This window comes from Perognathus longimembris, chromosome 12, assembly GCF_023159225.1.
Source record: "Perognathus longimembris pacificus isolate PPM17 chromosome 12, ASM2315922v1, whole genome shotgun sequence".
NCBI classification, from domain to species: domain Eukaryota; kingdom Metazoa; phylum Chordata; class Mammalia; order Rodentia; family Heteromyidae; genus Perognathus; species Perognathus longimembris.
This window is the reverse complement of record NC_063172.1, coordinates 52,076,927-52,149,015: the sequence shown is the minus strand read 5'-3', so window position 1 is coordinate 52,149,015 and position 72,089 is coordinate 52,076,927. Positions and strand designations below refer to the sequence as shown.

At 39.8% G+C, this 72,089-nt stretch overlaps 1 protein-coding gene across 1 annotated transcript; it reads right to left on the bottom strand.

Annotated features, from left to right (window-relative positions):
• Nucleotides 1-29,661: 29,661 nt before the first annotated feature.
• Tram1 (translocation associated membrane protein 1) lies at nucleotides 29,662-65,411 on the bottom strand. The gene is made up of 11 exons (XM_048358505.1): nucleotides 65,103-65,411; nucleotides 54,310-54,373; nucleotides 52,522-52,643; nucleotides 52,285-52,401; nucleotides 51,134-51,192; nucleotides 49,490-49,574; nucleotides 41,305-41,375; nucleotides 41,098-41,202; nucleotides 40,147-40,290; nucleotides 39,675-39,835; nucleotides 29,662-31,222 (listed from the first exon to the last, which is right to left on the bottom strand). Exons 1-11 carry the CDS (start codon nucleotides 65,223-65,225, stop codon nucleotides 31,149-31,151), a joined length of 1,125 nt encoding a protein of 374 aa, XP_048214462.1. The 5' UTR covers nucleotides 65,226-65,411; the 3' UTR covers nucleotides 29,662-31,148.
• Nucleotides 65,412-72,089: the final 6,678 nt, after the last annotated feature.

The following is a 72,089-nucleotide window of genomic DNA, read 5'->3' as shown; positions in this document are numbered from 1 at the left end:
GCGAGGACAGCTTCTGCGCTCTGCTGCCTTTGGACGCGCGGCTGCCGGCTCGGGATCCTGGCAGAGCCTCTTCAAGCCTCCGCGGAGCCGGTCCCGCGAGAGCCCCGCGGAGCTCACCGGCCCGCACACGCCCTGGGCCGGGGGGGCGGAATTCCAGGGCCGCGCTCCAGGTGCCCCCAACCCGGCTTCTGCACGGGGGCCAGGAAGAAGCCGCCAGCACCGCGCAGGGGACGAAGGGAAGGCATCGAGTCGCAGGAGGGCTAGGCCATCCCGGCCTTTTAAATCTCTTCAACCTGCTGTCATCCTCCCCCAGACCGCCTCCCCCGCCCCCATCCTCTCCCAGGCCGCCTCACCCCCCCACCCTCTCCCAGGCCGCCTTGCCTAGGACGCCCCCTTCCTCCTCCAGGCCGCCTCCCCCTTAGCCTCTCGGGGTTGGAGCTCTTCCCAGCCAGGCAGGCTTTTCCTTCCAGCCACACTGGCCCCTTTGCCTCCTGCTCCCAGTCCTAGCATCGCCTGGCGCGCAGCTCATAGAGGGCTTGGGTGGATGGTCCCGTAGGCCGTTGTCCAGGGGTCCCCCACCCACACTGACAACGTGTGCTGGCCCGGGACAAATGAGACAGGAATTGAGATCTACAGCGTGGAAACTGAGAAAATGTTTCGGATCCCGTCCACGGGGATTCGAAGCCAAGGGCGGGGAAGGGGAAGGCGGGGGTGTCCAACAAGAAACATGGAGGGAGAGAAAATGAGGCCCAAGGTGCAGCCCATTTCCCCAGACACGGAATTCGTGCAGTGCAGATTTCTCCCTCAGAGGTTACCCACAGACGTGCTGGGACGTCTGAGAAGACTGGAGACTAAGTAGAGCTCCCAGGAGCAACTGCTTGGAGTCTTCCTCCTCCCCGTCTGACGCCAGAGCTTGGTGGCTGGGCCTTCCTCCCACGTTTGCAGCGAGGATCGGGGCCAGCTGCGTGGTCTGCAGCCAGATGTTCCAGTCGATTGACCTTCGCCTCACAATGGCTGTGTGCCCGGCTCCCACAGGGGAAGATCTTGGGGAGCAACCCAGGCAGGAGAGTTCCCGACAGCTCACTCAAGGAGCAACTTGATGGAGCTGGGAAAACTCAAAAAGGAAAATCCAAATGGACAGGAACATTCCGTGCAGTTAGCAATGCCTGGGTTTCTGTAGGGTGCCCTCTGCCTGTGCTCAGCTGCAGAGTCCACTGCCAGCGCTGCACTCGGTGCCGGCCCTGGACGCCCGCCCTGTGGAGCTGCAGCCCGGAAGCGCTCCCAACAAAGACCAGGAGCCTGTCCATAACTCCATCTACCAACGCCTTGGAAGGAGCACTACTGTACCGAAAGATGGGAGCTCTAAAATCGCATCTCACCGCACTGAACTGCACACCCTAAAGAGAATATTCACTTAACGAAGAACATTTAGAAGGGGCTCTTCCGTTTTCTGGTTTGGGGAAAAATCTATTTAACCAGATTGGTGGTAAGTGAAGTTTCTCTTTTCTTGCCACCAATGCAAACACGTGCTTGTTGCACTAGCAAGTACATGTTAGCTGTAAAAAAAAAAAAAAAAAAAAAAAAAGTTCCTGAATGTACCCAAAACAAACCCTGGAGGGTTCCATTCTCCTAGGGATCTCATTCCCTGCCAATAAACAGATTATTTTCCTCTGTTGTATTTAACTCTACATTCATTCAGTTGATTTAATTGATTGTTCAAATTATATTCTCTGGACATGTATGAACTTGAGTAGTCACAAAAAATTAACACACCCAATAAAAGGAGAGCATTAAATGAAGCCCAGTAAGAAGATGTTGCTAATTAAAGGCATTCACACTTGATTACTGAGGGCTAAAGCAACAGATTCCCTATTTTTCCTGAGCACTGATTGACACTAATGCAGTCTCACTCTTTCTATCCTTTTCTCCCCCTCCCTCTCTCCTGACTTTAAAAAAAGGAACAGTTGATTAATGTGAGCTGTCAGCACTAACAGATTCAGTTAGTTTGATGTCTTTTGTAGGAAAAGCAAAACCCCACTTCATGTTTCTTCTCATCAAGCAAGCAACCCCTCTCCACATTAAGATGATGCAAATCAAATGCAGCCTAACATCTGATAGCACGGATGAATATAAATGGAGGATAACAAAACTGGGGGCAGATAAGCTAAATGAATTGGTGAAGTGTTGTTAGAAAAAAGAAAAACTTTTCCCTTATAGCAGATTGGCAGAAATTCATTTCAAATGTGTTTATATTCTTATAAAATATGAATGTGAATTATCAAGGCAGTATGTAAAGCACTATGTTCATAAGAACATGAACAAGACCATGAATCCTTAATCAGCACTTTCAGTGCCTCTCAGATTATAAACCTAGGGTACAAGCTGTGCATCTGTGGCCCAAACCTTTGATCCCACCCATTCAGGAGACAGATCTGAGGAGCAAGGTTTGAAATCAGCCCAGGGCTGGGGATATGGCCTAGTGGCAAGAGAGCTTGCCTCGTATACATGAGGCCCTGGGTTCGATTCCCCAGCACCACATATACAGAAAACGGCCAGAAGTGGCACTGTGGCTCAAGTGGCAGAGTGCTAGCCTTGAGTGGGAAGAAGCCAGGGACAGTGCTCAGGCCCTGAGTCCAAGGCCCAGGACTGGCCAAAAAAAAAAAAAAATGAAATCAGCCCAAGCAGACAAATCCAACTCTTATTTCCAATTAACCAGTAAAAAGCTGCAAATGGAGGTGTGGGTCAAGTCACAGAGTTCCAGTGGTGAATGTGCAAAGCCAAAAGAAGATGAGAGGCCCACAATTCAATCCTCAGTGCTGGCACAAAACAAACAAACCCAAACAACACCACCCTTCAGTGTGTGGGAATCTAGGAAACAAGGTAGTTAGTGATACATTTGCTTGACAGTTTGAAGTCCTGTGGTGGATAGATGCTTGCAGTGTAAAGCAAAATCTTCATAAAATATAACAAATAGCAATGAGCCTTTTGTATGAAACCCTGAGGTAGACTCTGCATAACTTAAATCTTCTGATATTTTAGAGTCATCTTTGTTTTAACCACCTAATAAATCATGAAAATATAATTCTACTAACCTCATTGAATTGTCATGTACAAAAAAGTGTATATAAGAATTTAATGTTCTCTGTGTGTATTTGTGTCTGTCTGTCTGTCTGTCAATACAGAGGACTTACAGTTGCTGGGCTTGCTTGCTTGCTCATAACTGGTGCTCTAACACTTAAGCCACACCTCCAGCCCAGTTTTGTGATGGTCATTTTGGAAATACAGTATCAAAAACATTTCTGCGGGGCTGGGGATATGGCCTAGTGGCAAGAGTGCTTGCCTCGTATACATGAGGCCCTGGGTTCGATTCCCCAGCACCACATATACAGAAAATGGCCAGAAATGGCACTGTAGCTCAAGTGGCAGAGTGCTAGCCTTGAGCAAGAAGAAGCCAGGGACAGTGCTCAGGCCCTGAGTCCAAGCCCCAGGACTGGCAAAAAAAAAAAAAAAAATTCTGCATAAGATATTAGCAATATTGCTATCCATTCACTATATTTTGTTTACTAATTTTACACCTGTATTACAAGACTGGACTGTAGTTTTGCATTTTCATTTTGATTAACCTGTTTCCTAATCATTTCTGTGTTTCATTTTGTTTCTATTACAGGACTTGCAGAAAACAATATCTACATCCAAGTCCCATTCAACTTATGTAGTGTCTTCAGTATACATCTAGGCTGAGACTTTTGTTTCGTGATCAAGTACAAGTATCATTTAACTAATTATTTCTGAAATGAAACTGATTTCATTTTAAAATATTCTGAGCTTTCTTGTGAAATACTATTGCTTCTGCTGTGAGAACCCTTGACCACTTCCTTTCAGTTTGCATGAGAAGCCTGATCACACACCTGCACTAAACTGTTCTCATTGGCTACATGTGTGCTGTGTCAATGGAGCACAAGTGACCTCAGTTACATGCAAAGATGGATGGGTATTTGGAAGTATATGGCTGAAAAGTTTACTGGAATACAAAAATCTGTGAGTTAGATTCCTTTGATTTCTTTCCTTCCCTTCCTTCCATTTTCCCTTTCCGTTCTTATTCTTTCCCTTTCTCTTCACACCTTTTGTCCTTCCTCCTTTCTTCCCTGTATCTCTCATTCCCCCATTTTCTCTTTCTTATATATGGGACAGGGAGGAGAATGTTAAAAGTATCAGTCAGAAGCAGCAAGGAATTGGGTACTTACTATGAAATTTTATTTCAGTGCTTTCTGTAGTTTTTTTCCCTTTTTCCTATTAAGCACTGAAATTAAGTACTCACTTAGTGAAGAGTGCTATTTTCTGTCAGTTAGATAAATTACTTAATTTTTCTGAGTCTAGTTCTTCATTTTAAGTAATGCTATCTCATTAGTAAAGTTAAAATAGAGTACAAGGATCCAGTCCTTGTTGATAGACTAGCCCAGATGAACCTTCTAGCATCTCTTTGGCAGAAAATCATGGGAAGAGTATGTACATAACCGACACAAAATTTCAACACTATAGAAATGTCCTTGAAGGTCCTTGAATCATCTATTCATAATGAGTTGCCAAACACTGACAGAAAAATAAAAGTAGCCTTAAAGACTATACTGCCTGAGGGAGGAGGTAACAAACAGTACAAGAAATGTACCCAAGGCCTAATGTATGAAACTGTAACCTCTCTGTACATCACTTTGACAATAAATAAGAAAAAAAAAGACTATACTGCCTACTTACCTAGGTACCCAAAGAACATTTTATAAATCAGCTCATAGTATTTATATCCCCTTTCTAATAAGCAATCATATGCACTTTAGTATCTTCCTTCTCTCAAATATATATCTTTGTCAATGTATACGTGTGTGCACATTGTGTATGTCTATAAATGTATATATATATACATATATGTATTTATTTAAGTATAAACAAAATAAATATTACATGGACACATCCAGCTGGTGCCTAATCCTTTGTAGGAAATAAAGTAACTGAAATTTTTCTCTGAAAATGTCTCAGGTATTATTTTATTTCCCTAAACTTTTATGCAGTATTCTTTCTAGATCATTTAATGAAACTTCTCTGTCACTGACAAAGAGACCATTTCAAGACCATTAGTAGTTATTTACTCCTTAATACAGTCTATATATTACCTGACAATTTAGCCATTTGCCTATCTTAAAACTCTCTCCTTCCTGAAATGCTTCCTTGGCTGTTTTGTCCCCATTCCCATAAGCTGGCATTTTTTCTGTTTTCCTTGCTGAGACCATATCTGCTCCAACCTCTTAATACTGGGTTTCCACAGAATTGTTTGCGGACCCTCTCAACTTCTTTAATTGTATTACCTCTTAAAGTGATCTCATCTGCTCTTGTTTCTTTGATGTACTACTTACATATGATATTGACAGTGAAATCTGTAAAGAAGCCCCATTGTACCTACTGAACTGTTACATATTTGACTATGTTGGTTGGAATGCTTAACCTGACATATCTAACACATCTGAAACTCTCTGGTTCCTTACTCAAAGAAACAGATCCTCTTATCATTGTCTGCAGTACATTAATACAGCATTAGGCTGTAAGCTCACAACCAATGAGTCATCCCAATGTTTATCTTTCTTAACCCAACATCTCCACAGGTGCAACCAAGATTGCTCTATTATTCAACAAAGAAAACTCAGATTCATCTACAATCCATAGAATGCATTTTTTACTCAAGTTTAAGGTGCTGAAGTTTCTTATCTTTACTATTGTATTTACTATTTACTTATATTTACTATTGTATTTACTATTTACTTATATTTACCATATTTACTTATATTTATTGTATTTACTATTTACTTATATTTACTGTATTTACTTATTTACTATATTTACTGTATTTACTTATATTTATTGTATTTACTATTTACTTATATTTACTATTGTAGTAATCAACTAATTCAATTTATTATGGTCCATTTCTACCTTAGAATCAGGGCACTACAGAGACATATTTTACATGAACAACCCTGAACAAGGGCATTTCACATATGACTGTATCATTCCATTGTTTCCCAATTCCAATGGGAAAATATCTGATTTTGACCTATCTTCTCACTCTCCTAGATGGTGCAGATTCCAGATTCACACATTGGATTTGTCAGTGCTACTCCCTCAACCCTAAATTATCACACACTCACACACACTCACTCACACACACACACATCTATACACCTATGTCTATACACAACTCTTTCTTGTGATCTTTGCTCAAATGTCAAACATCCAAAGAGACTTTCTCCAATTGGCCATCATTGTCTCTTTGTCCACCAGTTTGTTGCAAGTTTCCTTATCATTTATTTTTATGAATTATATTTATTGGTTTTCTTGCTCTTTAACTACACAGGCTTTATGAAAGCATCAACCATTGTGTTTTGTATGTGTCTGTCTTTAGGTCAATGCCCAAGCATATGCTTGGAAAGAGGTTGGTGTGTGATCAATGAAGAAGGATGTTCTTGGATATTGCTCAGAGTATAGAACTGAAAAAAACCTCATGAAATAATGACATTGTCTTCAACTATGGAAAATATTGATCAATGTCAAGCATAAGACCCTTAATACTGTGGTTGCATCCTATAAACATGACTTTAAAATAAAGCTATTCACCATTTTACATACAAAAAAGTATATTTTAATATTGCAATAAAGGGTCTATCTTGTCTGTTTTATTTTATTTTTGTTGCCAGTCCTGGGACGTGAACTCAGGGCCTGAGCACTGTCCCTGGCTTCTTTTTGCTCAAGGCCAGCACTCTACCACTTGAGCCACAGTGCCACTTTCGGCTTTTTTCTATATATGTGGTGCTGAGGAATCGAACCCAGGGCTTCATGTATACGAGGCGAGCACTTTACCACTAGGCCATATTCCCAGCCCCTAAAGGGTCTATCTTTAAACAGACTCACTTCATCTGCTTCCATAATTATCCCTCAAAATAAATAGCTAGACAGATATTCATGCATTATTAAAATAATCCAGTCTGGCACAATCAAAACAAAAAATATACCATGATTTCTCATCTGTAACTTTTATACTTTTATTTAATCTGTACTCATTATCTACTCTTCTATACAATAGTACATAACAATTTTTATCTATAAGTGTATTTTTATGATAAGAATATTTATGATAAATATCCACAAATGAAAAAGAAATATTTATTTTTGTTAATCATGGGGCTTGAATTCTGGGTCTGGGCATTGTCCCTGAGCTCTTCAGTTTAAGACTTAGGCTCTACCACTTTGAGCAACTTCCATTTTCTGGTGGTTAATTGGAGATAAGAGTCTCATGGACTTTCTTACCTGGGCTGGCTTTGAGCCATGATCCGCAGACCTCAGCCTCCTGAGTAGCTGGCATTACAGGCGTGAGCCACTGGCACCTGGTGGAAAGAGATAATTTGACTTATAGAATAGTAATCATTTTGCACAAATACTTTATACAATTTAATATAAAATGAAAGGGAGTTGCAATATAAAAATACTCCACAGTTATACATAATCAGCAAAGTGGACATGCCTAGCCCAAGTGCTGGCTGAATAAACAAATTTGAGTATTGACATGCAGATGGAAGAAAGGGAAGTGAAGGACTTATAGACTGTGAGAAAAGTCTCTGGAGTTTTGTTACTTACCAGTGTCCTCATGTTGTATGTCCAAGTAAATGCTGTACCCTGCATGCCTCCCCTTGTGCATCAGGTTATATTGTAATGTAGCCAATCCCAGCAACTATTAGTGTCCCCTAGAATTGGATGTTACAAAAAAGGATCTTTCTGAAATCAGAAGTGTGTAAAGAGCAGTATGTTTTCTATAGCATTTACACTAGACATATTTTCATTAATGCTCAATTTATAATTGAAGGCAAAAAGAAAAAAAATGATGCAAACACTAACATCAAAAGCCACAGAGAGCAGGAATGCCAGCATATGAATAGACAGCAAAACAAGCATACAAAAAAGCCAGCCACACAGAGGGCAAGACATCAACTCTTGAACTGTCAATGTTCTTAGATTGTGACTTACTATTACCCCCAATGTATTTGTGTGTGTGTGTGTGTGTGTGTGTGTGTGTGTGTGCACGTCTGTGCTGCTATTGGATCTTGAACTCAGGGGCTAGGTGCAATCCCTTAGCTTTTGCACTTCAAGCTGGCACTCTGTCCATTGAGCTAAAACCCTACTTTCAGCTTTTGGTGTTAGGTTGGAGGTAAGAGTCTCACAGACTTTCCTACCCGATCTTTCTTCAAATCTTGATCCTCAGATCTCATCAGCTTTTTAAGTAGCTAGGATTACAGGCATGAGCAGTGTTCACTTTAATGTTTCTCTATGAATTTTACTTTGTGTGATGCATGGTTGTATATGTGCAAATAGTATGTAGAAGTGTTATATTTTGTTCCCACAAATGACAACACCTGTCCAAAAGTCAGTTTCGTCCAAGCTGATGGTGGAAAAGATCTGGAAAAGCAATAAGAAGCCTACGATGAGATGACAGCATGATGACATTTTGCATCAGAGCTTCCAAAATTATAACAGAAATGTTGCATACACATGCTGATCCAAATGCTACTTAAACAGAGCCACCTCAAGGCTGCTGAGGTGCTTCCTGCTCCTTGAAGGTAGTCTAGTTGGCTGGAGTTAGTGCTCAGGACTAAGGAGGATGAGCATCAGAGGGTCGCAATGCGGGAGGGTGGTTCTGATAAGCCCCTAACCTGAACTGAACTGTTGGAGGATGGCTTTGGCTGATACTATTGTTGATTTTCACTCTTGATTGGGCCCCTACAGTAACAGTATCTATAGTACCATTAGTGTGTAGATCCTTAGATGACAATTTTAGGTTTGGGAGAATCATTATAAATGTGTTTACAAATGACTTGGATTTGTGCATTCGAAATGTGTATATAAAGATATTAAACCATAATAATAGCAAGCTCAGAAGGATATTTATAATTGTAAGCTATTTCCAATGTATTTTAGTGTCTTTTCTTAATAGATAAAAAGAGAAATTGTGGGGCTGGGGATATGGCCTAGTGGCAAGAGTGCCTACCTCATATACATGAGGCCCTGGGTTCGATTCCCCAGCACCACATATACAGAAAATGGCCAGAAGTGGCGCTGTGGCTCAAGTGGCAGAGTGCTAGCCTTGAGCAAAAAGAAGCCAGGGACAGTGCTCAGGCCCTGAATTCAAGCCCCAGGACTGGCCAAAAAAAAAAAAAAGAGAAATTGATAGCTTCTGTTTTAGCTAGTAATTTATTTTGTCCAGTAGTCCAAACACTACACAAAGGCAAGGCTACTCAGTGTCTTTGAGTCCAGTGGGAGTGGTGACTCCATGACCAGAGGATGACTGGAGAGTGGGAGCAGCGACTCAGTGCTAGGAGGATGACTGGAGGGTATGTGAAGAAAGCCTGTTGGCTTGCATATTTGCTGATTCTGAGTACTTGACCTCACACAGTGTTCCTGCCCAAAGACAGGACTAGCACTTGTTGTCCACTCTGCTTGGTATTTACTGCAACCTGGTATTCTGTCATCTGCCTCCGGGATTGTGCCCTCTACTCTGTAAATGGAAACCCTCTAAACTACACATGTACATGCTGACCCATTAACAGAAGATGATGAAGAAAACTCAGGAGTTATTTTTTGAGCCTATCTTTAAACTCCTCTAGCCTCCCTTGGCAATGAGTATGTGTCTGGAGCAATTCTTTTTCTGCCATCATGACCTGTGCTGCACAGATCCAGCACTACAACCTATTTTTATTTATTTTATTTTATGTGCCTGTTCTATACTTGAACTCAGGACCTGGATGCCATCCTTGAGATTTTATGCTCAAGGTGATCACTCTACCACTTCATCCACAGTTCCACTTCCGGCTTTTGTGTTTAATTGGAGGTAAGGTCTCATGGTCTTTCCTGTCTGGGCTGGCTTTGAACCATGATCCTCAGATTTCAGCCTCCTGAGTGGCTAGGACTATAGTCATAAGCCACCAAAGCTACACTTCGTTTTTGATTGTTTGGTTTTGAGATTGAGTCTCATGAACTTTTTCTGCTCTAACTGCTTTTACTGTGATCCTTTGGATTTCAGCTCACTGAGTAGTGAGGATTACAGACACAAGCCATTGACAACCAGCTTACTCTGTCATTCTGTCAGTTCCTCCCCTTGTCAGTCTTCTTTCTCTCCTGTTTTACTCCTGCTCCTTCCTTTTGTCTTAATAGTGTGCGAATATCAGCATCAAGTATGGCAACTCTGAGACCTTTGGGTAACACTTAAGAAATAAAACAAGTAACAACAGAATAAAGCAGATACAGGTCTCATCAGCTCTAACCTTCAGAATTTTGTTTATACAAAAATCTCTGCCTTTGTGTTCTAACATTTCAGAAACATGTTTTTACATTAAATCTAACTATATGACAACACATGTGGAATGGATTTCACTTATGAAGCAATATCTACTGTATAACTTTTAAATATTGCAACAAGACAAGATATTAAATGTAGAAAGTGATTATGCAAAACATATAATACAACTGTGCCAGTCAGAAAAGCAAAACATGTTACCTTCTATCTTTCTTGCATAGCAATCTACACCAACACACAGGGCTTGCAACACCAGATAAAAGAGCCTTCAACCCCATTGTCAAGGAAGCAGTCAGTCTAGCTACCAGCGCAAGTCTTCTAATCAAATTCAATCGGACCACTCTCCACCTGTAGACAGCATCAGATCCCACAGCTTGGGATTCATCTCCAGGATTCCATTGCCCACTGCAGAAAGTGGTTACAAGCACCAGCTTCTTTTACCTGCATTCTGGATGAGCAGCCATAAACCACGGTTCCCACAAGCTTTTCCTTAGGTTCCATTAATTTGTTTCTGCAAGTCACAGACTGTAAGGAAATGTTTACTTAAAATTTCTGACTTAATAAAAAAATATTTTTCTCTAATAGGCATGCCTTTAAGACTCACTTGTTTACCTATTCAGGAGCTTATGTTTCTTTTCTTTATTTTTTGTCGGTTATGGGGCTTGAGCTCTGGGCCTAGCCACTGTCCCTAGCCTTTCAGCTCTAGACTAATGATCTACCACTTGAGCCACAGTGCCACTGCCAGCTTTCTGGACATAAAGTTTTTGGACATAAGAGTCTCACAGACTTTCCTGCCTGAACTGGCCTTGAAACATGATCTCAGACCTCAGCTTCCTGATTAACTAGGATTATAGGCATGAGTCACTAGCACCCGGCAAGATTATATGTTTTAATTACACTATAATTGTTCTTATACATCTTCTTCCTTCCACTTTGCATGATGTCTTCAAGAATTAGTCACATAGTGTTGGTAGAGTTCATTTAGCTTTGTGGTTGCACAATACTCCAAGTTATGAAAATGTTGCAGATTATCTTTTCTATTTCTTGTAAGCATTTGTGGGTTTTTTATTTGAGGCTATTATGAAAAGTGTGGTGTAGAATATCCATGAGTTTGCTACCTGAGGCCCATTGTTCAATCTCTTTTTTGCTGTTGTTGTTTCATTTTTTAACTCAAATTTAAAAGGTGATATACAGTTACATAAGTCAGATAATGAGTACATTTCTTCTTGAACAATGATACCCCCTCCCTCATTCTCTCTTTCTTTCCCCCTTGACCTCGCTTACGATGGTATCTAATGAGAATCATCACTGAATTGGTTTGCCCCTTGTCCCATCTTCTCTGTGATTCTTCCCAAAATCAGATAAAGTTATATAGATGACAGAGTAAATAGTGACAACATGTAATAAATCAAAGGACAAAAAAGAAAGAATTGTAAACAGTACCAAAAAATCCTCCTTTGTTTCCATTTCTTGGAGTTGATTTGGATAAGCATAATTTTGTATGGTTTGTATAACTTTTAAAAATGTTTTTGAGGGGCTGCGGATATAGCCTAGTGGCAAGAGTGCCTGCCTCGGATACACGAGGCCCTAGGTTCGATTCCCCAGCACCACATATACAGAAAACGGCCAGAAGCGGCGCTGTGGCTCAAGTGGCAGAGTGCTAGCCTTGAGCGGGAAGAAGCCAGGGACAGTGCTCAGGCCCTGAGTCCAAGGCCCAGGACTGGCAAAAAAAAAAAAAAAAAATGTTTTTGAAATATTAGGTCTTAGTTCTCTTCCTTCTGTTCCTTTCCCTTTCTTTATTCCTCTTTTCTTATTGGTTCTTCCCTCCATTTTCATTATATCTTTTAATATTACTTTTCATTTCACCTCAACCCTTTCTCCTTTGTTTTGAGTCCTTTTCTCCTTTGTTTTCTCTAGTATATTGCTCCCTAATTGTTTTTCTGTTAGTTATACTGTGTTTGTTTCCATTTTGACTGTGTCTAAGTGGCTCATCCTATTATCCTTTCCATTTTGAATGTTTTATCACTTACAATAGGTTTGCTCATTGGCTACAACAAAATATAATCTTTCCTGAACCACAATACCCCTCACCAAACAAAGAAAAGGAGAGTTAGATAGGGGAATACCAATGTATGTATTTGAACCTCTATTTTTTTTTTTTTTGTAATTACAGGGCTTTGAGTTGGTTTTTGACCATTGTTCAATCTCTAATGATCATACTACACACTCTGAAGTCCCTTCTGTCAATGTTATTCTCTGTGAGTGCCACCAGATGGCACATGTGAGAGGATAGATAGCTCTTCTCATAGTAGGTTGTGAAAGTCCTGCTTCTCTGCTGCCAACTCATCCACTTTGTCTTTCTGTCTCTATCTCTAGATTTTCCCTCAATAGCTAATTAATTTATGGGAAGCCTTATGTAGCATTTAATGGGTTTCCATCTGTAAGTTTTGTGCAGCAATTTTCATTGTCTTTATTGAGAAAGGGAGTCCGAGTTATTTAACTTACCATGGCTAGAATAAATTCCTAGTCAATTATTTTAAGATTTATATTGGCTTTGGAATTAGATGTGATTGGGACAGTCTCATTTCAGAGCCGATTAGCTTCAGTCCCTTGTCCCACATTAATTGAATCATAAAATGACCTCACAAAAGTTACGTATTTCATTATTGTTAAACTGTACATCAATACATGTATCTAATTGATTCCCAAAATTAAAAATTAAGCACATTCATATATATATATTTATATATACATGAATATATAAACACACACATAAACACATCTGGGTATTTACATAATAGTGTAATACAGTACCCATTGACCAACTAGTGTTTACTAATACCAATTCAGAAATGTGGACTCAGAAATGTGAAATGTGGACCTGTCTGGAAAATTCTGTGTGTGTGCAACCTCCAGGGACCTGCAAGGCTAGGGTGTAATAGGGAGAAAAATTCCTGACAATGGTGCAACATCCTTCTCCTAAACTTCCGTTTTTGTCACTTCTGCCATCACAAGACCAGTCTGCTCAAAGGAAGTCTCATGAAATTAGAAGAATTCTTCAACTCTAATGGGAAGAAGTGGGTATGTACTCAGTGCAGTAACAAACCAAGCCAACAAGAAACTGAATCATATATTCCTCATCCTAAATATATATAGGCTTATTGGAAAAATGACTTGTCTCTACTACAGTAATATAATTTAAGCAATATATGGTCACTCACTAAAAACTTGTCAAATTTGGATAACTGTTTTCCCATACATTTAGCATGTCTTATTTTTGCTTGCATCCTTTTGGAAATTGGATTAACATGATCCTTAAAGTTATATGCAATGTTGTGGAAGAGTAGCATTAACTTTAAGCATGTTATGGCTCATAAAATTACTCAAAAATAAAATGTGAACATGACATAATCGTATCTCTGACACATCAATATTCTACCATATTATACTGGTAGAACTTTAGAGGCTTCCATATATCATAGAACAATTACTTGTACAGATTGTCATCATCCAAGCATATATTATTACAACTCTATACTTCTTCATAATTTGTGTCTTTTTCCAAGTCAGAAAAATAAAAGCATGCAATACAAATTGTCTCCTCTGAAATTCAGGAATGAAGAACTACAGGCTCAAAGAGCCAGTCTCTTCATTTTTAGCAAATTATGTCTATAACTGTTTGCTTCAAAGACAATTAAAAGTTTCAGAACAAACCAGTGAAGGGAAGTCTTGATGATATTGGAGTTTTCTTGACAAAGCTTTAAATTAACTTTAGTGTTCAAAAGTACCTTATTAGTATCACAATTTAAACTATATTGAGTGCTATTACAGAATGTTTTCTAGGACAAATTCATCTAGTTGCACCAGAAGTTAAAAATACATGGTTCATGCCTACAATCCTGGTTATTTAGAGTGCTAATCAAAATGAACTCCAAGATATAGAAACAGAGGGTTTTTTTGTTACTTTAACTTAGTGTACTGTTTTAAGTTACTTATTTTTTCTTTTATTTTTTTCTCTTGTTTATTCCTTGTGGTCTCTGTTTATTTCAGTACACTTTGTCTTGTATATTAGTATACCTGATTTGAGGAGGGGCAGGGGTATCAGAGAAATAGTGGGACAAAGGTGATCCAATGCAGCAGTGATACTCACTAGACACTATGCTGGAAATGAACTTTACAACTTGGGAGGTGGAGCAGTGTGGGAGGAGAGAAAATGGAAGAAAACTAAGGAAGGAGTAACCTGTTAGCAAAGAAATACTCATTACCTTACTTATGTAACTGCACCCCTGTGTACATCACCTTTAGAATAAAAAAGAAATGTTTTGTTTTCTTTGTTTATTAGTAAGCATTTTTATTTCTAGGAAAAAGTCCAGCTATGTCTCTCATTTTCTCCATCTGATATTTTGAGTGTTCCAGTTTATCTTCTGCTTCTTATGTATTTTATGCTTACATTTCTGTTGACATTCTGCATTTGGGTTATGGCTCATGAAGTGCTAAATACAAGAACAGGAAATTTTTGTATCATATACTGGTTTTTTGTTTTGATGTTGCTATTTATCACTTTCCTCTTTTACTTTTATTTTTTGTGCTGGTTCTGGGACTTGAATTCAGGGCCTAGGTGCTGCCCCTGAGCTTCTTGTGCTCAAGGCTAGTGCAGTACTACAACTAGAGCCACAGTTCCACTTCAGGCTTTCTTTGTGCACTTTAGTGGAGATAAGAGTCTCACGAAGTATCCAGAAAAATCCCTATGTTACATACAAGGTATTTTGGTTGTTTCATTTGTACTCATTCTTAGAGTCAGAATTCCTCCAGACATGCAGACGAGCTCCCACAAAAATGTTATGGGGTCTGGAAATCAATGAACAATGAGACCACTCAGATGACAATCCGGGATGGAAAGAATTTAATTGAGCAAGAAAGTACTGGCCTGCCAGGACTGCACTTGAGGTTGGGATTTCGACATGCAGCTCGAAGCCATTTCAGAAGGCTGCTTTTAAACCCAACAACCACAGGAATTTCTCTTTTTGCCTAATTGTAGTGGCTCATTAATTTCAAGAAGTGCCCAGGAACTAGTTCATTACTTTCTAGATATATCCAGAAACTGGTTTCATTACTTTCAAGGAATGTCCAGAGACTGGTTTCAAACAGGTTAGGTCATCTTGAACATAATGGAAACCATCTGGCCACCAAGTGACAAAACAGGATGTAGCACTGGGCGGAGGCAGGGGAGGGTGTAATGCACAGGTGTGGGAAATACAGAGCTACACAGGTGTGGGCCTTACACAACACAGATGCAAAACAGTAGTGGGCAATTGCAACTACATAATACAGGGCCAATTTCAGAAAAGTTTCACATTGTACAATGACATTAATACTGAACAATATTAGGAATACTTGTTGTGTAAAGTTAGTATAGTAACAAATTATTTGCATCACTTAACTACATAAGTTTATCTTATATCCTTCGCAGACTATCTCACAGATTTGTCTGGAAAGTTTCCATTCACCTGACACTGAATTCTTCAAATTCCTTTTAGGGTTATAGTTTTTGTTTTTCTGTTTTGAAATTTGTCATTTTACATTTATATTGAGAGTGACCTTTTCTTTTGCATATTTGAGTTTATGCATATTTGTCTAGTGGTTACTTAGTTCTTCTTCCTCTAGAGTTAAATCTTAGAATCAGTTTTAACTGGAGCACTGGTGGCTCATGCCTATAATCCTAACTACTCCTGATATTTATTTACTTCATATTAATAGTAGCCCAGGACCTCTTGTAAGTGATTTATGTGAAAATCTGTTGTAATGGATGCCTTTATTTAGTTCCTATTTTATAGGTGAGAAATGTAAAGTTTATGTCATGCTTAGTTCACCAGGGGATCAGTAGTAGAGTGAACATTTGAACACAGTCTCTCCCATGAGCATATCTTCTTCAGCACTTCACTAGATTTCAAAGATCAGGAAAGGAGCTGCTCTAGGCTTAGCCTTATGTATAGCCTGGACCATGAAGCTTTACAGTGATGGTGTTGTATTCTCAGTTCAGACACTATTCAGCTTTGCCAATAATTGGCTTCCATATGCACAGATAGGTTCCATTTAGCTTTGCGCTTTGCTTGCCTAGATTTCCTTTCCACCCCAATCATCCGTAACTAGCTGCTTCATCTATACTTAATACCTGTTACTTCAATTTAATTTTTTCTAAATGAAATTGTTTGCAAACTGTGATTTTTGTTCATTTGTTTTCTTTATTTTTTTTCTTTATTTTCAAAGAGGGATTACAGTTCATTTGTTTTATTTTTAAGCAGAAGTTTATTGAGCTATCTGGATTGAAAAATCTTGAAGATTCTCTCTTAGTCCTTCTCTTCAAAACCAGGAAATTACTCTTTGGAGAACTGCCAGTATTTTTTATTATAGATTTTCCACTTACACAACTTTTCAATATTTTAAAATGTAGAAAACAGAAAAAATTTCTTTTGATGCCTCAAATAAGTTAGGAGACAGGCATTCCTGCTGTAGTCTTTTGTCCTAGGGAGGACAAGGCCAGAGGCTCAGAGGTTCAGGGTGATTTCCTGGGTTTGAGCTGTTGTGACTATTTTCATCTGCATCTTGGTCAAATACGTTTCCTACGGCTTTCTTTTCATTTATCCCCTGGGCATAAGGAAACATAACTGAAATTCTTCTGAAGTTATCAACTGTGCAGGTCTAGGATTCCTGACTCTTCAGGGCCTGTGTCTCTGTGTGATGTCATCTATCTTACCATGGAATTTCCCATACATCAGGTAATACCCTCCTCCTTCCTATTTTAAGGCAAAAGCTTCATGTGGAAAATGGTGCTTGTTCTCTGAATTTCATAACACATCTTCTACTAGATTTTAGTCACCAATTACTGTATTTCACAAAATAAAACTTGGTGACATTCCTTCACAGTGTTCTAATCTTTCTTCAAAACTTTCATTTGCCAATGAAACTTTTAAGATCTGTTGCAAGTATAGGTTTACTATTCTCTATACAAAATGCTTGGAAGCACAATTTTTCTAGCTTTTTCAGATTGTAGCATATATAGAGATAGATAGATAGGTAGGTAGATAGATGGATAGATAGATAGAATAGAGATTATAGATCTTGGGACCATGACCCAGCTGTAAGCATAATATTCACTTAGGTTTCATATACATCTTGCATATATAACCTGAAAATCATTTTAAACTATTATTACCTTTAAGTGGTTGTACAAAAGAGTTTCAATCCAACATGTCAATTTATGAGTGCAGTTCATCTCCCATGATCAAAATATGTTTGAAAATAAATTGAAACAATAATTACAGTGCGCCTGCTTTGTATTGAGATTGATCATAGGAGATCAACTGTGGAACTGACTACTGGTGGCAAGATTTCCACACTCAACACACTTTTTAAATTTTAAATTTTTTTGAATTTTACATTTTTTAATTAAGAATGCTCAACTGGAACCCTAGACAGACAGCCAAACACAAGTGAGGAGGAGAATGGGCCTATATCACTCCTCCACATCTGGGACACACTCTTCATTTATGATTAATAAATGCCCTTCCATGAGGGCCACATTTTCATTTTCCACTCAAATGTATGCACACCTAATGTAAAACCACAGATAATCACTATGTGCATAACACAAGTGGTAACAGACCTAGAAGGGCACAAAAGGATATTCCATGAAAGCATGTGACCTCATTTTTGCTACTGCATACAGTTATTCTAACAGCCAGGGGAAATATACTTTCTATTTCCCTTTAAACAGAACTAAAACCAGATGCAAACATTCTCACCAATAGATTTCCACACCGCCATTACCATATTGAGCCAGTGAACTGAAAGTTAAGGTGGCTGGCTGGGTTTTCTCCCCAAAGTAATGAGTTGGTGTCTCCAGCTATACTTTCAACTTCAAAAAAAAACCCTTCTCATGGATACTTTCCTTTTCCTGCTTACTTTTCCTTCTCCTGTATCTAGGATCATGTTCTAATTTTAAATACTCTCTCCAAGGACCAAGCTATTACACCATTTCACCCACTCTTCATTGCCCACTTATAAAAAAAAAAAAAACATGTTTGTTTTAAATTTTTTTCTTGAAACATTTTTCTTGAACTGCCCTAGTGGTAACCTCTTCTAGAAGAGTAGTGTTTCAGAATATTCTTCTAAATTTAACTAACAGCCAGATCTCTCCATAGTTCTACTACTATTTTCTTCAACTGACAGAACAATTAATTGCAGTATACAGATGATTGAATAAAAACCTCACCTGAGACCCACATTGTAGATCACACAGGTCTCCGGGACCTTTTAAACTCACCCTGTGGTCTTCCTAAGAGATTGTGAATTTGCCTCCACTAGTTCCACAAAAATACCCTGCTTTTTGGCTTTCTCTCATCCCCAAGGCTTTGTATTCAAAGGAGGGGAAGAAGCAACTACTATGCTGGAGAGGCCACTATCTTATCAGAGCCAAGAAGTATAAGTGCCCTCCTAAAATCTGAATAATAATTCTACTCTAGATATAATCTTTGGTTTAGTTGTCACTTTGCAAGTATTCTAAAGTACACCTTAAGTTGTCTGAGAATCACTGGAGTATGTTGAATCCTAGACCCCAAATGATTATGCCTATATTTCCAATAAAGTGGCACAGGCTCACTGTTAGCATGGCTATGTGAAGAGAATCTCATTCATACAAAGAACTTGTTACACACAGCTTATCCATTACAGAGCTGACTCATTTTATTTCTCAGCAGAATTAAAGAGTAGTAGATATGATTTGATTTCATTCACATATCTTCTAATTTTTCATTTTATCATCTTTGATAATGTGAATGTTGCATAGGTATATAGGAATATTGTAAAGGCATGTTAACAGTTATAAGTAGCATAAAATAAATACAAAATTTAGAAAGAAATATTACTAAGTGTAGCCTTCTGGTCAGTTTTCAAGGCCCTTGTTTCCTTTATAAGAGGGAAACATGTGCAAAGGTCATGTAAGTTCTGTAGAGCATCTCTTTGGGGTAAAGCCTTGCACTGCTAACCCTGTCACAGATTCCATCTCGCTCAGACATTATCCTCTCCTCTATCCCACACAGCCATGCTGTTTTCCTTGATTTTCTGACAGGAGTCTGAGGTGAAGCCACCTCAACCAACCGTCCACCTCTCTGTGGTCTGCCTCATGCCTATATGGGCTGCTATGTGACTTAACTACAGCTTCTGTTCCAGCTCCTGAGTTCAGTTCTCAACAGAAATGTATTCAAACATCTATCCTTTTCTATCCTTGCGAGCTCACTTCAACACTAGTGCCTTCTATTTTATGAAAGCAATAAAAACAACTCCACTATGAATGCCAAGCATTTCTACATCCTGTCCTTGTTTGATTAAGTAATGCTACCATTCCAAACTGGCACCAGAACAGACAGGGAAAGAACTGTTAGCCGCCACAGAGTCCCTACAGAAGGACACTGCCTAGCCAATCCCTTACACTGACAATGAGTGTCTTCCTGGCCCCATCTCAGCTCACCTGACTATTACAGCCAGTGCTCTCAGGAGTCTGCCTTGTGTGTAGAGGCCTCCACAGGACAGGGCTGAGGTGCATGTCGTGTCAGGATCAACTGTTTATGGAGAAGGGCTCATCTTTATGGAGGTCCTCTACTCTCAATATCTTCAAAGACATTAATATCTTAATCTTATAGTATCATATTATATTAATATCCTAATCTAATATTTTTATGTTTTAACAGAGCTACTACGATGAAAGGCAGAACTATTTTCTCAGTCTGGGATCATCCTCCTAGTTAAAAACTACATGTTCCTCAAATTCAGGATTTATTGTAAAGATAGGAGTTTGAATCCAGCTTTCTCAAGTAACCTCAAACCTAAGACATTACTTCTTGAATTTCTAAAATTCTTTTGTATATAATTATATAGTGACTTACAAGCTTTAACATCAAATAGTACTCTAATGAGTCGAGATCTCAAGTTTGGGATGACATAGTCTGCAATCCCCTCCCCTCCCCTCTTCACTCCCCCTCTTGCCTCACCCTACAATGTCTACAATGTCTCTCACAGCCTGGAAGGAGGAGGCTGCGTGCGTTGCCGGGCACCTCACAGCCTTCACAGTTAGGATTACTTTAGCAACACCAGATTTACTGTTTGAAACTTGTCATGCTGCAATTATAGCAAAAGTCTTTAAGGGATATTGATGAAGACACTGCAGCAAGAATTTGTGAAAAAGAAATTAGTTTTTTAAAACTCAGGTGATTAAAGGACATGGGAATCATTTAGGAGCTTTGAAATAGTGTACAATAATAAATGTGGATAAAAGCTAGTAGCTTTCAAACACGGATCAGCCAAGTAATTATTTATAAGAGCTTTTAATGATTTTTTTTCACTGTTAGAAACTTATCAAATATACGTTTTTAACTGTAATTTATGTTGTTTCCTGTTGCAATTATCATCTCAAGAATGTGGTCCTGAGCAAGCTGGAAGAGGTGATTGATCCCAGTTGGGATCTTCCTATGTTTACCATGAAGTTTTATTACTACCGAAGTATGAAAGTCAGAAATAATTCAGAAACTGTGGGTGCACATGCACACACACACACACACACACACACATACACACAAACACACACATACATATAGCACATGAACACACAAACCAGCATGCACATGCATATAAGCACAAAAGCACATATGTATGCATCAGCAAACACATGAATTCATGCACACACAGTTGCATATATATACACATGTACACATGAAGACACACATGCACACACAGTCACACATGTACATGCATGCATAAGCAAACACATGCATAAGCAAACACATGCACAGACAAGGGCATGCAAATTAGCCCTCCATATATACATGTGTGCGAATGCACGCAAACCCACACCTACACCTAAGTTCATGTGTATACTCAGAAGTACAGAGCTTAGCCAGGCAGTGGCTCACATGTATAATCCTAACTCAGGAGGCTGAGATCTGAGAATTGTGGTTTTTCAATGCCAGCGCATGCAGGAAAACACATGAAACTTTTCTCCAATTAACCACGAGAAAACCAGAAGTGTCACTGTGTGTTAAAGTGATAGAGCACTAGCCTTAAGTGAAAAGGCTTTGGGACAGGACCCAGCTCCTGAATTCAAGCCCCATGACCAACCCCCCCCCCAAAAAAAAAACTAGAAAGAAAAAAAAATAAAGAGTAAAAGCAGCCCAGAGCATAAAATACAAGTCGTTATATCCCTGCAAAAGTCAATTATTCAGATAATAACATCTTAAAAATGTACCATTTGAGCTTAGTGCCTTTGGCTCATGCCTGTAATTCTATCTACTCAGGAGACTGAGCTATGTGGATCTCAGGGCAAAGCCAACCTGGGCAGAAAGTCCATGAGATTTTATCTCCAAAAAACTACAGAAACAGAAGTAAACAAACAAACAAAGCCAGAAATAGTGCCGTGGCTCAAGTGACAGAATGCTACTCTTCAGCAAAAAGAGGCTTAAGGATAGAAATCAGGTCGAGTTCAAGCCCCATGACTAGTACACACAAAAAGTATCCTTTTATTGTCATTCTATAAAAACAAAGAAGGATATCCAGTGCTATGCACCCTGTTAGTACAGAGAATGATAAAGGATATCACTCAAATGATTTTCATGGTCAAGGAAGGAGAGGAGGTAAAAATGGCAAACGAGTAATACAAAAGTAAAGGGAAGATGGAAGAATCTCCTGTTCTACATGGCGGAGAAAAGCCTGTGAGACAGAGAGAGGGGAGACGGGCTGGGGGGTGGGGGGAGGAAGCTGAATCTCCTGATCTGGAGGAACTGAAGCCAAGGGTCTGTCCCTCCCCAGCCTCTCGGCTCAACACCCTGGACTCTAGGGGCTTCCTGGTCCATCGACATGAATAAAAACATCTTTATCTACTTCAGCTGGACTAATGAGGCTTCTCTATCTACTGTTCTTACATTATTTTAAAATAATGTATTTTCATTTAGCTTGCCAAATTTTGGAGGTTAAAAAATGTGTCACTTTGGCACAAGTGTACTTTGAGTTGAATTGAAAAAAAAATCAGGTTCCAGAAAAGCTGTGTAGGCTGGGAGTGTAAATTAGTGGTAGAATTAGTGCCTGTTAATCCCAAAGCTCTGGATTCTTCAACACTCGAGAGAGGGAGTAGCTGGAGGAGAGGGAGAGGAGGAGGGAAGGGGAGGGGCAGGGAGGGGAGGGGTCTTTTGTGATTGTATAAAGCTTCCAGCATGTATAGTTCTAACCAGTTCCTAGTAATCTTCTAGGCTTTAATACTACAGAATTGAATTCATACTTGTAGGAACCACAGTTGATTTTTATAACATATACAACACATTTTGACTTCTGATCTCAGTAACAAAAAGAAAATCGCTTATTCTTTTCTTTTTGTTGTAAATCAAATCAGCAAGAACTAGAAGAGATCTAACACGAGCTACCTTGCTAATGATCTCAATTTAGTCAAATTGTATTTTTGAGTAATTAAATTTTGAGTAATTACATTGTTCAGTTAGAAATGCCCCTTAGATTTTTTGCTCAAGGCTGGCGTCCTACCACTTAAGCCATAGCACTAATTGCATTTTGTGAATGCAAAGGTAAAAAGTAAATAGAGCAACTAAGTATATGTAACTAAACTAAGTAGATATAATTAAAACTATGGATTGGGACTTTATGACTCATTTCAATGATTTTTTTTTTTTTTACACTCTAGCTCCTTCTTACTTGGTTACCTGAAACATCACAATAAGCTTAACTCATTCAGCTCTCTTGCTCAGGCTAGATGAACTGGACTCACTTGTCAGTCTACAGAGACAAGAATTTCCCTGTGTAACTTGATTTCCTATGTCCTAAGTAAATAATTTACTATCTGGGTATAAAAACACGATTAGAAGATGCTAAGCTGCCATGTTACTCCAGCAGAGAGCCATCTTTTACAGTTCTCCAAGTAAAACCAAACTATCATTAAAGTCTCAAACAGTCAGGTACTGGTGGCTTATGCCTGAATCCTAGCTATTTGGAAGCTATGATTATTGGGATGGTGGCCTGAGATGCTATCTCAAAATAATAGGAGATTAGAGCTGGAGATGTGCCTCATTGTTAAGAGCACCTGCCTAGAAAGCCCAAGGACCAGAGTTCCACACAAAATCTCAAACAAGAAAAGCCAAATGACACATTATCAAAATGGGATATTTTTATTCCTTCTTTCTTTATCTCTTTATTTTGTTAGGGCTAACCTGAGAACCCGAGTGACTAAATATAAGTTTTAGTGTTAAAATTATAACAGCTTCTAAACCCTGGTGATGACTCCATGCTAGAGGGCTGCACCCCCACTCGTGAGACTAGTTTCTTGTAGTTTGGCATTTAAAAATAAAGGGAACCCTTGCTCTCCTTTGCACCTAAGTAGCAACCATGGTAATGGACAGTAAAAAATGATGATAGTCATAGACTATAGAAATAACCATAATAGTAGTAGAAATGCCATGGTAACTGTTGGGTTGGTTTACTTATGATTGAGTACTGGATTGTTCTGGTCCACTCATGCTTGCTTAGTGGTAATGGGAAAACATGGTTGCAATTGTTAAAATAAAGCTGGTACTAGGTCAGCCTGACCGCAGAATTCTGCTTCTGTAAACGGCTTGCTTAACCCATTTGTGACTTGCTCTCCCCCCTGCATCAACCACCTGCATCAGTGCTACGTGACCACCTGCTGTCAGTTCCCGTTATCAAAGCCAAAATAGGTAACTGAAAGGGTAGATAGCCAATAGAAATAGGACAAGACTTGCTTACTAAATGCCATCCAATCAAGTGTCTGCCAAGTTGGGAATACCCTGCCCCTGTTGTAATCACAATAAAAACCCTGCCTATCTGAGGGTTGGAGCTCTCAATCCAGATCTGCTGGTCGGTGATGGTTGACAGTCTGGGCTTGAGCTTGCCTTTGCATTGGAATCAGCTCCTTGGTGGTCTTTGGGGACCCGAAATCTGGGCATAACACTTTCTTTCCCTCACTTTCTTCTTTCTTTCCTTCCTTTCCTTTACTTCCTTCCTTCTTTCCTTTCCTTCCCTTCCCTCCCTACCTCCTTCTTTCTCCTTCCTTCCTTCCTTCCTTCCTCCCTCCCTCCCTCACTCTTTCTTTCTTTCTTTCTTTCTTTCTTTCTTTCTTTCTTTCTTTCTTTCTTTCTTCTTTTTGTCAGTCCTGGGGCTTGAACTCAGCACCTGAGAACGGTCCCTGGCTTCTTTTTGCTCAAGGCTAGCATTCTACCATGGCACCACTTCCAGCTTTTTCTGTTTATGTGGTGCTGAGGAATCAAACCCAGGGCTTCATGCATGGTATGCAAGCATTCTACCGCTAAGCCACATTCCCAGCCTTCCTTCCTCCTTCCTTCCTTCCTTCCTTCCTCTTTCTTTCTTTCTTTCTTTCTTTCTTTCTTCTCTCTCTTTCTTTCTTTCCATTTTTCCTCTTTCCCTCTTTCTTCTTTTTGAAGCAGAGTCTTGCTACATTGTCTAGGCTAGACTTGAACTTATGGTCGTCCTGCCTCAGCCTCCTGAGCTTGGAGATTACATGTGTGTACCACCAGGCCTGAGTTTTTTTTGTTTCTTATTGTGAAGAACATTGTTTGGAATACTTCCAAATTACAGACTTATTATACCTGTGGCAGGTCTGGATTTGATTTTAGCCATGGCAAGGCAAAGAGGACACCATGGAAAAGTTTAATGTTTGTAGGCAGTATGTCTGATTCAACAAGATCTTTTCTGTTTCTGACTCTGTTGGCCAAGAACTCCCCATGGGATCGGGCTTTTGTTTTCTGCAGGGCACAGTTTGAGGCATTGCTCATGAGGCAGTTTGTCTGGAAGGGCTTTGGGCAGCTCCACAGACAGGTCACATTTCCTCCAGCAGGTGGTACCCATCATCTAAAGCCTGCAGCCGAAGAGTGAATTTGTTTTCCTTTTATAAAGTTGCAGGATGTATCGCTGTGACTCCACATTGTGAATTCAGATAGAACATCTCCTCTGCCTCGTAAAACCAAGTTGTGGTAATGGCCACAACCCTTTTCTGGTTCAGTGCACAGGAAGAAAAAGTCCTTGGGATGAGGGGGTAGTAAGTGGGTGGAAGGCTGACTCTACTTCTGAGGGACTTTCCTTGTTAGGAAGGAAGAATGAGAAGCCAATCACTCAAAGAGAAGGACAGCAGTTGGGCAATAGAACTGCTCCTCTTATGTCCAGAAGTTCAGCACATTGTGATCATAATTTCCCCAACAAAGAAAAGGCATACTTGTGCTCCCTGGCAGTTAGGAGGGCCACATGTTCCTCTTGGATCTCCATTTGGTCTAATTGCAATCTTTGCTTCTCCACTATGAATGAATTCCACTGCTGAACTCCAGTTTCTATTGGCTTTAAAAGAAGGACTTCCTGATTGAAGCGGGCAGCTGCAAATTGCCTAATAGATTCAACATCCTTTCTCTGTTCTTTGCTCCTTTCATAGTCATCTATGGCTTCCGGGCTTCCTAAGTGCATCTTGAAGAAATCTCCTCTACATCTACACTCTTCATCCCAAAGTGAATGTCTGATGTATCAGTGCCTCAGCAAATGGCAGGAAAAGGAACTGCCACAGTATGTTTATCATAGGGCCCAGACAGTGGAGCAAATGCTCAGATCCCTGTGTGGTTTACAGAAGATATTTTATGTTTATGTCAATCCATATAACATCAGAGTGTCTGTTTGGTCTTGAACCTTCATCGTGGTAATAATGGGTGACTTGAAAGTACCTAACTTGTCAACCATTAGAAACTGCTTAAATTATTGAGGACTCTGAAAGAGAAGGTACAGCTTTGCAAATTCCCACATTGGTACTAAAAATCTAGCACTCCCCTGGGGTCCTTGTAAATAATGGTAGGGTTCCTGTCTTTAGAAGGCCAGGCAAATAACAGATAGAAACCACCTGAGGGGCTGGGAATGTGGCTTAGTGGTAGAGTGTTTGCCTAGCATGCATGAAGCCCTGGGTTTGATTCCTTAGTGTCATATAAACAGAAAAAGGCAGAAGTGGTGCTGTGGCTCAAGAGGTAGAGTGCTAGCCTTCAGTAAAAACAAGCCAGGGACAGTTGTCAGGCCCTGAATCCCAAGCCCTAGGACTGGCAAAACAACAGAGGTTACTGCATCAGATGTTTTTTGCCTTCAGTACCACCTCCTTCTCTGTTTAAGTGAGAACACAGCTTTCCAAATGTGCTGATCTTGAGGGACAGGCATTTGACCCCAGTTAGGCAGTTAGGGATGGAAGGCCGGTGGGACCACGGCCCTTTATGGCAGAAAACAACAAAAGGACATAAATCATATTTCCTGTTCCTATCCATGGTGGCATAAGGGTTTAGACCGGAAGCAAGCACTGCCGCTTTACCCAGGACGGGAGGGGTCCAATCAGACAGAAACTTGCATCCAATCAGAAAGGCTGGCACATCGAGCAAGCACTGCTTAACAAATCAAACTAAAGATACATCCCCCAAGAGGGAAGGAACGACGGCCCAAATGTCTAGCAGGAACAAAGAAGCTTCAAATTTCCCTCATGGGGTGACTAGGAAAGTCTTCCCACTTGGAGAGTTTGCTAATTCTTTTTCCTTTCATAGTTTTCTTTCACCTTCAAGTAAACTTTCTGTCTAACTTACTCACTTTCCTACCTTTCTGTGTCATTTATTCTTGAAAGGGAAGAGACAAAAGACCTGAACTGCCCCTAAACCGTGTGTGTGTGTGTGTGTGTGTGTGTGTGTGTGTGTGTGTGTAAGCCCTGCATTATAAGGGATTCAGAGCTATGCATAGACTATCTAGTCAAGACTGGGGGAAATTGTAGAGAAAAGGTAAAGGTTCTTCACTGTGTTCGTTTACCTGAAGTTCTCTGAGAACAGAACACCAGATGTCTGGAGGGAGAACCTCAAATTGGCTGAAGGGTCCTTAGAATGGAATCCATTTGTCTCTCTCATAGCAGCTTGAGCACCCAAGATCCACTTGCAATTATTAATTACAGCTAAAAACCAAGGAAGTGATTTATCACTTAGTTGAAATTTAGGTCTTCAAAATATTAATTTTGGCCTTTTTTTTTCTATGATGTACTTAAGTTTGAACTCATGGCTTTTTGCCAGGCAGGAACTCTATTCCCTAGATTTTTTTTTTTTTTTTTGGTATTATAAGGTTCTTGTACAGAGTAGTTAGTTATGTAAGTCAATGAGTCTCTTGATATCTACTACTTACTTGTGTGTGTGACTGGAGATTGAACTCAAGACCTCTTGCTTGCTCATTAAGTGCTGTAGCACTTGAGTCACATCCCATCATAACACTATTTTTGTAAAGCTATTGATGCTTATACACACAGAACTGGTTTGTCTTTGGAAATACTATTCTCTGTGGTCTGCACATAATGGAGCCAAGCCAAGTGGGTGTGTTGCTGCCTTCCGTAAATGGCTAATAGCTTTAAGAAAATGGTCAGTAACCGGATCAACAAGCACTGTCTTCTAACCTTTCAAGGCAGTGGACTGGTCTTATCCCCTCGGGCTTTTCTGAAGCCTGCAATCCCTCAGTTCCTGGAATTCTAATCTAACTTGCTCCAGTCAAACTTAACTATTGTCTGCTTTGAAATTTCCAAACCTATGCTATGGAAATTTTATAGCACATAATTCTTAATAAAACTATTTCCATCTTACGGTAGTTTTATCTTTAAAAATCTACACAAGCATTACCCCTAGAATGTCTGCAGGATTACTTTGGGAGTGGGCAGGGTTCAGATCCTAGGGCTAGGGAACTCAGGGCCTGGCCACAGTCCCTGAGCTTTTTCACTCAAGGCTAACACTCGACCACATGAGCCATGGTTTCACTTGTGGCTTTTTGGGGGTTAACTGAAAAGCCTCATGGACTTGCCTGCCTTGCCTGGCTCTGAACCTTTATCCTCATGTTAGCCTCTTAACAGATGAAGATTATTGCTGCGATCACTGGTGCCCAGCCAGGATTACATGTGTGTATGTATGTGTGCGTGTCCTGTTTCTTAAACTTGGAGCTTTGGTGCTATCCCTTGCTCAAGGCCATGAGTTCAAACTTAAGTACATCATAGAAAAAGAAAGACCAAAAGTAATATTTTGAAAACCTAAATTTCAACAAAGTGATAAATCACTTCCTTGGTTTTTAGCTGTAATTATAACAATTACAAGTGGATCTTGGGTGCTCAGGCTGCTATGAGAGGGACAAATGGATTCCATTCTAAGGACCTTTCATACTCTACTTTTTTAGTGAGTGCTTAAATGAAGACAAGAGTCTCATAAACTTTCCTACCCAGTAGGGCTTTTAAACTGTGATCTTCAGATCTCAGCCTCCTGAGTAGCTAGGACTACAGACATGAGCCACCTATTTCCAGCATTGTTTTTCTTCTTAAAAACAATTTTCTTTGTTGTCCATTTGTAGACAATTAGTAGAACTTGTTTAAACATTTAGCAACATCATGGAGACAATAAGGTGTTATTAGGCTACTAATCACATGTTAGCAATTTAAAACATCCTGTAATTCCTTACGTATACAATATATCTTGGTTCCAGGACTAGTTCTGAACTTACTTTGCAAGACTACTTCTTTTAGAAGAACATACTTATGACTTGTTCAGAATAGTTCACTTGGACTGCTCCCTCATATGGTAAAATGCAGGCACAAAAGCATTTTAAAGAAATATTAAACCCCACAATGGCAACACACCTAGTTCACTGACTCAGAGTCTGGGAGCAAATAGCAGCTGTTGTGGTTCATTATCCTGTTGCCTGTCAGGTGTGAAAGTTCAACCTGAGTTCAGCTAACAGTGATGTCCTGGCCTGATCTGGAAATCAGTAAGTAGACTTAGACATTTGGGGAGCTGTAGCCACCACTTAGAACTTACAATTATACTGTGTATAGATGTATTTTGTAAAGTTCAAATCACACACCAAGGGCTTTTCTTGTATGGTAGAAAATACAGGTGCTGCAAATAACAAAGATTCTAATGAAAAGCACTTATTGCTGTACCACATGCTGGCAGCCCAAGACTGAGTTGAGATACCTTAACTGACATTCTCTTCAATTATTTATTTAGGAACTATTCCTCCCCTCCTCTTCCAGTGGCCTTCAAAAATATTCTACGGAATGATCAATCTTTTTTTAAGAAATCTTTTCTTAATGGTATACTTTAATGAGATTATATACTAACAAACATAAACGCTCAAAATGAAGGAATTGTCCAGGAAGCAGCTTGTGAAAGTAAAAATTTTTATTTCTGATTGATTTCTCAATGTATAGTTCAATATAATGCCAGTTTTTAATGGCAAAAATTTGGTTCCACTGAAAGTCCATAATGCTACAGAGAGCTACTACTTTTCCCAGGGAGTAAGTAAACAGCTGGAAAGAGAAAGCACAACTTTCTAGCAGCATGGCAACTTAAACCATAGACCTTGCAGGTCTGCAACTCTGACATGGAAAGTGGCACAGACATTCATTAGCTGGTGACGGAAGTGGGAAGTGGGGAACACAATGTAGACACTCAAGGGAGCACTAATGGAAAGACAACAAACAAACCAGATATATCTATGAGGGTTTTAAAGGATAACTATAGAAAAGGGAACCAAATATTTTACTCAAATGCTTTTTAGAGCCTTTCTGTAGAGATACAAATATATATATATTTTTATCCAAAAATATGTTTTATACAGATAAATGCTTCTCAATTAAAGATGGGACCAAAGCTATAGGTATGACATAAAGCACTGTCTTTTGTAAGACTCTCCACCTGAATTTGCAATTTCCTTAAAGTTAGTGCATTAGTTTTCCAAATAGAATTACCTGACATCTTTTATAGATATAAATCAAGTAGGCATTATTTTTTTAAAAGGGTTTGCAGGCTACACAATATTTTTCTAAGATGCTATGCATATCAAACTTATGACAAGCCCCATTAAGAATCATTATTAATAAACATATCAAAAAGGGCTCTTCATAGTAAACATTTTCTGATTGCCCATTTACAAGTGTTGAAAATGCACAAGAAAGATTTACTTCACAAGCACTTTTATGTTAATAAGATATTCTGATTCAATACATATGGCAATAAATCTTCACATGTTGTAACCATTACTATGTTCTCTTTAGATGAGGAGGTAACACTCACAACCACTACATACAAAATAAAGCACACAATTATTTTGGTGATTTTATAAATCCTCTTTTCCAGGTGCAAAGGCTACAAAAATTCCTAAAAATTAGAGAACACTGAAAACATATTAAAGTTTGACATCTGATTTTATAGTTATTTTCATTTTACCCTGAAAGATAACTTAAAAAAAAAAACCTGACCCTGCTGAAGCAGGTCACCTTGCTAATATTAAAAAAAAAAAAAAAGAAAAAAACAATTGGTGAGAGCAAGAGATTTTATCACTTGTATGTGGGGTTTTGCAAAGAGGTGTCTCCCCAAGACATTAGAAAAATGTTCAAAGATAAAAAAACAAAAATAAAATATGTGGTGGTCCCTAAACTATTCTGAAGGCAGGTAGCTTAGTCTAAGCTACAATAGTTTTTCCACTCATAGTAATCATGCTCCCCTAAAATGCCCTTTAAATGCATGAACAGTACAATAGCAAGAATCAAAGAGCACAAACTGTATTTTGAAGAACAGAAAAAAAAATCTCTAGTGCTGATAGATAAAAAGCAGATTTCTTTGGGGACATCAATCAGTTAACTTGTAATTCATTATGAAGATTTCTCTTTTCTATTACGAGGAGAATCTGCTCCATTTGATGTTACTGTTCCATTTACACCATTTTCTAAAAAGAAAAAAAATCAGTGTTAACCTTTTGTAAGTAAATCAAAGTAGTGATATGTATATACAAAGATACAATTAGATAGGAAAATTTAAAGTCCAATATATATACTCATGTCAAACTTATTTACTAGTGACTAATGTGTGTGTGTGTGTGTGTGTGTTAGTATTAGGGTTTGGACATGAGGGCCCAGCATTTGCTCAGCTTTGTGCTCATAACTAATGTGCTACCAGTAAAGCCATGCCTCCAGTAAGGCATTTGCTTGTTAAGTGGAGATAGGCTCTTAAACTTTCCCACCTGGACTAGTATGTAATTCTGATCCTACAGGTCTCAGCCTCCTAGGTAGCTAGGATTACAGGTGTCTAGCTAGTGATTAATCTTCACTAAATCTGGTATCATGCTGAACACAATAAATTGAAAACAGCAAATAAAAAGGAAGTAACTACTATTGTTAACAGAAAAAAGTGACAGGATGCAAAACTCTCTGGAACTGGGGCTGAAGTAGTAGAGCACCTCCTAGCAAGAATGGGCCATCAATTCAATCCCCCAGTACAAGAAATGGAACTAAACAAAAGTGACAACAATTGAAAAACAGCACTCACGAGTAGTGCTTGTGGTGGAAATAAAGAACCTTTTCACATCTCATAGCAAAGTCCTCTGACAAATTACAACATATAAAAAGTTCTTGCTTAGGATAACTGCTATGTTTAAAAATGTATCATGCATGGCACCTCCTTCTTTAAGCTATAGTACCTGACTTCTGATTAACCCTTCCAAAAATATCTAAAAGGTTTTTTTTTGCCAGTCCTGGGGCTTGGACTCAGGGCCTGAGCACTGTCCTTGACTTCTTTTTGCTCAAGGTTAGCACTCTACCACTTGAGCCACGGTGCCACTTCTGGCCCTTTTCTGTATATGTGGTGCTGGGGAATTGAACCCAGGGCATCATGTACACGAGGCAAGCACTCTTGCCACTAGACCATATCCCCAGCCCTATTTATTAAAAGTTTAATAATGGAAAAAACAAAAACAGAACTGAGACTGATTACATAAACTATGTGAATTCTGGACCACCTGAAGATGTAAGAAATCTCAATTTGTAGAGTGGAAATAACAAAAGACAATTAAAATAAGAAAGAAACAGAAAGGAGAACTTTACTACAGAAATTAACACTTGAATCTTAGAACTGGACTATAGATGAATTTTTACTAAACAAAGTAGCAGATTTATACATCAGAAGAGATCGATGAACTGAAGAAAATACTCAGATTACTAAATTCTTGACAGAAAAAAAGATTCTTATTAGGAACAGGGTCAGGGGGTTTAACATTTATAGAATTGGAGTCATAGAAGGACAAAAAGGGGAGGGGGGGGGTTGAAGCAGTGTTGGGAAGTAATAGTTAAGAAAATTTCTAAAAATAGTAAGAAGCCAAGGCTCCAAAAGCTCCACCCAACAGGACAGACACGGAAGAGTCATAGCCAGAAAAGTCATGGAATATTGATACACTATGATGCTGTATACTACTAGTATAGATGGTGACCAGAATGGATGAAAACAATGAAATCCGATTATATGCTAGTAAGAATACAATTTTTATATAAAAAAGAAAGATTTTTAGTGAAAACTATAGGAAAGATATGCCATAAAAAATATTTCACCAAAAGAAAGCTGGTATGGCTATAATACATTCAAACTCCACATCTGATCAAGAGAAAAGTATTTTTTAACATGAAGACAGAGTATTCCTAGGTTTTGATATACCTACTAATAAAATGTCTTCAAAGTATGTGAAGTAAAAATTCACAAAATACCAAAGACAAACAGTCCACTTTAAATTCACAATGTGAGATTTTAACATAAAATATGCAGTCATGGTCAGAACAAGCAGAATTCTTTCGACTCAATTAGTGAAGACAAAATACTGAGTACAATTAATAACTGTAATCTTGTACAAAGCAAAAACACAAGTGCACACCTCCTGAGTACGAAAGAAGCACCCAAATTGGGCACAGGCTAAATGGAAATCAAAGTCTCAATGTCTATGGGATGGAAACCATTTGCAGGATATTCTTTTATCACAGTGGAATTAAGTAAGAAATCAACAGCACAAGAGAAGCAGAAAATGACCAAATATTTGTAAATTAAACAAACTTAAAAAAAGTCATAGTTCAACGAAGAAATCACATTTGGGATTATAAAACATTTTGACCTGAATAAAGTTACAGGGCAATGGAGATCTGTGAACCAGAATCAAGCTGCAAGAACAAGTTTGCCTTTGTTGGTCATGACTCACAGGGAGATGCACATCAATGATTTCAGGGATCTGAAGACTGATCTCAACAAAACAGCAACAAAATCCAACAAAAGGGGGGATAAAACAGAAATCAATGATACCAAAAAGATACTACTAAGAAACTCCAATGTGTTTGCTTGCTTGCTTGCTTCCTTCCTTCCCTCCTTCCTTCCCTCCCTCCCTCCCTCCCTCCCTCCTTCCTTCCTTCTTTCTTTTCCTCCCCTTCCCATTCCCCTCCCCCTCCTCCTCCTCCTCCTTCTTCTTCTTGTTATTGCTTGGAATAGAAGCCATGGTTTCACATAGGCTAGGCAGGTGCACTACCACTGTGGACCTTTACCACAGTCCTCAAATGCTGGTTTTTCCAAAGAAGCCAATTACTAACATAAGGAAACAAAAAAGAGAAATCACTGCTGATCTATTGGCATTAAGATAACAAAAGGCTATGAATAATTTTCTGCCAACAAATTTGCACACATATACAAAATTCCTTGGAAAACAGCGTACTAAAGGAGAGACAACAAGAAAGGGGTTAATCTGTAATTAACCTCTTCTAGACCTGTTCTCCACTGGCCAATTCTTTTGAACATTTAGAATCATGTTGATACTGAACCAAGGACAAATGTGCCCAATGCTTTTTTTTTATAAGACTAATGTAACTTTCATAGTAAAACCAGCCACAGGTATTATACAGAAAGACTAATTACAGAAGCACAGATGGAAAAGTCCTATCAAATACTTAAAAACTTACTCAGCAAAAGAGATGTATTAACATTATCAACTTGGGTATATGCCACGATAAAATTTGTTTTACATTAAGAGAATAAGGAGAAACTATACAAATAACCAGACAGAGAATAAATAGACAGAGAAGCATTTTGTAAAATCCCATATCCAGTCATAACTTGTAACAAATGGAGCACAGAGGAGAATTCCATTACAGAACCAAAAAGCATCTACAAAATGTTCTTTATTTCTCAGTTGGGAATCGCTCCTAGGGTCTTGGGCATGCTAGACCAGCATTCTGCCAATAAGCAACATCTCCAGCCCCAAATACCTGAAAAAGCAGAAGTGGCGCTGTGTCAAATGGTACAGCACTAGCCTTGAGAGGCACAGGGACAGTGCCTAGGCCCAGAGTTCAAGCCCGAGGAACAGCATGAAAAAAAAAAAGAATATATCAAGTAGGAAAGTTTCTTAATACAAGGATGGTATCAAAGAAAAGCAATGTCATTTCTATATAACCAAGTTAAAACTATAAAAGACAGCACATGTAACTCAGGCATGTGACTCACTCCTGTAAACCCTAGCTAATCAGGAGGCTGAGCTGGAGAGGTTTACAGTTTGAGGAAAGCTGGATAAAGTTTGTGAGACTCCATCTCAAACAATAAAAATTATAGCATTAAGAGTGGGCTCAAGTGGTAGAGCACGTGGCTAGCAAACTCAAGGCTCAAAGTTCAAATCTCTATACCTCCAGAAAGAAAAACAAATCTGACCATAGTGGCAGTGCTTCAGCTATGCAAGAAGCATAAACATAAGAACTGTGGTTGAAGTGGGCAGGAGTAGAAAGGGGGATCCTATTTGTAAAAGTAAACAAAGCAAAACAAGGATGCAGACGTGCCTCAAGTATGGCATCTGCCTAGCAAAAGAGAGGCCCTAAATTTAAATTCCAGTAGCCCAAACAAAAAAAGCACATATGGTGACTTTAAAAATACCTGGGAATAAATCTAATGAAATATACATGAGATCCTTATATAGAAACTTAGAAAATACTGCTTTCAAGAACTCTTTCAAAGAAAAGGAGGAAACATTTTTCAACTCATTGACAAGTGACTTGCAAAAATACTGTTAAAAAAATCCAAGTAAACAACAACCAAAAGAGCCTCTTAAAACAAGAAGAAAATAGTTACCAATATTCTTTAAGGAGAAAGGCACAAAAATCCTCCACAATTACCAAACCAGATCAAGTAACATAAAGAAAGGACTACGGTAAACCATGACCATAGTGGGATTTATCTGAGAAATGTGGCTTAAGCTCTGAAAAGCAAGAAATATAACCTACAATATCAACCAAAAAAAAAAAAAAAGGACAAAAAGCACCTCATTATAATATATACAGAAGAAAAAGTCCAAGGCAGGGCTGGGGATATAGCCTAGTGGCAAGAGTGCCTGCCTCGGATACACGAGGCCCTAGATTCGATTCCCCAGCACCACATATACAGAAAATGGCCAGAAGCGGCGCTGTGGCTCAAGTGGCAGAGTGCTAGCCTTGAGCAGGAAGAAGCCAGGGACAGTGCTCAGGCCCTGAGTCCAAGGCCCAGGACTGGCCAAAAAAAAAAAAAAAAAAAAAGAAAAAGTCCAAGGCAATTGACAAAATTGAATACTTTCATAACCAAAACACAAACAGAGCTAGGTACAGAGCATGCCCAGCACGACATAGATGCTCCTGAGTCTAAGAAAAATAAAACAAAGAAAAGCAACAATACCCAAAGTAGAAACTGTCAACATGCATGGATGAGTGTGCGTGCATGCACCCCGCCCACTGAGGCATAGAAGAAAAGCCCCATTTTGATCAAACCCATTGCTAACATCATCCTTAATGGTGAGACCAGACACTTACCTCCCAAAGATAAGGAACAAGACAAGGGTGCCTCTAAATCAGAATGATCTGGCAAGAAAATGAGCTGGAAAGCATCCAGAATGCATGGGAAGTAAAACTACTTTTATTTACAGATGATTCTTGTAGATAGGGAGTCAAAAGGAATCCACACTAAACACTTAGAATAAACCCAACCGGTTGTAGATTACAGATCAATGCACAAAGATTAAAGTATTTCTATTCATTGGCAATGAATAAACTAAAAGTGAAATCAGGAAGATGATTCTATTTTATAATAGCATCAGATTAAGGAAGAAAAAGACAATCATGTTTTTACTCCTCAAGGCAATCTACAGATAAAAAGGTAATTCCTATCAAAACTCCAGATGGCTTTTTGGTAGAAAATGAAAAGCTGATCTTAAAATTCATACAGAGCTGTAGGAGACTCAGAATAAACAAATCTGAAAAAAAGGAACAAAACTGGATGGCTCACATCTGCTGATTTTAATTTTTTTTAAAGGGCTAAATATTTAAGCCACAAGCAACCAAGGTTACATGATGCTTTTCTAAATACATGAAGCTGTATTTGAGTCCACAACTAAACTTTCTAATATATACAGTTTCTAATTTTAATTTTTAACTTTTTGTGCTGGGGCTTGAGCTGAGGGACTAGGCACTGTCCTTTAGTTTTATCTGCTCAAGGTTAGCCCTCTACCACTTGAGCCACAGTTCTACTTCTTAAATGGTGCAGGGACAACTGGGTGTCAACCTGTAAAACAATGCATACAAACATGGTACAGGCTCCTTGGAAAACACTGTGGCAAGTTCCCCAATGTGACCCAACCACTGCGCTGCTAGGTATATACCCAAGGGAATTTAAGTAGGTGTGCAAACTAAAATCTGTGCATGAAGGTTAGTATTATTCTTTTTTTTTTCTTTCTCCCCAGTCCTGTGGCTTGAACTCAGGGCCTAAGCACTGTCGTTGGCTCCATTTTGCTCAAGGCTAGCACTCTGCCAACTTGAGCCACAGCGCCCACTTCTGGCTTTTTCAGTGTATGTGGCACTGAGGAATCAAACCTAGGGCTTCATGTATACTAGGCAAGCACTCTTGCCAGTAGGCCATATTCCTAGCCCCTAGTATTATTCTTAACTGTCAAATTGTGAAAACACCATTTGGCTTAATATTTATTTCATACTGTGATGACTGACAATGGGGATCATGCTAAAATGGTCCTTTTGGCTACACATGCTTTCTTGGAGGAAGTGTCTAGTTAATAGTTTGGCCTGTTTTTATTAGATTGTGTTTTTAAACTTTAAAATGTATTCTAAACAACATCCTACATCAGATATTTGCTTAGCAAACAGTTTTATTTGTGTCTTATGTTTAATTTTCTAACGAGTACCTCTTGAAGAGTTAGTCTTTAAATAATGATGGTCATAGGACTTATATAGTGGTTATGTACTATTTAAGAAATCTTTGCTAGCCTTAACAACACAAGACTTTTTCAGTGTTTTTTCCTAACATTTTAGCAAACTTAATTTTCACAATCAGTTGTATGACTTATTGTTAAGATATTAAGCAGGGCTGGGGATATAGCCTAGTGGCAAGAGTGCCTGCCTCGGATACACGAGGCCCTAGGTTCGATTCCCCAGCACCACATATACAGAAAACGGCCAGAAGCGGCGCTGTGGCTCAAGTGGCCGAGTGCTAGCCTTGAGCGGGAAGAAGCCAGGGACAGTGCTCAGGCCCTGAGTCCAAGGCCCAGGACTGGCCAAAAAAAAAAGAAAAAAAAGATATTAAGCAAGGAAATACTTTTCTTTAGAGAAGAATACTCAAGTATTTATTATTAACAGTATTTCCTTTTCTTTTCTGAATTTTCCCTGTGCTCTTATAAGCCAATTAGATGTACATTTGATGGCTGATTCCATGGCTCTTTTCCCCATTTGTCTCTATGCTTGTTTCTCTATTTCTGCTCTATAATTCCCATGTAAACTAAAAAATACTATGCTAAGTAAATGAAGTCAGTCACAAAGGCCCTGCATATTGTATTGTTCCACTGATATAAAGTGTCCAGAGAAAATCCAATCCAGAGACAGAAAATAAATGAATGGGCAAGTGCAGTGGAGGAGAAGGAGCGCAGCTGTGGTATTTTTCTGGGAAGCAATAAAAATTTTCTGGAATATAGCTATTAAAAACACTACTAAAATAAAAAGTGAATGAAGTCAAATAGCATATTCCCAAACTGAAGTACTCAACTATGTCTATACTAATCTCTAGATGTGAAGTACTGTCCATCTAGTATTTCAGTAAGTTTGTGTGTGGAGATAGAGGAAGCGCAAAGGTCCGAAACTGGAGGACAAACACCAGCAAATCAGAGTTGGTACATTGTTAAAACAGGAACTCCCTGTGTTACAATCCCAAGTAAAACATTGAAAGTACTCATCAGAATATCAGTGTGTTTTCAACCACAAGGCAGAGGAGAAGAGGCTGAAAGACAAAAGCAAACGATCAGAAGTTTGGGGATAAAAGGCAGATGAGAAGATGGGGTTGAAGAATTTTTAAAAATTTGAGTGGATAAGAATAGAGGTGGGGGCTGGGGATATGGCCTAGTGGCAAGAGTGCTTGCCTCACATACATGAAGCCCTGGGTTCAATTCTCCAGCACCACATATATAGAAACGGCCAGAGATGGCGCTGTGGCTCAAGTGGCAGAGAGCTAGCCTTGAGCAAAAAGAAGCCAGGGACAGTGCTCAGGCCCTGAGTCCAAGCCCAGGACTGGAAAAAAAAAGAATAGAGATGAACTTGCTTAAAACTAACTGTACACATCTATGAAATTTTCACACAAACCCCCTTGTACTATCAATAAATCCTAAAAATATGAATGTGAACAACATCAAAGATCATACTCTAGCTTAGCTATTCACTAAAATGCCCAATGCCCATATATGTTGGTCTACAATGGCTCAATGTAATTAATCATGGAAGACTTGTGAATAAGTAACACAGTGAGTAGGTTATGAGAGACATAATGGATTCCCCTTACCCAAGAAATCACCTTTGGAACAGAAAAAGATGATTTTGTCTTTAACCCTGTTAAAGAGTATAAAATAAAGTTTTCTTTGTAAGATTAGAAAATAAAGGCTGATTGTAGTGGTGCACAACTGTAATCCCTGATACTTGGGAGGCTGCGATAAGAGGATCCGAGGTAAAAATGTGAGCAAGACCTTATCTCTCCAAAAAGCAGGGATGGTGGTACTGCTACGTAGAAAGTAGAGATAAGAGGATCAAGGTTATCTGGCCCTGGGCAAAACCACAAAACTATAGCTGAAAAATAACTAAAGCAAAAAGACTGGAGGTAGGATTCCAGTGGTATAGTGCTTGCCTAGCAACTGAAGGTCCTGAGTTCAATTGCCAGTGTTGCCAAGGAAGGAAAGGAGGGAATGAGAGAAGGAGAAAGGCAGGGGAAGTAGAGCAGGAAAGAGAGAGGGAGGGAAGATTTGAAAATAACTAAGACCCCATAACCAGTTTAAATGTTCTGTTTTACTTCAAGTTGAGGCTCTGGTTACCAACCTGTTCCTTTTCTGGAAGACCTGCCTTTGGTTACTATTGGTTTCTTCTTCACAGGTGGTGCCTGGAAAGTCGAGTGCTCCCTCCACCTCCGAAGCTGAAAGTTAATGAACTTCCACATCATGAACGCTTGAGTAATACAAATGGATGCCAAAACAGCAATTCTGAGAATCACAAGGGATTAAAAAAAAAAAATCAAGAAGGTATGGAAATGACATCAAATACATCCTGCTTTGACAGCAGTAATCCAATGCCAAAAATTTTACTTGGTAAAGATCATGTTAACAACCATTCCACTAATAATTTAATCTAGAAGTTAAATAGATATCTTAGTATTTCCATCCAGAAACAAAACTGCAACCCTTATGTGTCCAAACCCCATGTATCCCCTTACTTTAAGGTAACTGATGTTCTGTTACCTGTACTTTACTGTCACATATCAAGCAGTAGTACAGAGCCAACATGTTAACTATACCTGACAGCCAGTACATTGAAGTTTCCAGTACTGAAATCCAGCTTCTGATTCTCTGCTCTTGCAAGGCCAAACCCAACAGTGAGTACTGAAAGAATTAAGGTCAGAAGTCTTCCCAAAACAAAAAGAACTGCCCAGAGGGAAAATCTGTAAGAAAAAGGTGGTCAGTCAAATTCATAAACTCACCAAGCAAGAAAGATTCTACAAATGCTTCTTAGAACAATTCTGAAAAATGCTGGACAAAAGAAAAGTCAGGCTGTAAAGGCTTTTAATGCTTTTTGTAAGTCAAATTTCCATGAGACCCCTAGCTTTGTTTTTTTTTAAGACTTTACCCTATTTGTAAATTATAGCTTTATGTTTATTTTCAGCTAGATTTTCCTATCAATTTTTTTAAGGATCTTTAAGGCTATATTAGGTATTCTTTTACCTTCTGAAAGTAGTCTTTTTCACTTTTTTTTTTCAAAAAGAAAAACATGCAAAAAACAAAGCAGGAAAAGTTATGGATAGAGGGGGCTGGGGATATGGCCTAGTGGCAAGAGTGCTTGCCTTGTATACTTGAGGCCCTGGGTTCGATTCCTCAGCACCACATATACAGAAAATGGCCAGAAGGGGCGCTGTGGCTCAAGTGGCAGAGTGCTAGCCTTGAGCAAAAAGAAGCCAGGGGCAGTGCTCAGGCCCTGAGTTCACGGCCTAGGACTGGCCAAAAAAAAAAAAAAGTTATGGATTGAAAAGTAAACCCAAAAGCCTTGAAAACTTGCCAGTCTCTCCAGCTGAGAAACACTATACTTCAGAGATTAAAAGAGCAGGTCTGAGTATTGCTAGTTTACTATTATTTAAAGCTGCTATACTAACATCTTTAAAAAGTAATATAGTTGCCAAAGGTATGGGTTTTGACAGTCTAGGAAATGACTCCCAACACCAGCTACACATTAACAAGAATGGTTAATAACTTACCCTTTCTGATACTTTTCATCACTGAAATAAAACAGGCGGGAAATGTGGAAAAGAAATTCAACAAAATAATGCAGCACCAGAAGAACAAGTCCTAGGTGATTCAAGCTGTTGAAAGAGCAAATTTAAAATGGAAAGAGGATCAATGAAGACACATGAACCCACTATCTGCCCCATTTCCTAACACACCCAGTCACAATCCCAACTCACTTCAAAAGATAAGCTCCAGCAATGTGAAAGAGGTAAAGGCCAATGTAGACAAGCTGACGAGGAATATCTTCCTGCAAAAGGAAAATATACTACAGGTTAAAATGTGCTTACTCCCTTGTGTTCAAGAGCAGTACCATAGGGTGGAGTATATGGTAAAGAAGCAAGAACTGCCAGGCCTGCTTGGCTCATGACTGTAACCTTAGCTACTCAGGAGGTTGAGATGAGGATCGACTCCGAATGCACCCTTACTTCTCATTCCCACTTAGGTACATGGCTTCAGCAAGTCTTTTTTAGGGGCTATCAGCTATCTCATGCATAAAATGTGAAAACTTCAGTTTGCTTCAGTGAGATGAATTCATCCCTTCCTGATTTTTTAAAAATGTCAGTCACAGGGCTGGAACTTAGGGCCTGGGTGCTGTCATGAGCTTTTTGGCTCAAGATTAGTGTTCTACCACTTTGATCCACAGCTCTGCTTCCAGTTTTCTTGTGGTTAGTAGGGGAGAAAAATGCTGGGCTGGCTTTGAACTGTGATCCTCAGATCTCAGCCTCCTGAGTAGCTAGGTTTACAGAGGTGAGCCACCCATCCTGGCTCCAAGGTTTGAGTGATTGGTTGATTATTTTATTTTTGCTGGTCCTGGGACTTGACCTCAGGGCTTGGGCTCTGTCCCTGAGCCTCTCTGTGCTCAAGACCAGCACTTTACCACTTGAGCCACAGTGCCACTTATGGCTTCTTCTGAGTAGTTTTTTTTTTTTAATTGGAGATAAGATTCTCACAGAGTTTCCTGCCTGGGCTGGCTTTGAATTGCGATTCTCAGATCTCAATTCCTGAGTTGCTAGGATTACAGGCATGAGGCACGAGTGCCTAGCTGGTTTTATTCTTTAATAATAAACATTTATTACATAATACAATAATAAGAGCCACAGCTACATGATGGTGATTTGATAGCCAAAGTTAAACTCTGTTCCCTTAGGATAGTCACATCATTAACATTTGAGTTTTAGTTCCATCATTGTTAACTGTTGAAACTCAAAGCTAAAATTCTACCTTCTTCTTATGTGACCACTTAGTTATAGATCACCCACTCTACAATATCTATACCCAGGTCTCTATACTTTAGTTTTTCCTTTTGATGTCTCCTACAGTCCTCAATTGACTATTTCTAGTTTTCACAAGTGTCTTTTAAAGTAAATAAAACTTACTAGTGGCTCATCAATTTAGGAATCACATCAGCATTTCTTAAAATAGGAAATAAAATACAACATCAGAGTGTGTAATGCATTGTATGACAGTATCTTATTCTAGATTGTATACATTCATGCATAGAATTATGAGGAAGAGGTTATCTTTATCCTGGCTTGTAGAACACAGGCAGTGATAAATAAGCTAAATAAGTACCCCTGTCAAGCTTCTACTTGCTTCTTTTCCCCTTGGATTAGAATACTCTGTGTGTGTGTGTATATACACATGCGTATATATATATCTTTTCTCTATAGATCATCCATATATAGCTATATAATCCATAAGCATATTTGTTGGGGATTCAGTTTCAGCCATGAAGGGGGAAGGGCACAGAGCCCCCAAGACGCTGCCCTTCCCCGCCAGCTCTGGGGTAGTGTGGGAGGAAGTTCCTCCCACCTTCTGGCCTCAACCGGAAGAGAAGCCCCCTGCCCTTGGGAGGCTAACATGTGCGTGCCACCATGATGGGGTTGTCCCGCCCACACGTGCGTGCCACCATGATGGGGTTGTCCCGCCCACAAAGGAAGTTTCGTGATGTCACTTGATGGACATGGTCCTTAGCCTATAACTGGCCCTTTGGCCAGACCCCTTTCTTTCCCGCCATTGCCTCTATATAAATGCCTTTCCCTATTAAAGTTTTTGAGACGCATCCCACCACCGCAGCGTGTCCCTGATGCCTTCCTTTTCACCCCCGCTCCTGGTAACATGTGAGGGGACTGGGGGGAGGGGAGGCTTCAGCAACCTTTCCTCAACTTGGCGCATGTCCATGTGAGTACGCCTTTGGCCTTCCGCCGGCAGAGGGCAAGGCCGAGTACTCTTTCATAGATTTCAGGGTTCACCATTCTCCCCCTGAGATCGGGGAGAAGGGGATCGTTCAGATCCCGACACATATTAATGTATATATTATAATATATGCACTATAATATAACATATAATAACATATAATATTATATACAATATATAACATATTATATAATATATACAATATATATTATATATGTATTATATAATATATACAATATATAATATTATATAATATACATGTTATATATTATAGACAGATGATCTTCATAGGATTGTCTTACATTAATGGCTTGGATAGCATTATTCAGGTAGTACAGATACTAATCAAAATGATTGGCATGGTAGGCTATGTTTCTCTGGAACTTTATGAAGCCATCTTGGCCTCTAGTGCAGCTAGCTAGGCACAGGCCGTGCTGGTCCACCATGTCTCCCTCTGCATTTCAGCAAAGACTACTTCACCAAATCTGAGAGACAGCAGAGGACTTACAAATCCAGGTTTGGGCTGAGAACTCTGGTAAACATGGCACAAAGTTCAAATGTCAGGACAGTAACAGAGGATCTGAGTGGATCTACAAACAGCATTTTATTTTGGGACTCTCTGAAAATTTCCTAAGATAATACCAAGTTTACAGGGGTTCTTCTATTTCTGAAAATAAGTGGTACAGTACCTAAAATCTTCTTTCCATTTACATGTACCAGTGAAACATTTCCCTTTGTAAAAGGAAAGAGACAAACATATGGAGATGGTATGCTAAGGTTCAACCAACAAAGGAACTTCTTTCTTCTTTTTTTATGATAATTTCAAAAAAAGTTCTTTGATATTGTGCATCAGATGTACTAGGAATATTAAGCTACCACTATGGGCATGACACATGCCTGGGTTTTCCAAACTATAGTTTATCATTGATGGTGTACAAAATCATTTTAGATACTATACAGTGAAACACCTATTTAATGTTATAACTTTACAAAAACTACTAAGTTATTCATATATCTCAATCAGTAAAATGTCCTGAGCATGATTACACAGAACAAGGATAGAATGAAAAGCATGCATTAAAAGTATGTGAAGATGGCGAAACAAGACACTGTCATACAAATGACCAAAGATGGGAATCGCTGCAACATTCCTTCAGATCTATGAGTCAATATTCCTAATCTCCAGTGAGAACAAAGACCAAAGAAACCCTTGATTCTTATTGGAGAAGTTTTGTAGGTTTTGTTTTTGGTGCTGGTCCTGGGACTTAAACTTGAGACCTGGGTGCAATCTCTGAGATTTTTGTTGTTGTTGTTGTTAAAGGGTAGCACTCTACCACTTGAGCTACAGCTTCACGTCTGGTTTTCTGGTAGTTAATTGGAGATACGCATCTCATGAACTTTCCTGTGTTGAACCGTAATCATAAGTCTTAGCCTTCTGAGTAGCTAGGATTATAGGTGTGACACCTGGCAGCTTTTTAGGTCTTTGAACTGCTGACTGAATTCATTTCATTACATAAAACCTTATAAGTCAAAGCAAAACACCAACCACTGAAAAACTATTTTATATAAATGTCACTTATTAGGAAGATTGAATCAATTATTTTAGTGAAATCTACATTTCTGGTCAATTAGTTCATCTCTCTGCACAATGGGGATAAAAAGCTGTCACAATAACAACAATACCAAACCAAATAAAATGAGGGATAGATATGAGTGTAATACTACAAGGAGTAGTGGGATTGTGGTTAACAGGAGAACAAATACCCTAGAAAAAGGCATACTCAAATGGTTAAGAAAATACAACAGTACAGAGATGGTTTTTTAAATGATATATAGGTAGCTTTTAGCATTGCTGTTGTAGGGCAAAGTACTTCAACATTCTGGCATTAAAGCCCATTCAGGCTTGGTAGTCACATGATTGAGACTGACAACAAAAACCTTGTCTAGTACCACAGACTGGAGCTTACAAGTTTAATGCAGAGTGTAGGAATCAGGAGGGAACTAAGGAGGCTGGGTGAAATTTGGCCTTCTCAGAGGGAGTTTATGAAACCAGTTCATTAGTCACACTACAGATTTAAATCAACGAGTCAGGAAGCTGTCCAAGGATGGCTCATCAGTACTCTACCAAGAAGCTACTTTGGCTTCTCAACACATTTCCTATGCCATTCTATGATTTTGTTATATTAACATGTTCCTAGAAGTCAAAATGAGTGATATAAGATTAATGATTTTTAAAATACTTGCAGGGAAATGTGTGTGTGTGTACACACACATCTATACATTTATATAAAATTAGTTAGCTATTAGAAAAGTGTTTCTAATTCTATTTTCCTTTCTTCCTTTTTTTGGTGCTGGCACTAGGTCTGGAACTCAGAGCCTAAAGTTCTCCGTTTTCTTGCTTATGACTGGCACTCTACCACTTCTGCCATGCCTCTGGCTTTTTGTTGGTTAATAGGAGATACAGTCTCTTGAACTTTAGTTCCCAGGCTGGCTTCAAACCACAATTCTTCAGGTTTTAGCCTCCTGAGTAGCTAGGATTACAACTGATAGCCACTGGTGCCTGGCTAAAGTTCTTATACACTCTTAATGTTTAGTAGTTTATACGTGGACAGAATAATGAAATAACTCAAAATTCAGAAAATTTTGTTTTTCATGGCATATGGAGTAAGTACAGTACACTTAAATCATAAATCCTAAAATTATAAATAACTTTAAGTGGTATTTTCAGCTATCTCAACATCTTTTCATTAAAAAGGGTAATTTTAGAATTCCACTTTGATAAGAAAATACATTTCTTGACTGTACTGCACTAACAAACTTCACTTAAACTATCACATATATTCTCAAATAAAAGACAAAGATTTTCCTTCAAGTCCCAAATGGAGCCATCCTGTACTTACATTTTGAATTAGAAATAAAACGTCTGATTATCTTATGAATTTCCTAAAAGTTTATAAGTTAAGTTGGCTGAAATTATTATTACCATTACTATTATCTGAGACAGTCAGTGTCTCTTCGTCTACTGCTCAGGCTGGTATAAAAACTCTGGGCTCAAGCAATCCTCCTCGCTCAGCTTCCTGAGTAACTGGGACCACAAGATATGTGCTATGTGCCTGGCTAAAAAAAAATGGTATTTTGAATCTTCTCATGGACAAATGAGAAACTGTTTCAGGCTGAAGTGTACATAATATATGTGGTTTAAATTTTCTTTTTAAAAGAAACGAAGGTATTTGTGAGTAGTACTTCTCAAACTGCTCCTAACAGCATTCCTTTCCTCTCTTCCCTTCCTTTCTTTTCTATAGACTGGTTCAAAACAATCACTGTACAAGTTTCTTCCAGCAAAGAGTTCTTCCAAAATAATTTTCATAGAGTAAATTTTAAGAAACAGCTTAACACATATGCAGCTGTTGCTTGCAAATTATGTTAATTACTTGAAACAGTTACTTTCAACTGTCACATGTAGGTATTAAAAATAGTTTCAGTTAAGTTCTAAGTTATGCAAATTATTCTATAAAAATTAGATTGCATTTCTGGAGAAATGCCATCTGGCAGGAATTGGTAAGAGAAAAAGCTTCAAGAACTAAAATGAACAATTACTTTGAAATGTTCCCTTATTACATACCAGGATAAAAAAACCCAACCAAGAGGAGTGGATTAATAATGAAACCTAGAAGTATAATGTCCACAGGTACACAAATAGCTGAAGAAAACCCAAAATATTTGGGCCATGGTACTAAGATACCAAGAAACTTTGATCAGTAGCACAGTGTAACTAAACTTTGCACAGCCCCAGACATAGTCTACAAATCTGTCTAGGCTATGCTTGGTGGCACATGCCTCTAATTCCAACATTTGGAGGTGAGGCAAGAGGATCATGAGTTCAAGGTTAGCTTATGCTATACAGCAAGTTCTAAGACAGACTGAGCTATACAGCAAGATGCTATCAACAAACAAAAACTTCTATCCAAATTGGTAGGTAATTTAGCCATGTATTTTAATGGGCACTTAAAATGGCTTATGTGGCCAAGAAAGTGTTTGTTTTTTCTTAGTTTCATTTTATTAGTTTACATATGGCTAGTGGCTGCCATTTTGGACAGTACAGTTTCCATGAGGCACATAAGAAGCTCACTAAACATGGAAGGGCTACTGGCAACTGTAAGCCTAGTAATTTTATCTGAATATAGTTTCAAGTCAAACATTTTAAATACATAAGGATATTCATTCTAATCTTTACAGTCAACTTCACTGAAAAAACAATGTATAAAAGAAATCAACATTAAATAAATTAAATGAGCGTGTGCCAGGTGCTGGCGTCTCGTGCCTGTAATCCTAGCTACTCAGGAAGAGGCTGAGATCTGATCACAATGTGAAGCCAACCCGGACAGGAAAGTCCATTAGACTCTATCTCCATTTAATCACCAAAAAGCTGGAAGCAGAGCTGTGGCTCAAGTAGTAGAGTGCTAGCCTTGAGCACAAAAGTTGAGAGACAGCATCCAGGCCTAGAGTTCAAGTCCCAAGACAGCATACACATAAGACGTGCGTGTGTGTGCACGTGCACACACATACACAAGAACTAGTGTGCTAAACTATACAGCTTCGAACTTTATGCTGTTTTCTAACCTAGCAGAAAACATCAATAAAAACAAGACTCAGAACACAAAAACAATCAAGGGCCTATAACATGAATTACCTATTTGCAATATGAATGGAAAACAAGCGTCTTTGGCTCTTGGAAATACGGAATAACCTGGTCACTACACAGGCTGTCATACTTCTACTTAGAAGCCTTCTCAAAGTAAGAAAGAAGGTTAAAGAGAGGTAACATTTTGAAAGTGAACAAATGTAAATATACATACATCTGACAAGGAATCAAACAAATCCCTCTCTCTCAATAACTCACCCATAATAGTTATTAATAAGTAACAAAACTTTCTTCGGTAGCCCCACCTACTTCCCTTCAACTGACATACTCTGAAGTCAGTTCCATACAGCTTGTCCCATGTGGACATCACCACCGCAGGCATGCAAGTGCTCAGCTAACTTATTAAAGGGAAAAGCACTGATGTGCTGGGATTCTGTCACTAGACAATGTCAGCATGGATGAAGCAGGAGGAAAGCAGGAAGGAGGAGAGGCCACGGAAGAGGCAACGCACGGGGAGAGATCCTAGGAGACAAACTAAGCAGTTTGACTTTAGTTGAAAGTAGGAAGGAGGGAAGGAATATAGATTTCACGGGAAAGAAGTTAAATAAAGAAAAGAAAGTTGACTTTTGTGATACCACAGAAGCCCACTCCAGAAAGTGGGAAAAATTAGAAAAGAGGATACTGCAGCACTCCAGGAGTTTACATATTGCTTAAACAAACATCTTTCCCACATGCTAAAAAGGGAATGTTCCACCCTTTTCAGGAAAGGCTTCACTGGTGAATATTTAACCATGGTTTACTTTTTGTTGCCAACATTGAATTTTTCCTGGGAATTACACAACTGCTAGCTGTGATCTGACAAATCCTTGTTTGTCTTATTTGTGAAATAAATAGCTTAAAATATCAACATGATAACTTACATTTAAAACTTTTGATTAAATTTTAATTTCCTTTAAGTTACCACTAATATAAATTAAAAATGAGCCATTAGTAGGTCAAATGAAAAATTCCTCCACTAAGTTTAAAGTTTTCTTTTTTTCTTTAAGAAATACTGAAGGGGGGCTGGGGATATGGCCTAGTGGCAAGAGTGCTTGCCTCGTATACATGAAGCCCTGGGTTCGATTCCCCAGCACCACATATATACAAAACAGCCAGAAGTGGCGCTGTGGCTCAAGTGGCAGAGTGCTAGCCTTGAGCAAAAGAAAGCTAGGGACAGTGCTCAGGCCCTGAGTCCAAGGCCCAGGACTGGCAAAAAAAAAAAGAAATACTGAAGGGGAAATGGAGCTATGGTGCAAAGTGGCAGAGTACTAGCCTTGAGCAAAAGAGCTCAGGGACAGCACCTAGGCCCTGAGTTCAAGCCCCACAACTGACAAAAAGAAAAAGAAGAAAAAAAGAAGAAGAATCTTAGTCTTTGCAGAAAAAGGAAGATGAAAGAATGATGGAGGAATAGTTGAGAGTGAATTCACAAAAAGAAGAAAAAAAATGACAAGACAATTTTTACATGTATAAAAATACCAACTTACTTTTTTGGTTTTCTGGAAGTAGAGTTCGGGGAAAGCATGCAGCCAGTAAGCCAACTGGGAGATGTAGAAAAACTTCATTTGAAATCTGTACAACAGAAGCAAAAAGTATCTTAAAACATATTATTTTTAAAAGAATAAAGTAAATGAACACTGGAAATCAGGACACCAGCAGTTATCTTTGTGCTATCATTTCAGACAGCAACTCCTCAGCAGCCATGATCCTCTAGGGCCCAAGCAGAGCTCTACCCATCAGCCACTGCAGCAAAATACCAGGCAGATAGCATCTGAAGGCAGTGGCTACTTCACAAGCTGTCTGAGAGAAGCCAGAGCCTCTTATCTGTGAGTGAATTAATACTGATTAATAGGTCATGGTAGCAACTAGAAACACAAAGAACCAATCAACCCACAGATCTGTAAGATTTCATCAAAAGGCAAACAACGAGAAAAAAAAAACGCTGGCCAAGTATCACAATAAAAAACACTATTTTGTATAATTAATATAGGCCAGAAAGAAAAGGATCAGCACAAAGCAAAGGTTCAGACATTAATTATCACTGGAATCTGAGACAATTCCTAAGTCAAATATCCTGTTTTCTTCTATAGGGGAAGTATTGGTTGGAACATGGAAAAAACACTGGAATAAGACAAGAGTAAGGCACAGGAGGGTCTCCCATGAGATCAGTCCACAACAATTGTCTCCTCTTTACATTATTTCCTTCTGACCCTTCTGTTTCCACTTTTTCCTCCCTTCCTTTCCCTCTTCCGCAGAAGTCTAAAATGACATACACAAAGCCATCAAATAAACTCATTTCTGAGGAAATAGTTCCACGTAAAGTCTAATTTTTATAACTCCATTTTGTAAAAGCTCACTGAGTATAATTTTTTAAAGTCAGAAAGATGACACAGTTGATATTATTGCTAGACTTATAAACAAAGATATATAGTCATATTATTCTTGTCTTTCTTCAAGTCTTTTTCTCCAATTCTCACATCACAATGTATTTACTGAGGATTAGAGGTGGTACTTAGTGAGATGGCAGATGACAAGCACCTACAATCTACCCCGCAAAGTAAAGGGTCCAAAATTGAAAGGAGAGTTCTCACCACTATTAAAGTAGTCTTGGGCAATATAAGACTTACATAGATAGAACAGTCAGGACCATAAGTAGAATCCATACAAAATATAAACCAATATAAACAAAATAGCAATGAAAATGAATATGGAATTAGGGGTAGTAGACAAGAGGAAAGTTAGAAGAAATGACTAACTTATCTAAACATCTTCATAACCACTGAGCTCCTGAAAGCACTACATAGAAACCTTATAATACCTAAATGCAAGCAGCCAAATAGTTGAACCAAATTAAAAAAGGAATGCGAAGAGATGGGGAGTAGGGACGATGAAAAATATGAAGAAGATAGAGCCATTAAGAACAAGGATAAAGATGAATAAAGAGAAAACAAGGAGTATCAAATTACATATTAAATAAAATTGATTGTTAAAATCATTTGTCTTAGAGACTGTCAAGACAATTTCACCTATTTTATATATTTGCCTAAATTTCTAATGAGAATAGTAATAATGAATCTGCTTGTGATATGATCAGTTTTTAATAAAGAAAAGGCCTATTAAAAATGACTTACGTCATCAAGCTATGAGGATAAGCCCGCCACAAAATAGTTGGATCTGAGATGTAGTTTTCCTGAGAAAGAAGAGATAGTAACCTTTAAGTATCATGCAAACATTTAGTTCCTCAGATTACATTTGAAACATCATATGAAAGTCTTCTTAATTGTTTTTATTACCACTTTAATTGCTTATTTGAATTGATTATGTATTTAAGAATAAAACAAACTTCCCCCACAACTTCATAACAGGACATTTTCCTAAAGAACTGTGTAAGTTTTCAGAAAAAGGTATACAAAGGTATACAGCAGATTGTAAACTGAAATTTACATATATATATATATATATATATGGATCATAAAAACGGCAAAGCAAAACGGAGTGAGTGTACACTGTTTGAAAAGTTGATTTTAATCTCATCCCTGACATTAAGTGGAAATTTCAGTTAGTCATTTTTAATAGGACAATTTAAAAATTATGTGCCTAATAAAATCAAAAGTGTGGAAACCATAAAGTAGTATACAAATATAAGATTATTTTCAGAGATTAAAGTTGATACTGCCTTCTCTCTCATCACTAGAGTGAGACAACCCAAGATTTTGATTGTTTTCCCTGAAAAGTTATACATTTTAAGTTGTTTGGAAAACAATTGGACTGTTTTTAAAGGATGGAGTGACAGGAAACATTATAGTTCATGTGACCTAGACTCTCATTAACGTTTCTTTTGCTACTATAGTGATACCTGCAAATGACCATAAGATATAAAAACTAATCCCTAGAATGATTATAATACAAATGTACAAGGTCCCCACATCCCCCCATCCCCCCACCCACCCCCACCCTGGGGCTTGACCTCAGGGTCTGAGCACTGTCCCTGGCTTCTTTTGTTCAAGGCTAGCACTCTACCACTTGAGCCACAGCATCACTTCTCGCTTTTTCTATTATGTGGTGCTGAGGAATCGAACCCTGGGCTTCATGTATACACTCTACCACTAGACCACATTCCTAGCCCCTACAAGGCCTTTTGAAACTGAACTGACTTTTTTTTCTGTATAAAAAAAAACTGCCAGAGACATTGATGACTAGCATGCTTAATTTATACTGTCACTTTAATAGAGTTTCTGATCTTAGAGAAAAAGGAGAACAATACTAAGAATGACATACTTACAGAGATTAAAATGAATGTGCCCCAAACACAAGCAAAAAGGTAGAATGCACTAAGCTGACCAGATTCGTTGAACTTGCTGTGCTTCGTTTTGGAGAAGTGCATTCGTCTGTTAATTTTCTAAAAATAAAAACAGTTGTTAGTAATTAAAAGTAAGTTATAATGTATTTAATATATGACTATCATAGCGCGGACAGCTAGAACTTTACAAAATAGAGATTTCTAAGATTGAATACTTACATCCAACACATATTCTTGAATTATGGCATGAATAATTATCGCCACTAGCATGTAGAAGAAAACTGTAGCCAAATCTTTGATACCATAGTAATAAAGGGATGCTGATTCAGTAGCTTGTTCCTCTGAAGGCCAAAAAGGACACACATACACAAAAATATACATAAGATTATAAAAACAGCACTAAATACAACATAGTTATAGAAACAAACAAAAGACTAGCCCAGCTTGTTGTTGTTGTTTTTAAAAAAAGGCCTCTAGAAACATCACAGATAATTTGCTCCTAGGCATCTCAGGTCTTAGGGGGCTATAAAAACAGAGGAGAATGCTATCTAAAAACCCAAAGCTACAGAAATTTCTTACAAAGACTAGACACATGTTAGTAACTCCATCAAAGACCAAAAATAACCCAGGGGAGGGGACCCCACTCACTAACCTGGCATGATCTCAGGGCATAGATCAGACTGACAGAGTGACCCTTGACCTCTTAGCTTGTCTTTTCAGGAACTTTTGAAACTTCCTACTCTGAAATGAGATACTACCTCATTTTCATTTTGGTAGAAAGACTGACTTGATTTTTAGCAGGCTTAGTCTTGATTTAGCAATAGAGGCAGGGACCAGTACTACTCAAAAAACTATTTTTTTTTTTTTTTTGCCAGTCCTGGAGCTTGAACTCAGAGCCTGGCACTGTCCCTGAACTTCTTTTGCTCAAGGCTAGCTAGCATTCTACCACTTGAGTACAGTGCCACTTCCAGCCTTTTCTGTTTATGTGATATTGAGGAATTGAACCTAGGGCTTCATGCATGCTAGGTAAGCACTCTACCACTAAGCTACATTCCCAGCCCATACTCAAAATTTTTAATGCTTGCAATTGCTTTCAAGACAAGTCATCAAATCGTGAGGTGCTGATACTTGTTCTCAAGCTTTATGTGTACAGTCTATTTAGGCAAGATAGAATTCTCTGGAAAAATTAAATGTCAAAACAACATTGTAGTTTTATGCTATCTGATATCTGAGTGATTAAATGAAGAATTTACACAATTATATATAACTGAACCAAAATCCCATTCAATGATTATGTATCTCATAACTGCTTGAATGTATTCACATTTAATTAACCAAGTATCTCAATCTCTCACTCACACTAGTTAATTATACTACTATATTCAACTACAGCTAACTTCCTAGAACAACTTGATTCTCACACTGCAAATTTAGAAATAAAACTTTCTGAGATTAAAAACCTAAAGTATAGTTTGGAGGTAACTATCCAGTAATTCCTAAAGTTTACTGACATTCTCTCTAATCAAAATGATTGCTAAGAGGTAGAACACAATAAAAAAGCAAACAAAATAATTATGTATTATAATAAAGACTAGTTTAGATACAAAATATAACTTATATAGATCAGAAAAACTGAAACACTACACTGTGCCCATAAAAGCCTCAACTGAATAAGGACACTGAACAAGTTTAATATATCGATTGTTAAAGGTTCTCTTATAAATCATTGGAAAAAGAATTCATAAGGTTCTTTAGTGGAATTTCATGGCCACTCACACACATAAAAAAGACAATAAACATTAAACACACAAAATGGGTTCTGATACAATGTGTAGGACAAAATCAACCCAAATCAACCATCAGAATTTATATAACAAAACCGTCAAAATAATGAGTCTAATCATGGGCTATGAGGATTAATGCAGAATTAAATGTTTGTGAATACTTCCAAGTTTATTCAACTGAACTATTTAAATAAATAGGAAATTCTTAATGAACACTACCTACCTGTTGCAGGGAGAGTAACATTATACTGAAGAGTAACAAAAATGATAGATGCTTTTGCTGTTATCTAGAAAGAAAGGGAAAAAAAAGTTGAGTTTATGACCCTCTTCAAAGAAATAGACCAGGTATAAAAACATAGATTCAGTTCCCAAATCTAAGAACTGAATTATGGTAGACACTCCCAGAGGTGCAATGGAGTTCCTCAAGTCTTGGGTTGAGTGTGGGAGTTATGATAATTCACCCAAGTATTCTGCAATTTAAATGAGACTATGTAATTCACCCCCAACTTTAAGTGACACCTTCTTGCAGTTACAGTAAACAATGATTTCACAAATGATTCTCTACCACAGAACTCTGTAAGAAACACAAAGCTCCTATCAACAGAGTTTTTAAATGTAATTTAATAAAAGCACACATAGCATAAGAAAAACATATCAAATGTAGCACCTAAGTATTAATCTCCCAAACAGCTGGCATGGCTAAATGTTTAAGTGTCTGACTATTAGTAAAAGGAAAATGGTCAGCATAGAAAGTAGAATAGCTTAGAATGGATAAACAGGGGTAGATACTGCTGGTGCCTCATACCTATAATTCTAGCTACTCTGGAGCTGAGATCAGAGGATTGAGGTTTGAAGCCAGCTTGGGCAGGAAAATATAGGAGACACTGATCCCCAACAAACAACTCAAAAAAAAAAAAAAAAAGCTGGAAGGAGCACTGTGGCTCAAGTGGTAGCCTTGAACAAAAACCTGAGTTCAAGCATCAGGACAAGCACAAAAACAAAAAATACCCAAGGAAACAAAATAAAACCAGCCTCCAAGCTCAGGTGTGGCAAAAGGACAGGGAAATAAAACTGCTGCAACACCATCATCAAGTCAGTGTCAACAGAACGCAAAGTGAGAAGACAGGACAAACAATGAACTTCCTTTCCTGAGGTAAGAAATGAAGCTTGTTCTGGAAATACTTCTCAGGAAGGTGTGGGAGCTGTTCCCAACATGATGCTGGCAAACCAAAGTCTTCCCTGCCCCAGAGAAGCAGCAGAGGGTGAAGAGGGCAGTACAGGTAGAACAAGGTAAAGCAGCAGTAAATATGGTGACAATTGTAGCACGTACGTCATTAGGGAAGGCAGCAGAAAAGTCCAGAAATAATTGAGTGCTTTGAAAGTACCTTGTTGACTTGAGTAGTTCAGGTTTTATTTTCACACGACTGGAGGATGTTAAGGAAATACATATTTATACTTTTTAGAAAGAGTGCTGACTATAGCCTAAGTAGGCTCTCAAGCCCCCTCAAATCCTCTGTACCCCACAACTACAATAATCTTCTAGCTGTTTCATCATGTTCCCTACCCCACCTGTCTTTTTAGGATCATGTAGCCTGTGCTCCATTAACAACTCCATGTGTGACTCCTCAATGCCTCCACAACCTCACCTTCATTTCCTCTTACTCTTGGGGCCCAGGCTGTCCTTCCACCACAAAATCCTGGCATTGTTAAGAAGAGTCTTGTTTAGATCTCCATTCAATCACTTCAAGGAAGCCTTTCTGGTCTTCTTAGAGTAGGACATTTTTTTTGTCAGGTTCCCTGAGAATTGTCTTACCTTCCCTCAAAACACATGCTTTGATATACTCATACTCATTTGTATCTCATTCTTCACAAAGTTAAACACTGTAAGTGCTAGGACAATGCCTACTTCTGTCTGTCACAGTATTCTCAGAGCCTACTATGAAGCCTGGCAAATATTAGGCAACTGGTCAATAGTACTGCACACAGATTATTACCTGACAGAGACAAAATACCACTTAAGAGTAAGCAAGCAAGTTAAGTAGGCGGCTTTTCAAGAGACCACAAAAAGGCCTAAAAGAACACAGTGGTAGTGGACAGAGGAGATGCTTAGGAAATAGACTAGGGATTGGTAAATAAGACAAAAAAAAAGTCCAAGATTATTGATGTTTATTTACAGATGGAACATCTTTTGTGTGTGTGTGTGTGTGTGTGTGTGTGTGCCAGTTGTGGGGCTTAAAATCAGGGTCTAAGCACTGTCCCTGGCTTCTTTTTGCTCAAGGCTAGCACTCTGCCACTTGAGCCACAGCGCTACTTTCAGCTTTGGTGCTGAAAAATGGAACCCAGGGCTTCATGCATGCTAGGCAAGCACTCTACTGCTACTGAACAACTATTCATAATAAAAGTATGAAAAACAAAAAGAACAGACCTGGGCTGGGGATATGGCCTAGTGGCAAGAGTGCTCGCCTCGTATACGGGAGGTCCTAGGTTCAATTCCCCAGCACCACATATACAGAAAATGGCCAGAAGTGGCGCTGTGGCTCAAGTGGCAGAGTGGTAGCCTTGAGCAAAAACAAGCCAGGGACAGTGCTCAGGCCCTGAGTCCAAACCCAGGACTGGCCAAAACAAAACAAAACAAAAAGAACAGACCTGAGATGAAAGAGAAGAAAGTGAGTTTTGGACATCCTGAGATTTCTGTGATAGAAACAAGTAGAGAAAGTGCAGGGAGGGCTAGCTTAAAGATTTCTATTTCCAGACAGAAACTGAGCTGCGAAGTACAGAAATCCTATATGGAAGGTATGTTGTATTTGCAGAAAAGATATCAGACCTGTGGAAAGGGCAGAGACAAAGCCAACCCTGAAGTCCTGTTATAATTTGGATAAAGGTCCACGTGTGGTGTACAGAAGGGTGCTAGAGTGTTTAAGAGGTAGAACCTAGGGGCTGGGGATATAGCCTAGTGGCAAGAGTGCCTGCCTCGGATACACGAGGCCCTAGGTTCGATTCCCCAGCACCACATATACAGAAAACGGCCAGAAGCGGCGCTGTGGCTCAAGTGGCAGAGTGCTAGCCTTGAGCGGGAAGAAGCCAGGGACAGTGCTCAGGCCCTGAGTCCAAGGCCCAGGACTGGCCAAAAAAAAAAAAGAGGTAGAACCTAATGGGAGGTCTCTGGTGAGTGGAGGTATGACCTCCAAAGTTGCTTGGGAGGTGGGGGTGAGGAAAGGTGCCGTGCACACCCACTCTCTCTCTTCCTGTACCACCTCTCTACTTTGACTTTCCCACTTCTTTCTGTCAGTAGTAGGGCTTGAACTCTGGGCCTGGGCAGTGTCCTTGAGCACTTCAGCTAAAGGCTAGTGTTCTACCACTTGAGCAACAGCACCACTTCCGGTTTTCTGCTGGTTAATTGGAAGTAAGAGTCTCACAAATTTTCCTTCCCTGGCTGGCTTTGAACCACGATCCTCAGATCTTAGCCTCCTCAGTAGGTAGGATTATAGGTGTGAGACATCGCTGCCCAGCTGCTGACTTTTGAGGTGAATAGTGTTTGTTCCTCCATATGTACTCCACCATTATGAACTGTCTTGCCACAAGCCCAAAAGCAAGAGGGCCAAATAACTACAGACTGAAGCCTCCAAAACTGTGAGCCAAAATCAACTTTTTCTTTTGTAAATTAACAGAAAGCAAACCAACACAGTCCTCACAATGAAGAGAATTACCCAGAGGGATAGAGAGAATGAAGACAGCCTGGCATCCACAAAGTGAGGAAAATGTTTCAAAAAGGGGACAGGTTAACAAAGTTAAATGCTCAACAGGGGTGTGGCCTGCAGGGAGAGGGCTACAGCCCAGAAAATTTAAGCCTCACTGGCCAAGGCTTGAGTGGATCCAACAAAGTACTGAGAGAAGCAGCGAAATGCACTGAGCTGAAGAGCGTAACAAGAAGAGAACGTGAGATTCAGTAGATACCAAGTCAAGATTGGTATTGTTTTTAGTTGGGAGACAGAGCTTGCATGTGTGGGCAACCGGGAAAGCGCTAGGGAAAAGAGGGAGGCTAAGCACACAGGATGGGAAAAAGGAGATGATGGCTGGAAAGACCTGGTAAGGAAGGAAACTGTAAGGACAGAGTCCTCAAATGTGCCCTCTAAGGCTGGGGAGGAGCTGTAGCACAGGTAGACTTGTGGCATCTCCCTTTTCCAAAATGTTCGGAATCAGAAGAATTTTGGATTTCGAATCTCTTACGATTTTGGAATGCCTCCATATGTGAGTAAGAAATCTTAGGGATGGGACTCTAACCGAAGAATTCATTCATGTTCCAGATACAATTTCTATACCTATCCTGAAGGTAATTATTTTTTTTTTTTTTTTTTTTTTTTTGCCAGTCCTGGGGCTTGGACTCAGGGCCTGAGCACTGTCCCTGGCTTCTTTTTGCTCAAGGCTAGCACTCTGCTACTTGAGCTACAGCGCCACTTCTGGCCATTTTCTGTATATGTGGTGCTGGGGAATCGAACCCAGGGCCTCATGTATATGAGGCAGGCACTCTTGCCACTAGGCCATATCCCCAGCCCTGAAGGTAATTTTTTAAAAAATTCTTAATTCCTCTATGTTTTGAGCACAATCTGTCATGTGAAGTCCATGGTGTGATTTTATACTGGTGTGTCAAAGTTCCGGCTTTTACAGCAATCTAGGTTTTAGTATGAAAGATGATCAAAACCGCAATGTACAAGATAGATAAGATACAGAAATTCAAAAGGCAAGACATGGAAGAAATCTGTATCTGATCAGCCTATTTTTTTGTTGTTGTTGTACTGTTACATGCTAAGCAATAATGGGGACCTGAATAAAGAGTATGTATCTAGTTCTTACATGAAAAGGAGTTGGCTAGGAAAAGTAAAACATCAATGGATATTGCTAATGTCTGAGATTAAAAACCTGATTGTACTATTATCCAGCAGTACAAGTGTGTAACTTTTTTGGTATCCCTCAACAATCTGTGAATTGAGAGGCATAGAAAAGTCAGAAACAGCTAGATGTGGTGGCACAGACCTATAATATTAGCACTCAGGAGGCTGAGGCAAGGAGAATCTAGAATTTTGAGTACATCCTGGGCTTTATGTTGAGACCCTGTCTCAAAGAAAATGAAAAAAGGAAAAGGCAGAAACAGTCACCTCCTTTACTCAGTTTCACTTCCTGAAATTTCAGTTATTCATAGTCAATAGTAGTCTGAAAATATTAAATGGAAAATTCCAGAAATAAACATAAGTTTTAAGCTGTGGGCTGTTCTAAGTAGTATGATGCAATCCTGTGCTGTCTCACTCCATCTAGTCCAGGACAGAAGTCATGTTTGTGCAGTGTATCCATGTTGTATGTGTTACTGGCCTGGTAATTAGAGCTGGTTATCAGATTAACCATCAAGGTAGAGCTTGGGTAAGGGGCCCTTATTTGCAGACTAACCCTTGCATTCACCTTACTTCATCTCATTCTGTATCATCTCTTCTTGCCACAGGGACAAGTACAACATAATAACCATATTTTGTAGGAGACCAAATTCACCTAATCTACATTACAGTGTACTATTATAATTGTTCTATTTTATTATTAAGTTCCTGCTACACCTAATTCGTTATACTTTATTACAGGGCTGTATGAATAGGAAAAGAACGAGAATACGTAAGGATTGGTAGTGTATGTGTTTGGGGGCATCCACTCAGGATTTAGGAGCATCCCTACAGATAAAGGAGAGTAAAACATATGAAGCAAGCACTCTTGCCACTGGGCCATATCCCCAGCCCTGAGTAAAAAACATGAAAGGAGAAAAAAAAGGCAAAGCAGGGAGAGCACCAATGTACTGAAGGACAGGAAAAGAGCAAAGTATCCTCAAAGCAGAAAAGAAACAGAGAAGCAGCATAGCTTATGATAAGTAGCAGAATAGCAGGTAAGTCTATGGCTGAACTCTGTTATACTGGAACTCAAGACCTGGAGAAAAATCAGATCTACATAATCAAAAAAGACAGACAGACAGACAGACAGATAGATTGACAGGCAAGCAGGCAGATGGATGGATGGATGGACGGATGGAAGGAAGTAAGGAAAGAGAGAGAGAGAGAAAGAGAGAAACACAAAAAGACTACAACTTGGCCCTTAAAGAGAGTTCCAAAGTGAGATGGTGATGAAGATGACGTGAATAGAAAAGTCTACTAAAGCTAATATATTAAAATTTGGGCAACGATTCATTACAGAATGTGGACAGAAGCTTTCAGAGTTAACAAAATTTCATGTGACCATCTTAATAAAGTTGATTACTGAATTTTATGTAGCTTTCTTTGTTTAGACTTCACATACATGCACTGACTCCCTGCCTCGACTTCCTGTCTCTGGTTTGTAATATGAGGTTACCATTACCACAGCTAAGAAAACTTTGTGTTACAGTCCCTTACAATCAAATGAAATTCTTCAAAATTTAGTATAAAATCTTAAAAGCAACAAAAATTCAATTATCCTTTTATGTTAGGCTTTGAAGTAAAATTAAAATCTAGCATCCAGTTAGTTTAGCATGTGACATTAAGCAGAATAAGAAGTAAAATATGTACAAAACCCAAAAAGGCTAATAAGAGAATTAAATCAGAACTCATTTTCCTAGACATTTAAAGGCCTTTTATACTTCACAACCCACTCAGAACTCCTTTAGTTTAAACTAGTAAATACAAAGATACATTACTCTGGAATATAAATGTTACAAAAACTACTCTTAAAAAGTAAAAGTAACAGCTTATGATTGCTTGGACATTAATACCATTGGTCCCCATTTATTTAAAAAAATACGAATTATTCAGAACTCTCTTAAGTTGCTACACACACCAGGTTCCTGAAAAGTAAAGCCAATTTCTGAATATCAAATTCCATTTCACTACCATGTATACAATTCTTTAAAAGCTAGAGAGAGAAAAGGAAAGCAAATTTTGTCATTAAGACAAGCCATACTTAAAAATAAAACAGGGCTCCAAAATAGTTCCAAGATTGTTTTAGCTGTAAAGATCCTTGAAAGGCACGAGCAACCCCCAGATTCTTGACCCTCTGAGTGGACAGTCACTCCCTTCTAGAAGGAACTATTTCTTTGTGAATTCCTAACGCTGAACTCCTCTTATGCATCCTTACTTTTAGAAAGCTTTCTCAAATAATGTGGTTTTTTTTTTGACTGTTCAAATTGTCCTAATTCAAAGATGAAGCCATAATTACACTTACGTTCTGTGGACAGTTACTGACTGTAAAAACAAACAAACAAAACAAAACAAAAAACTACAATTGCAACACTTACAAGAACTTTTTTTCACCAATATAAAGTTCCTGGAAATTCTTCTTTCATTTCCCCTAATCAGATTACTTATCAAACTTTTCAGTCTATTTAGTCTTTTTCATATTAACTGTTAGACCTCATTTAAAAATGCTGCCATCTATTTTCCAACAATGATGAATTTCCAAGGATAAAAGTTATGTTCTTGTCAGCTGAACACAGACCAAGGCATGATACAAGTTAGTAAACTTGATTCTCTCAATAAGCCAATGAGGCCTATGTTACAGATAAAGAAGCTTTAAGCTCCCATAGGCCCTTACTTGAATGTGGATCCATTTAGTTTTATAGTACACCCACTTAGCTTCTTCATTTTGGCTGTAATATAGTACATCATTTCTTATCTCATAAATCCTCTGCCATTTCCTCAATATACTTATAGAAACTCATTAACAGTTCTGCAAAAAATCTCAACTTCAAAACTGTAATTCTATAATTATGTTAACTAAAAAACAGCATCAATTCTTTTTAGTCAAATAGCAAAACTCATGAAATTAATAGGCAGGTAACATGTTTTCACTATTTTAAAACTCTTAACATATGGTAAGGACAGCAAACAGTTTGTACAAACTTCCCTCTTCTGTGCACCATTTGAACACTTCTTTGGGAATAACTCTAGAAACTCCCATTTAGCCCCTCACCAGTGTCTCAGGCCTGTAATCCTAGCTACTTAGGAGGCTGAGATCTGAGGATCCCAGCCAAGCCAGCCCAGGCAGGAAAGTCCATGAGACTCTTATCTCCAATAAACTACTCAAAAAAGCCAGAAGTGGTGTTGGTGTTGGGGCTCAAGTGGTAGAAGTGCTAGAGCACTAGCCTAGAACAAAAAGAAGTTCAAGGACAGTGCCTAGGCCCAGAGTTCAAGCCCCAGGTCTGGCAAAAAACAAAACTCTAAACTTAGGGCTGACATAAAGGTGGAAATCTACTCATTTGCTAACTTAGCAAAGTTTGAGTGGTGAACTCTCCTGAATGTGGTGAAAGAATGTGAAATAGTTTATACAAAAGCAAAGTTATAGCACTACCAAATGTCAGGATTTCTGATTTACATTCTAATTCATTCAGATCATTTGCCTTACAAGTCATGGTATTCCTGAATGATGGTTGCACAATCAGGAGTTCTACCACATGTTGCATATACAGAAATATATCAGAGAAGAAAGAATATATACTTTGAGTATATATACTCCTCTGATACTTTAATATCACAGAAGAAAGTATGTTTCAAATTTGGAGTATAAATGCCTTCCCTCTCCCCTTCCCTCCCTCTCTCCATCCCTTCCTCCCTCACCACCCTTATTTTGTGATGCTATTGTTTGAACCCAGGGCCTTGCACATGCCAAAGCAAGCCCAGGAAGCTGACAGTGCAATTCAGGTGATAGAGCATTTGCTTTACATGCTGGAGCCAGAGTTCCATCTCCAGCTTTACTGAGGAAAAAAAGAAAAACAAAAAGAATATATAAATAAATAAAGCACTCTACCACAGAGATATATGCCAACACAACACTATAATTGTACCCTCCACATTTTTATTAGCATCAATTAGTGGTACAAAGGGGTTTCATTTTGATTTGTTTATATATGCATGAAATCTACCCTGATCAGACTCACCTCCATCACTCTCCCTCTTCTTCCCTCACCAGAACAATCTCAACAAGCCTCACTTCCATTTCTAAACGTGTACATAGAGTATATTGATCATATTCACCCCTCTGGGTTGCCTCTCTTCCCCACTCGTACCCACACCAGGACAGGACCTGTTTTTTTAATCCTGTCATTCATTTTGTAAAGTATATGTTCATTGTTCACAGAGTTTTGCTGTAGTATTTCAAACAGCATAATGAGATTGACACCCTGGGTAACTCTCACTTCCCTGTCCTCATTACCCCCTATTATTTAACTGCTTTCATCAGTGTAATATTACACATTCATAAAACACTTTGTAAACTGTCATGTCTAAACATCCTTGCAACAATAGCTCTATCAAGAGAAGTAATATTTATTTCCTTTTAAAGGGCAGAAAAATGGAATCTCAGCTTTGGGTCAGGAAGTAAGCCTGTGGCATATGTTAGTTCTGGTCTGTTTCCTGTCAGCTAAACTTGCTACCCCTTTAAGTAGTGGTTTCAACCATACATGAAACTATCAGGAATAAAATCTCTAGCTAGATTCAGAAACCCCACTGAGAAGAGAAACAAAATAAAGTAAAATATGAAGTTACCTAACAACAATGTAAAAAAAAAACAACAAAAAACCCCAGTCATCTTTTGGTTCCCCAGCATCCTTTTATTCCATTGGTTTTCTCAAGATTCTTAATTTCACTCATATTTTTAAAGCACTATTCTTGGAATTGGTAATGGACTAGTAAAAGAAAATAATCGGGCTGGGAATATGTCCTAGTGGTAGAGTGCTTGCCTCACATGCATGAAGCCCTGGGTTCAATTCCTCAGCACCACATATATAGAAAAAGCCAGAAGTGGCGCTGTGGCTCAAGAGGTAGAATGCTAGCCTTGAGCAAAAAGAAGCCAGGGACAGTGCTCAGGCCCTGAGTTCAAGCCCCAGAACTGCCAAAAAAAAAAAAAAAGAAAAGAAAAGAATAATCTTTGTCTTCACTATGGTTACATGTCAGGAGAAGAGGAGACAAATTAGTAAATAAGGAAAATATTGAGTATATCGGCTGAGACATGGGGCCAAAAGTTTGAAAGGGAAAAGCAATGGGCTTGCGTCCTGGGGAGCTGGGGAGCGTAGCATGTCACACGTTCATCTTACAAAGTTTATTAACCACATTCAACAGCTGTTAAACAAGTCATCAAACACGAAAGACGTGGGAAGAGAATTTACGCACTCCTGACATTCTCATCCTCCTGCTTCAAGCTAGGAGATGGCTCGACTCCTCGGCGCAAGCTGTTGGAAACCTCGATTTAGGTGTCCCCACCCCCTCTTTTGTTTTTTTTTTTCCTTTTTAATTTTTAAAATTTATTCTTAGGAAGGCAAATACCAGCGCCAGGGCAGAAAGTTCGATAAGTGGCAATAAGTCAAGAATCGCCTCGGGGTGCATCCCCCACCCCCTCCGCCATCATCGCCCTCCAAACAGGCAGCGAGCAACCACACGCGGGGCTCCGTCACTTTCTCTCCCGCCCCAATCTTGATCCTCCCTAGGGGATGAGGGGGGAACCTCCCCGGTCACCCCGATCCCTGGGACCGCCCCTCCCCTTACGCCCCCCCAAGCCGCAGCCACAGAGGGCTACCCCCCAATCCGCCCACCGTCCCCGCCCGGCCCGCTCCCCGGCGCTGGGCCGCCCCCGCCCGCCGGCCCCTCGCCGGCTGCCACGTAACCCTTCGCGGGAACCAGGAACTGCGCGGCGCCGCCGGCCGGCCCGAGGGGGCGGCGGGGCCCGGGGCTAGGGGCGACGCGGCTCTCCCCCACCCCCCAAGTCCGCGGGGCGCCGGCGAGGCCCGCGGGAGCCCCGCATCTCCGGGATGGCCTCGGGGCGGGCGGGACGAGGGGGGTGCAGGCCCGCCCCTCGGGGCTGGGGCCGCGTCGCCGGGAATCCCGCAGCACCCCCACCCCCGCGCCCCCCACCAACTGCGATCGGGGCCGCAGGGAGGGGCCACAAAGCCAGCGACCCGGGCCCGGCGGGGGTCGGTGGGGCTGGAGCGGAGGGGGCGGTTGGGGCGCGGGGCGGGCTCACCTCGAACATGAGCCCCAGCAGGAAGACCATCGCCACACAGGAGACGATGTCCGCGTGATTCTGCAGGACGAACTCATGGCTCAGGATCGGGGGGCTCTTGCTGCTCTTCTTGCGAATCGCCATAGTGGGGGGTCGCCTCCCGTGCCTGCAGGTGCTCCGCCCGGCTCCGCGCTCTTCCAGCTGCTCACCGACTCGCCGCCGCGGCTGCCGCCTCCCCCGGGCTGCTACTCACAGCCCCGCCGCCGCCGCTCGCTGGGGCTTCACTTCCCATCTCACAGCCAGTACGCAGCCGCCGGGCCGCCCGGAAAAAAAAAAAAAAAAAAAAAAAAGGAGAGAGAGAGAGCGAGAGAGCGAGAGAGGAAAAAAAAAAAAAAAAAAAAAAAAAGGCAAGCCCGCAGCAGGGGCGAGCATGCGCACTCGGGAGACGGCGCTCGCTCGTGCCGGGGCAGCCCCTGCCAGCCCACAGCGCCACCTGGAGTTCGGAGGTCGGTCGGGTATCCGCGGGCAGCGGGATGCCTGCTGCGCGCCCCTGCTGCGATCCCAGGCTGGGAGTTGGGAGTCGTTTGAGGACAGGCGCGAGCTTTCTGGACCTGGTCAACAGACTGCGAAGGCACGCAGGTCCTCTGGCGTGCTTTCCCGCGCGCGTGGCCTCCTCTGGGCTTGGGTGTGCCAATGCCTTTTTCCATGCTGATGGTCAGATTGTCCACTGGCAGGAAAAATCTCAAAGGACGGTCCCCTAATCTTTCCCCCCCCCCATCTGCTGTACAAATTAACCTCACAATTAATTTAATCCGTTCTGTGGACTTTTCGTAGTTATGTTCTTTTTTATCCTTATCCCCCCCACACACACACTGACACAATGAAGACGATGGAATCAGCCTATTCCATATTTCTGTTTTTTTACATACATATTGTTATCGTCAAGGTAATGTACAGAGGTGCTGCGGTTACGTTAGATAATGAGTACATTTCTTGTTTTCTTTGGCCTGGGCCTTGGACTCGGGGCCTGAGCACTGTCCCTGGCTTCTTTTTGCTCAAGGCTAGCACTCTGCCCACTTGAGCCACAGGGCCACTTCTGGCCGTTTTCTACATATGTGGTGCTGGGGAATCGAACCCAGGCTTCATGTATACAAGGCAAGCACTCTTGCCTCTAGGCCATATTCCCAGCCCATGAGTACATTTCTTTTGAACAGTGTCACCCCTAACTTCGCGCTCTGCCAGTTTTTCCCTCCGGTCCCCACCCACAAGTTGTATAGTTCATTTTCAACATTGTATCTAGTGAGTATCACTGCTGCATTTATTCACACTTTGTGCTACCCTTTCTGTGTCCCCTCCCCAAAACAGATTAAAAACAAGACAACAGAAATAAAAACCATCAACAACAACACAAAAACTTCTTGTTTCCATTTCTTGGAGTTCATTTTGATAAATTTTCCCAATTTTTTTTATTATTGTAAGGTGTTATACAAAGTGGTTACAGTCACATAGATCAGGTAATGAGTACATTTGTTTTTGAACAGTGTTACCTCTTCCCTTGTTTTCTCCCAATTTCCCCTTCTTAAATTGTATACTTCATTTTCAACATAGTGTCTAGTGAATATCACTGCTGAATTTACATTTTGATAATACTATTATATCATCATATTTACATGTCTATTGAGTCTTTATGGTCCTCTCCTAAGATTATTATATTTCTTATTAGCAACACTTGGTAAAATCCTGGAAGATGATTTAAACAATATTGTTGATTAGACATGTACTCCTCTTTCAACTTTTTCCCCAATCAGGAGCCCTTTATATTCTTTTTTGTTAGTTGTTGGGCTTGAACTCTGGGCCTAGGTGCTGTCCCCGAGCTTTTTCCGCTTGTGGCTAGCGCTCTGCCACCTGAGCCACAGCCCCATTTCCACCCTTTATATTCTTTTAACTCAAAACAACACCACTACCCACTTGCTAAACCTAAACCTAAAGTCACTTTACATCTAGTCCTTGTAGCATCCTGCTATAACCAGTCCCTCACCAAATCTAGGCAACCCCATTCCCTTTACCCCTGCCTTAGTCCTAGGAGAAGACTTATCTCTTCCTACAATATTAACTGGTGGAATCATGAAGTGGCCTAAGAATATAGGTTATTAAGCTAGTGTTTGCAACCTACTACCTTTATGATTATGGATAAGTTACTCTATGAGATTCAATTTCCTCATTTATTTCATGTATTCATATATTCATGTATTCACTTACTGGGAGTTGACCATGAGCCAGACATTTTGGAATTCAGAACTCAAGGAAATATTCGAATTAACCCATTTGTATGGGCTTTCAGTGTGGTGAGGGGGAGAAAAGTCCTTAAAGAAGATTTACAAAGTAAAATTGTTAAATTGAATTAAGCACCCAGGAGTAAAATAAAGGACAGCATGAGGAAGGTGCATTTGCCTGAAACTTGAAGGAGGCCATATGGGTTCCATAAAATGGAAATAATTGTGGCGCTCACTTGAGCAATTAAATGAGAGGATCCAAGGAAAGTGTTTAGCAGGGAGTTGGGGATTCTATAAATTTAGTTGGGTATTAGTATTTCCCTTCCTTGAGGGAAGTTTCACTTCCAGTTTTTATGTTACAATAATCCCTCTAGCAGGCTCAATATTGTTTAATGTTTTTCCCTGTCTCTCATGGAAGGCTAACATAACTAGCCGTTAAGACTGGGCCCAGCCTATGAAACACACCTGGACCAGCCCCGCTAGACCTGCCCTGGAAGCCCTGTCGGTCTCCTGGCACCTGCGTCACTATCTGCTCACTGTGTGGAGCTGTGGTGTGCTGCTTCCACCACTTGGCTGGGCCTCTGTGTCCGCTGCTGCCTCTGGAATATTTTCTTGTCCTCTCATAAAGCTGGTCAGCAATGTCTGCTGTTTCCCCAAGTCCCTTAAAAACCTTTACTAATCCCAGTACTAACCTGTCTGTCTCTCAAGATGCAACTGTACTTTTTTTTATTTTTTTATTTATTTATTTATTTATTTATTTATTTATTTTTGCTGGTCCTGGGGCTTGAGCTCAGGGGCCTGAGCACTGTCCCTGGCTTCTTTTTGCTCAAGGCTAGCACTCTGCCACTTGAGCCACAGCGCCACTTCTGGGCATTTTCTGTCTGTGTGGTGCTAGGGAATTGAACATAGGGCTTCATGTATTCAAGGCAAGCACTCTTGCCACTAGGCCATATCCCCAGTCCGCAACTGTACTTTTAAAAACAATTCTATTGAGATAATACATTGCAGAGTTTACCTATTGAAAATATGCATTCCAAATATTTTAGTGTATTTACTAAGTTGTGTAATGGTCACTATAGCAGAACTTTAGCATAATTTTTTTTATCAATTTCCAAAGAAACTTTTCACACATTACCAGTGTTTTGAACTTAAAAAGTCTATGTGCTAAAAGCTCGGTCCTGAGCTAGGGAGCTAGGGGTTATTGGTAGGTGGCGGGGGGTGTCTTAGCTTGATGAAATAGATCACTACAGTCTGCTAGACACCATGTCCACAAATAACTACCAAAAAGCCAGATTAGAGTCATGGCTAAAAGGTTAGAACACTAGCTTTAAGTAAGTAGAGCAAGTGTAAGGCCCTGAGTTAAAGCAAGACATGTCAGGATACCATGTGAAATTCTGTGGTACAATTAATATACAAAAAGAATGTCAGGAAAGCAAAACAGGCTTTGTTGGAGGCTGGTATTAGCTGAAGGGAAGAAAAGTGAGAGGGAAGGGCCTGAGCTTGATGAGGGGTACCTATACAGGCACGTGTGTACACACACACACACACACACACACACACACACACACTACAATGAAACCTCCTTACAAAGCTAAGGCCTACTAATAAGAAATCCCTAAAAAAATTGTTTTAGAACTTGACTCCATTCCAGGCAGTGGTGGCTCACATCTGCAATCCTAGCTAGTCAGAAGGCACAGATCTGAAGACTGAGGTTCAGAGCAACTTGGTAGGAAAGTCCATGAGACTCTTATCTCCAATTAACCACCAGAAAAATGAAAGTGGGGGCTGGGAATATGGCCTAGTGGCAAGAGTGCTTGCCTCGTATACAGGAAGCCCTGGGTTCGATTCCTAAGCACCACATATATAGAAAATGGCCAGAAGTGGCACTGTGACTCAAGTGGCAGAGTGCTAGCCTTGAGCAAAAAGAAGCCAGGGACAGTGCTCAAGCCCTGAGTTCAAGCCCAGGACTGGCAAAAAAACAAACTAACAAAAAAAAAAAAAAGAAAAATGAAAGTGGACCTGTGACTAAAAGTGGTAGAGGGCTAGCAAAAGATCTCAGGGACAGGGCCTAGGCCCTTAGTTCAAGCCCCATAACTGCCCCCCCCCACACACACCCCAAAAAAAGAAGAAGAATTTGATTGCTGCACCATTTTTGGAAAAGCAGGCCATGTATCTGTTTACATACATACTATCATTATATTATTTATAGTAACTTTTAAAAGTTTAAAGTTGGGGGCTGGGGATATAGCCTAGTGGCAAAAGTGCCTGCCTCGGATACACGAGGCCCTAGGTTCGATTCCCCAGCACCACATATACAGAAAACGGCCAGAAGCGGCGCTGTGGCTCCAGTGGCGGAGTGCTAGCCTTGAGCAAAAAAGAAGCCAGGGACAGTGCTCAGGCCCTGAGTCCAAAGCCCAGGACTGGCCCAAAAAAAAAAAATAAATAAAAAAAAATAAAAGTTTAAAGTTGGGCTCATGGAAACTCTATTTCTATGAGGAAGGGAAACCATTACATTGATCTTTGAAACTCATATAATTTTCTTGAACGTATAATGCTAAGGAAATAATAAAAATACAGAAGCTAGATTTAAAACACATTGGGACATGATACAGGATGCTAGTGAGACCAAAGGAGGACAATCGGGAGCGGAATACAAAGGTGCGATGTTTATGTGCCTCTGGTCATATAAAATGTCATATAAAATTTGATGTTTATCAAAATGAACTCTAGGAAATAGAAACAAGAAGTTTCTTTCTCTGCTGCTGTTCTTTTCTCTTTCTTTTTGTCTTGTTTGTTCATCTATCTTTGAGCGGGTAGGGGACACAGAAATGTAAGGACCAAGGGTGAACAGATGCAGCAGTAATACTCACTAGATACTATGTAGAAAATTACCTATACAACTTGTGGGTGGGAATAGGACATGAGGGGAAAACAAAGGGGGGGGTGAGGAGTGACATTGTCCAAAAAGGAATGTACTCTTTAACTGACTTGTGTAATTGTAACACCTCTGTAATTGTGCTTGTAATTGCAATCTCCCTTTAATATAACAAGACAATTAAGAGAAAAGAAACCATAAAACAGGGGCTGGGAATATGGCCTAGTGGCAAGAGAGCCTACCTCGTATACATGAAGCCCTGGGTTCAATTCCCCAGTACCACATATATGGAAAATGGCCAGAAGTGGCACTGTGGCTCAAGTGGCAGAGTGCTAGCCTTGAGCAAAAACAAGCCAGGGACAGTGCTCAGGCCCTGAGTCCAAGGCCCAGGACTGGCAAAAAAAAAAAAAAAGAAAGAAACCATAAAACAAATTTATATTTGCAGGGAGTTCCACTACTTAAGACTGACAGGACCTAGTGACACATTGTACTTGGGGGTGATCTGATGATTGAGAGAGAGAGCTGGCTGTTTATAGCTATGAACAACAGTCTAGCCACAGGTGACCCTCCCATCTCACTCCTGAGGGGTTAGGCTGTGATTCTGTGGAGTAGGCAGTGAAACTGTGGGATAGACTGAGGCTGTAGAGTAGACTGTGATTTTGTGGGACTGACTGTGATCCTGTGGGATCGACTGATCCTGTAGACGGTGAACCTGTGGGATAGACTGTGATCCTGTGGGGTACACTGTGATCAGGTGGGAGTCAACCACTGTAATCAGGTGAGGGTAGACCACTGTGATCCCGTGGGGTACACTGTGATCAGGTGGGAGCTGACCACTGTGATGAGGTGAGGGTAGACCACTGTGATCCCATGGGGTACACTGTGATCAGTGGGGTAGACTGATTTTTTTTTTTTTTGCCAGTCCTGGGGCTTGGACTCAGGGCCTGAGCACTGTCCCTGGCTTCTTTTTGCTCAAGGCTAGTACTCTGCCACTTGAGCCACAGCGCCGCTTCTGGCTGTTTTCTGTATATGTGGTGCTGGGGAATTGAACCCAGGGCCTCACGTATACGAGGCAAGCACTCTTGCCACTAGGCCATATCCCCAGCCCCGTAGACTGATTTTTTTTTTTAAGAAGGCTGTGATCCTGTGTAGTAGACTGTGGTCCCAGGGAATAGCATCCTGTGTCTCTGCAGGGTGAACTGTGATCCTGTGGCCCATGAAGGCTGAAGGAACCCAAAGCAGAGATCTTTACCTTAGTAAAAGGAAGCCTGAGTTAATGATTTTCTGATAAAAAGAGACCAATTTCAGGAAGTAATGCATGAAAAGTAAGGAAATGGAAACAGGAAGTGTAAACAATGTTTTCAAGAAGTTTCTTTGAAGAGCAGGAGGGAGCCAACTGTATAAAGAAAGAGAAAAATGGGAACCTAGATAAGATTTGTTTTGGAATGATGTGATGCTTAGATGACCCGAAGAAAGGAAGAACAAGAGACTGAAAGCATTGCTGAGAGGCTGGAAAATTGATGGATTGAGGTCTCTATGGTTTAGCATAGACTGGATTATGGAGGATTAATATTTCATAGGAAGGACACCTTTTCTTGTGCAAAAAAGGGGGAAAGAAGGAAAGTTTGGTAGAGATAGAGGTCTCAGAACTCTGAGTGGAGGTTTGGCCTTATGGATGGTGCAATCAGGAAGAATAACACAAGAAAGACAGTAATCCAAATTTTGGTTTGGGATTGCTGAAAGAACTTCAGACAAAATGAATTTAACAGAGTTTACTTGGTCATTAAAAGATTTATGAACAGAGTTCTACTTCTGCAGCAAGAGCAGCTGGCTTTTACATAACTGACTTGAAGAAAAGAG

Bases quoted from the DNA above. Each gene is read 5' to 3' on its own strand.
- Tram1 (XM_048358505.1), bottom strand. From the start codon at position 65,225: ATGGCGATTCGCAAGAAGAGCAGCAAGAGCCCCCCGATCCTGAGCCAT. The intron at 54,374-65,102 runs GTGAGCCCGCCC...CTTTCTTTCTAG, and splicing joins TGCTGGGGCTCATGTTCGAG to ATAACAGCAAAAGCATCTAT. The intron at 41,376-49,489 runs GTAAGTTGGTAT...TTCCTTTTGCAG, and splicing joins ACTTCCAGAAAACCAAAAAA to GAAGATATTCCTCGTCAGCT.